This window comes from Bombina bombina, chromosome 1 (genome assembly GCF_027579735.1).
Source record: "Bombina bombina isolate aBomBom1 chromosome 1, aBomBom1.pri, whole genome shotgun sequence".
NCBI lineage: Eukaryota > Metazoa > Chordata > Amphibia > Anura > Bombinatoridae > Bombina > Bombina bombina.
The window spans coordinates 950,602,622-950,674,710 of NC_069499.1; positions in this window are offsets into that span (position 1 = coordinate 950,602,622).

A 72,089-nucleotide genomic window follows, 5' to 3' on the forward strand; every position below is an offset into this window, starting at 1 on the left:
TTACTACAAGCACCTTAGCTACGCGGGTCCTCGCTGAGAGACCCCAAACAAATAAAATAGCGACTTCCAGTAGTGTCATAAATTTGTCTTTATATGCACTAAATAAAGCTGAGCTTAAGATTTTAGAACTGGGTTTGGGCTTTTGCCCAAACAGGAAGTTTAACCTCTTCCAAACCATAATTGACTTGAATCGATTTATAAGGAAGATCACATTGAATAAACATTTTGAGATGACAGCCAAAGCTGATGATACTAGATCATGTACATCCAATACTACACACCCCACAAACTTTCCCTCCCTTACCTTTCAAGAAGCATGTAGCATCACATCATTAGAGAGCTTAGAAAGGGAATCCACAGTATCTAGTACAATAATCGATAATAAATTACCACAGAGAAAAGTTGCCTCTAATTTTTATCCTATACACAATAGAGGCAAATCTTTGGAGGTTTTTCATAAACGAGTAGTGGATGACTTAAAAAAACTTAGTTTATCCACCGCTCCTGTCACACAAAATCTTTCTAAATTAGAAAAAGAAGCGATCCTCTCTATACAAAACAATGATAACATCGTGATAAGGCAATCAGATAAGGGAGGCAGTGTGGTGGTGTTGGATCGAGTGGACTATGTAAATGAGGCACTGCGACAGCTTACTGACCATAACACATACTCTATTGTGGACCAAAATCCAACAAAACGTTTTCAATATGAGCTTGGGCAGATGTTGGATGATGGGGTTGAATTTAGGTATTTTTGATCAACAAAACAGCAGACTCTTTATATGTTAATCATCCTATCATCCCCATCTTCCACCATCTGCCTAAGGTCCACAAGAGTGTGACTGATGTAAATGGTCGTCCAATTGTATCAGGGATAGGTTCCCTTCTGGAACCTTTATGCGATTGGTTGGATGGGGTACTGCAGCCATATGTTTTGGCCTTACCCAGTCATATTCGTGATACCTCACATGTATTGGGCATGCTGGAGTGTATTGAGTGGCAGAAAGATTATAGCTGTCTGACAATTGATGTGGTCTCTCTATACTCCAGCATACCCCATGACATGGGCTTAAGGGCCATTGAATTTTTTCTACAGTCCAGTGCTGATATGTCATCAGAAAACATAAGATACATTCTACGTATATTACCCAGTATCTATTAGAGCATAACTACTTCTGCTTTGAGGGGGTTTTTTACCTCCAGAAACAGGGCACAGCCATGGGGGCCAAGTTTGCCCCCTCCTATGCGAACTTGTACATGGGCTGGCTCGAGCGTTTTTTCATCTATGGAGGTGAGAGCCCCCTCGGAGCAGAAGTGGTTTTCTATCGTCGCTTCATAGACGACCTGATTTTCAGCTGGTCGTCAAGTGAAGAACAAGCCCAAACATTTCTTGGGTTCTTAAATGAGGCAAGCCATGGTTTAAAATTTACACATGAGTGGCATCCTTCTAAGGTTAATTTCTTAGATGTCACATTAACTGGAAACCATGTGACACAAAAGATTGAGTCAAAACTCTATAGGAAGCCTATTTCAGGGAATACAATTCTTCATCATAAAAGTGGTCATCCTCCACATGTATTTAGTGGCATTGCAAAGAGCCATTTTCTAAGGGCAAAGAGAGTCTGCAGTAGTGAAAAAGATTTCAATGCAGAAACCAAGGAAATCAAACAGAGGCTAAAAAATAGGGGTTATCCCCCCAAATTATTAGACAATGTAGCCAAAAAAGTGGTCACATCGGAGAGAAACCCAAAAAATCTGAGCAAGAAAGACAGCTCACTTTTATCACCCAATATTCTTCAGATTATTCCACTGTATGTAGCATCATCAGGAAATATTTTCCTATTCTCCTGGGTGATGTACACTTAAAAACGACAGTGGAAAAATGATTTAGGTGTGTCTACTCCAAAAACCTATCCTTGGGCAATCTTTTGTCCCCCAGTCTCCTACCTTCCAACAAAAGGAAGAAAAGTTCCTGGTTACAGGTCAATGGCACCTACAAATGTGGGGACCATAGGTGTAAGGCCTGTGACACTGTTGTGGAAGGCAGAGACTTCTACTCGTGTTCAACTGGAGACAGGTTTTTGTCTAAAGGATGCATCAAATGCTCCAGTGTTTATGTCGTGTACCTAATAGAATGTCAGGAACACTCCAAGCAGTAAGTTGGAATGACAAGCAGGGAAGTCCGAACAAGGATAAGAGAACATCTTGGTTATATCAAATATGATAAACCATGTTCGGCACTATCTCGACATTTTATTAAGGTGCACGGCAAGGACACTGGATCCTTCAAATGGCGAGGCATTGAAACTGTCAATTTGCCCCCTAGAGGAGGAAATAAGGACAAACTTTTGGCAAGGCAGGAGGTGTACTGGATCATGAAGCTAAATACTCAGATACCACACGGATTTAATTCTGAGTTTGACATTATAAATCATTGGAAGTAATGATTGGCTTCATGGACAAGTGCACCCCATACCAATACATACATTTCTCAAAACAATCTTTGTAATATTCACCTTTTGTGGGGTAATCTGCTTATGACAAATCTTGAAAGATGATATGGGTTTAAAACATGATATAGGGTTTAAACATACACATCTTCTCTAACGATAGATGTTTTAACATGAACCTATGCACTATAGTCATCACTTTTTGTCTAGATCATTTAATTAATCAAAAATATATTTGACATACAAATAGGGCACATGTTTATATAACCAGTATAATAAGTGCAGCTTGAACTATATGAACGGCATAGCTAATCTGTTACTTGTAAAATTTAACTGCTTTTGAATTTTTTCAAACATATGTTTATTTCTAAAGTGACGATAAATTAATATATACCCATTGTTTATTACTAACATTATGTCCATGAATGGTTTTGCATAATTGGTGTATGTTCAATGTTGGTTCTGCTGTTCATGTCTCTGCAGTTCATGTTTATGCTTATGCTTTTGCTTTTGTCTCCATTGTTTTACATATCTTAACGTGATTTCATTATTCCATTATTTCGTTATTAGATATGTTCTTCCTACAGAAATCTTACAATACCATGTTTGTTGCCTATATCGATATAATTTGTAGTAGGCTTTTGACAACAGTATTATATATATACTGAGCTCTTTATGAACTGCCCTTGTCAAATAATTTCAGATTTGTTATATATGTATATATTATCCCCTCTTTTTTATCCACTTCCATTTCCCATTTCTTCTTAAAGTGTGAAATAAGTAATTGATTGTGTGCATTCAGTATCTTAATGGTTAATAGGGGTGTGTTGAGCACCAACCAATAACCATGTTTTGTAACCTTTTTAAGATGGCACTCACCTGTGCCTAATCAGGTTTATGAGTACGGCACTAGCCGAAACGCGTAAAACCTGATACCTTTTGTGCGTGTATCATGTTTGTTTTTTAAAATTGAAGAAATAAAGGCTGTTTTTATTTATACTATATGGATACTGGGATCGACTTCTTCTTTTTTCTATTTTCATTATTGGGATTACAAGGAATCCTTCTCCAGATACCCTCTATCCTTAAGCATCTTTGAAGTGACTGAGGGCGGACAAAGTGCTCATTTTTGGAGCCAACACAGCTACCTTGGCGATATTGTTTTCAAAAGACACCTTCTAAGCACAGGACTGGCTGACCACCCACCACGTGACCCAACTCACGGATTCCCATTGGTTGTTTGCACCTGGAGGCAAGCCGGAACTGGTTCAGCGAGGAACCGCGTAGCTAAGGTGCTTGTAGTAACAGCACCTGTTGGGCAGCGGCTGAGTTTATCGATTGTTCTTTGAGGGGAGACGAGCAGTTGGAGCGCCTGGACGGCTCTATTTCCGCATGAGTGGATGCTCGTCGGACGGAGTATATACGGTCAATGTGGGTGAGTCCATCTACTACATAAGCTAAAGAACCTGTCTGTTATTCAAGGTGGAGGAATTATTGCTTGATCAGAGCTCTTCTTATTATATCGCCTAAGGTTGTTAAATATGAGGCTGTGAACTGCCACTAATACATATCGGCTAACTAGGGGTTAAAACAAGGAACTTTCTTTTTTCTCTGTGTTTATGAAGTGTTGACATTTGGGGACTGTATTTGGACAGATGATTAACCGGGACTGTGAGTAACGACTTTTGTGACACAGTCATTTTGATGCACAACACCGGACCTCCAGACCGAGTGAGCTGCGTGTAAAACCTGCAGTCATCTTCTTCCTGAGAGAAGCTGTTCCCCAGTGCGCCAATCATACCTCATATGTTTGAGGTGTAAATTTGTGAGTGTGAATTTGTGTTATATATAATACATTTGTTTTTACATACATATTACACTTAGAGGGGTTGCGCCCTGTTTTCTCTTTCATTTTTTGTAGTTTATCCGGTCTCCAGAACCGTGTTTTAGTGGTGGCAGCAACCCAGTGATATAAGTGTGAAAATAGCCTTCTTGAAAATCGTATGTTACAAACATATATCCTTTTATTGTTGAATCATGGGGTCGATCGGATAAAAATCGTCGCCCGCAAAAGCTGGCGACGCCAATATTTGCGCTGGTTTGGTATCCTATATACAGCGTAACCAAGAAGTTACGCCTGTATATTTCTGCCGCGGCCCGTAGTTTTTTGGGCCATAGGCAGGTATACCAAACCAGCGCAGTTTGGTATCCAATATGCAGCGTAAGGACTTACGTGGCGAAAATGGAGAAATCTTACTCCATTTTCACCTCGCCACAAAAAGCAGCCGTAAGAAGCCTTACGCTGACTATTGGAGCCCCGTAACTCCCTAAACTAGCTAGAAAATAAACCTAACACCTAACGCATGCGCAATGTCTATCTATCTGTCACCCGCGATCTGCTAAATAAAACCTAACACCTAACGCATGCGCAATGTCTATCTACCTGTCAACCGCGATCCCCCGCCGCTATCCCTAATAAAGTATTTAACCCCTAAACCGCCGCTCCCGGACCCCGACTCCATCTACATAAACTAACCCCCTACTGTGAGCCCCTAAAACCGCCGCCACCTACCTGATCTAACGCCTAATGTGAACCCCTAAAACCGCCGCCATCTACCGTATCTATCCCCTAATGTGAACACCTTACACCGCTGCCATCTACCTTATCTATCCCCTAATCTAACCTCTTACACCGCCGCCACCTATATAAAAATTATTAACCCCTAATCTAATCCCCCTATACCGCCGCAATATTATTAACCCCTAATGTAAGCCCCTTACACCGCCGCCATCTCTATTAAAATTATTAACCCCTAATTTAATCGACCTACCCCGCCGCCAGCTATATTATCTATATTAACCCTAAGTATATTATAGTTAATATAGTTATTACATTATATATATTAACTATATTAACCCTAAGTATATTATAGTTAATATAGTTATTACATTATATATATTAACTATATTAACCCTAAGTATATTATAGTTAATATAGTTATTACATTATATATATTAACTATATTAACCCTAATTATATTAGGGTTAATATAGTTAATATAGTTACTATAGTATTTATATTAACTATATTAACTCTATCTAACCCTAACACCCCTAACTAAATTCTTATTAAATTAATCTAATTCCTATTATAAACTAAAATATTCCTATTTAAATCTAAATACTTACTTATAAAATAAACCCTAAGATAGCTACAATATAATTAATAATTACATTGCAGCTATGTTAGGATTTATATTTATTTTACAGGTAAATTGTTAATTATTTTAACTAGGTATAATAGCTATTAAATAGTTATTAACTATTTAATATCTACCTAGTTAAAATAATTACCCAATTACCTGTAAAATAAATCCTAACCTAAGTTACAAATACACCTACACTATCAATAAATTAAATAAACTACAAATATTTATCTAAAAATACAATTAAATAAACTAAACTAAATTACAAAAAAAAACAAACACTAAATTACAAAAAATAAAAAAAAGATTACAAAATTTTTAAGCTAATTACACCTATTCTAAGCCCCCTAATAAAATAATAAAGCCCCCCAAAATAAAAAAAATTCCCTGCCCTATTCTAAATTAAAAAAAGTTCAAAGCTCTTTACCTTACCAGCCCTTAAAAGGGCCTTTTGTGGGGGCATGCCCCAAAGAATTCAGCTCTTTTGCATTTCAATAAATATACAATACCCCTCCCCCACATTACAACCCACCACCCACATACCCCTATTCTAAACCCACCCAAACCCCCCTTAAAAAAGCCTAACACTACCCCCCTGAAGATCTCCCGACCTTGTCTTCACCACACCGGGCCGAACTCCTCATCCGATCCGGGCGATGTCTTCCTCCATACGGCAAAGAAGAATTCTTCATCCCGGCGACGTGTTCCTCCAAGCGGCAAAGAAGAATTCTTCATCCCGGCGACGTCTTCCTCCAAGCGGCAGCAAAGTCTTCTTCCTTCCGGCAGCATCTTCCATGAAGCAGCATCTTCAATCTTCTTTCTTCGCTCCGCCACTGCGGAGCATCCATCCCGGCCGACGACTGAACGACGAATGAGATACCTTTAAATGACGTCATCCAAGATGGTTCAGCCAATCAGATTGAACTTGTATCTGATTGGCTGATTCAATCAGCCAATCAGATTTTTCTACCTTAATTCCGATCCTATCAGCCAATCGGAATTCGGCGGACGCCATCTTGGATGACGTCATTTAAAGGTACCTCATTCGTTGTTCAGTCGTCGGCCGTGATGGATGCTCCGCGGTGGCGGAGCGAAGAAAGAAGATTGAAGATGCCGCTTCATGGAAGATGCTGCCGGAAGGAAGAAGACTTTGCTGCCAATTGGAGGAAGACGTCGCCGGGATGAAGAATTCTTCTTTGCCGCTTGGAGGAACACGTCGCCGGGATGAAGAATTCTTCTTTGCCGCATGGAGGAAGACATCGCCCGGATCGGATGAGGAGTTCGGCCCGGTGTGGTGAAGACAAGGTAGGGAGATCTTCAGGGGGGTAGTGTTAGGCTTTTTTAAGGGGGGTTTGGGTGGGTTTAGAATAGGGGTATGTGGGTGGTGGGTTAATATAGTTAATATATATAATGTAATAACTATATTAACTATAATATACTTAGGGTTAATATAGATAATATAGCTTGCGGCGGGGTAGGTAGATTAAATTAGGGGTTAATCATTTTAATATAGATGGCGGCGGTGTTAGGGGCTCACTTTAGGGGGTTATAGATTTAATATAGCTGGCGGGGCTCACTTTAGGGGGTTATAGATTTAATATAGCTGGCGACGGGGTACGGGAGCGGCGGTTTAGGGGTTAATAACTTTATTAGGTTGTGGTGGGCTACGGGAGCGGCGGTTTAGGGGTTAATAACTTTATTAGGTTGCGGCGGGCTACGGGAGCCGCGGTTTAGGGGTTAATAACTTTTTTTATTGTTAGGATAGTGAGGGGGGATAGCGGATAGAGGGTTAGACGTGTCGGGCTATGTTTAGGAGGCGTGTTAGACAGTGCGGGTGATTTAGACTTTAGTCAGGTTTTGTAGGCGCCGGCAGTTTCTAACGTGGCGCAAGTCACTGGCGACTCCAAAAATCTGTACTTACGCAGATTTCTGGACATCGCTACTTTGTCAGACTTGCGCCACTTTAGCAACTGACGGCACTGCATATTGGATAGCTCGAGTTGCGAGCTGAAACTGCGGGCGACGCAAGTTCCCTCGCTTGTGCCGCAAACTACGCCGTTTATCGGATCGTGCCCCTGATGTATAATAATTAACCCTGTGATATTGTGAGCAATTGTGGGGAGTGTGGGGCGCTCTTTAGTAGTGCGTTTATCTTCTATTTATTAACACCACTATAATACTGGAATGTGGCAGATTTTTAAAAATCACAGACAACACCAACAATTGTAACAACTTTAATGTGTGGTTAACATTCTACAATAATAAGGTGTTGCTAAAGAGATATTATTTTCATATATACGGAATATCTGAATTAAAGAATATACACACTTCCTATTAAACAGAGAACAGTGCCAGGAATACAGGTGTGACAACTTTACTATTGATTAGACAAAGGGCTTTCTGATTGGTTTGTACTTTGTATGGGGAGGGGCCATACACCATTGAGTTTAAGTAGCGTAGCTTTATTTAAGGGCTTATCATACACTATTGTCTATGCCTGTCATAAATTTCCTTTATACTAGTCCTTGCTCCATATTGTGCTATAGCTTTAAGGGGCGTTTACACTAACCAAGTCATTGCTATTTAAACTTAGCCATGTACCCAATTCATTGCTTGGTAATTCTTGCTGTTCCTGACCTACCTCAGGACTGTTCTAACAACTTATTAGCTTTGCATTTTCAAGCTCTCTAGTTCTATTACCTGCAATCCCGTACCTCTGTGGGTTTTCCCTGAGTTGCGTTCCTCTACCGGGTATCCAGCTCCGGAACTACAGTATCCCTCCGTTGTGACATCACACGCCGGAGAAGCCGAATCGAAGCGACTGAACCCGCTCCGACAAACAGCTGATCGCTGCAACTCTTCCCAGATACCAGACCGCTTCGAGTTTGTTCCTAAGACTGCTCTTACCTTGCAAGTGGTTTACAGTAAGACTTAAACTGCCTTATAGCCTGTAATGCCGTGCACTATACCAACACTGTCATTGTTATTTTGTATTCAGGTGTCTAATATGCTACTACTGCTGTACTAGTGGCGTTACCATTATGCCTTTATACCAACACTGTGTTGTTACTCTGTATCAGGTGCTTCATAAGTAACCTCTGCTGCACTAGTTGCGTTACCGTAGCCATAGAGGAGTTACTACAAATTGCACCTATAATACTGCAGGGTATATACTTTTGATATATGCTTCCTAGCACTTATCTGGTGTCAGTGTCAACTTTGAAGCATAGACCTTACTACACATATACATATATATCGTACAGCAGTTTAACTATTAAGTAACCACAGTTGGGTTCTTAATTTAATGTAGCATTCTCCCTCTCTTCTAGGAATTTGCTATATAAATAACATCCATCGTTAGAATGCCTGATGAAACTATGGAAATCGTGAAACGCATTGCATTGCCTTATTATGCACATTATAGCATTAATTGTTTTTAATCTTGTTTTTATATTGTTATATTAAACGATTTTATAATCAGTATCTCTGATTTCTGTGTGCATCTTTCTACACTACCTTGGGAAGGTGTGGTGCATATTCCTGACTGCTACTTTTGGTAGTAGCGAAGCAGCACCTGGGCCCAGTCTGGTCTCTGGGTCTTACCCTACTCGTGTATCCAGTGATTGCCTTGGTTCAGCTAGCTGGTCTGCTGTTGAAACCCAGCCTGTCTCTATTGGCACTATCTATTTTGTGCTTATACCCATTGGGTGATTGATTCACACATGCAGCGCCTCTCTCCTTTCCTTCCCATTGTAAACTAACCCACTATCATCTAAACCCACTAACCTAACACCCCCTAAGTTACCCCAAAACAGACTAACCTTACCTGTAAAAAAAAAAACTAACAATACTGTTAAAAAAAATGCTTGAAAACATAAAAAAAACCCTAACCTTAATTTTAAAATAAAGATACTAACCTTACTTACCTTACTTTAAAGCTAACAAACCTAATATTAGTGTAAAAATATGTATATATATTACTTAAAAAAACAGCAACCTGACATTACTAATAAAAAAACAACAACCTACCATTACAAAAAACAACAAACAACTTACACAAAATAAAGTTATTCCTATTCTACAACCCAACATAAAAAATCACCCCAATATAAAAAACACTATACTTACACTAAACTAAAGAAATAGCCTTTAAAGTGCCTTTTGTAAAGTGTCAGCTCTTTTTCTGAAAAAAAAAAGTCTACAAGCCTCTACAATTAACACACCCCAATTTTTTTTAGAAAGACTATCTCTTTTTTTTTTTGGTTGGTGGGGGGTAATTTTAAAAGTTTGTAGACTTTCTTTTTCAGAAAAGAGCTGACACCTTATTGCAATTTCCTACAAAGGTCATTTTAAGGGCTATATCTGTAGTTTAGTGTTAGTATAGGTTTTTTATTTTGGGGTGTTTTTAAGTGGATTTTTAGAATAGGCATAAATCATTTTTATTTTTAGTAATTTGTTGTTTTTTGTAATTGTAGGTTTTATTACTTTTTGTGTTAGGATTTTTTTTTTTAAAGTAATGTTAGGTTTGTTTTTTAAGTAATGTGTAGTTGGATACTTTGCGATGGGGGTTGTGGCATTTAGGGGTTAATAGTGTAGTGGGGACTTTGAGATGGGGGTTGTGGGGATTTAGAGGTTAATAGTGTAGTGGGAACTTTGTGGTGGTTTATGGCGATTCGGGTTAGTGCGCGAGTATGGGTGACTTTTTATGGGGAATACGTTAGCGAGGTCACAATATTCTATTTGCGCTAGAATTAAGCTGTTTGTGCGCATCAGGTTAGTGACCAAGCGATAGTGTTAGCGACCAAGCGTAATACATGCTCTAACTGACGTGCACAAACAGCTTACTACTAGCGCAGTTAGCGTGTGAGCGTGAGCACTAAATAGCACTCTACTTGTAATCTGGCCCTCAATAGCTTACTCCAAATTTGCAAATTCTCAGATGAACTAGACAGTAGGCGATAATAATAATAATAATAATAATATAATTTGTGATTTATATAGCGCTTTTCTCCCTGTGAGACTCAAAGCACTTTACAAATATACCAACATAAAGACATAAAATTTAGGAGTTTCTGAAGGTCAGATAAGCGGACTGAATGCCTAATGGAAGAGGTGGGTCTTTAGCTTTTTTTAAAAGTCTGTAAGGACGGTGCCTCTCTGATTGTGCACGGTAAAGAGTTCCAGAAAGTAGGGGCAGCATGGTCGAACGCTCTGGAGCCTGAGTTTGTCATTCTTAGCACTGAGAGGCGGGATGTGTTGGCTGACCTAGCTCTTTCAGGTATTGTGGGCCTTGGTTGTTTAAGGCTTTGAAGGTCAGCAGGCCAATTTTAAAATATGTTCGCCAATTAATTGGAAGCCAATGCAGAAAGTGGAGAACAGGTGTTATGTGGCAGGAGCGAGTTTGATTGGTCAGTAGTCTGGCTTCTGCATTTTGTAGCAGTTTTGAAGGCGATGGAGTTCTTTTTTTGGGAGGCCCAAGTAGAGTGCATTGCAGTAATCTAGTCTAGAGGATACAAATGCATGGATTAATGTTGGCATATCATCCGGTGGAATTAAGTGTTGTATCCTGGCTATGTTTTTCAGATGAAAGTAGGCAGATTTTATTACGGAGGAAATCTGCTGTTTAAAAGATAGTCCAGCGTCAATCGGCACTCCGAGGTTTCATACCTTTGCTGAACCAACGAGTTCAGAGCCTCCAAGCTCCAGGCCAGGTTGGGTGATCATGGGATATTTTTGATGCCCGGGGTCCCCTCACCAAGAGTAACTCTGTTTTGTCCGGGTTCACTTTGAGACAGCTAGCATTCATCCAATCTATGAGGTCTGTTAAGCAACTGTTTATGCGGCATGCTGGGTCTGTAGTATCTGTGAACAGCGAAGGACAACAAACAGTTAAATCTATAAAACAGCTCCCCAAAAAGGTTGCACTGTAACTGTCAGGATATAAATATCCTAGGGACCCCATAAAAACCAATATGCAATATAAGTCAAGCAATAATCATGCATGTATACAAGTTTGCAATGGTAAATACACTCCAAACACTTAGGTAGAGAGCTAGGAGCATTAGGGTCACCTACTATATAACAAATATTGTAGAGAAAATAAAGCTACCCTTAGCAATATACTTGTGGGTTTAGAGATACAATCTCATGGGAGAGCTGCAAAATTTACACAATATAAGTGATTAATAGCAGAGTACACTTGAAGTATCTAGAGAACCCAGGTAAATGAGTGTGTCCTATCTTAATCAATTTAAAATATGAAGGCTATAAAAAAGTTATATCCCTCTTTATCTGATTAAGGTGTTATGCAGCTTGATAATGCAAGGAAATACTCTAGTCAATTAAACAATCATAAGTCGGATCCCACAAATAAGGCAAATCAACTACCTAAATAGGAATGCAAGGGTACCCCTTCAGTGTGCGGCTGGAGACTGCATGCAGAGAAGCTCCCTGCTGATGCTCTAAAGGGGACCACCGACCTCACAAAAGACCTCACAGCCGCCAACAGAATGAAGATAGAAGATGGACCTCCGTCACCGTGATGAAGATAAAAGATGGACTGCCAATGAAGAAGATGGATCAAGATGGAGCGCCACCGAAATGAAGATGGAACGCCTCCGAGATAAAGATGGAGCGCCGCCCATCATCATTGGTGAGTACCAATTTTGGGGTTAGAGTTAGGTTTTTTTTTAATCCTTGGGGTGTTGTTTTTTTTTAAGATTAGCGATTTTTTTAAAAAAAAAATTATAGGCAGAAAAAGAGCTGAATGCCCTTTTAAGGGCAATGCCCAGCCACATGTCCTTTTCAGGACAATGGGTAGTTTTGGAGGTTTTTTTTGTTATTGTTGTAATATTAGGGGGTACATCTTTTATTTTATGCAAACAAGCTGTTAACTTTTTATTTTTTGTAATGTAGTTTTTTTTTATTTTTTGTTATGTAGGTTTTCATTTTTAAGTAATGTTGGGGTTTTTTTTGTTAGGGTAAGCTTAGGCTTTAATTAAATTTTACTGCTAAGTATTTATTTATTTATTTTTTAAATTTAGTTTTTTATTGAGGAATTACATTGAAATACACATCGTAGCACCATTTTGTACAGAGATATACAATAGGGCAAGCATTAAATAACAAATTAGGTGTACATTAACCAATGCTACAGTTGAAGAAGTACATGAGTTTGAGACTAAACATATCTCAAGAGGCCATATTTTATAACTATAAATGCTCAGATATGTCAGAACTATTTTATTTCCTTATTTTATCTAAACAAGTTTTGAAAATAAAACATGTAAACAACAAACAGTAATTTGTGTTTGTGTGAGTTTCTTTTTCTTTTTAAACTAAGAAGCACAACAAAGAACCTTCTGCAGTTTTCAATACTAGATTAAGAGTGTCCTCAGTTCACTAATGGGTAGAGGTGAAAGGTGAAGGCCTTCTAGGGTTATCAGAGAGCATTCGGAGGGAGGTCTTATAGGGGGGAAAGAAGGGGAAGACGGGTAAGAAGAAGGGGGAAGAGAGAAGAAAAGAAGAAAAAAAAGAGGGAGGAGGAGGACTGTTTTGGAGGAGCTCGGGGGGGGAATGGTCAAATGTTAGAGAAGGTGATGGGGGTGATGGGGGTCGAGCTTTAAGAAAGAGATAGCAATCTCGACTCTCCAATGGCATCTCAGGGCTCCCAGATTAGGAAGTGAAGGTCGTGCTGTAATTAATTTAGCGGAGTAGACATAGCTTTCCATCGATCTAAGATATGTGATTAGGTTAATCAGGCTCAACCAGCTCGGGGGATTAGGCTTCTTCCAATTCCTGTCTATTAGGAGTTTTGCTGCCATTAGTATAGAGATCAATAAACATCACTGGGGTAAAGACGCCGCTATCCTTTGGCGCTTACCATTCCATATGTATCTGCTAATAATTGCTTGAAATTTATTTAGGAGAATGATAGGTACTTTTTTGTAAACACCTGAATAAATAAGTGAGCCTCTGCAATTGCATAATTTTGATGGCTGTGATTCTCCCAAACCAGGAGATCTCGTTGTATCTTTTTGAATGCAGGTCCTGTTGGAACTTGGTCAGAAGCTGATTAAAGTATTTGTCAATGATGTCTCTAAAGTCATGAGAAAGGAAAACACCTAAGTGTGTGAGACCTTTATGGGACCATTTAAAAGAAGTGACACTGCTGAATAGTATTCTAGTCACCATGGATACCCCCAGTCTGTACTCTTGTATCCCACATAATCTGGGCATGGGGGGTTTCTTCTATTACATTGAGAAAGAGGGATTATATACTCCCTCTGAATGAGGATTGATCAAAGATTTGCTGGAGATCATCATATATGACAACTATTTCATGTTTGAGAACACCTTCTATGTCCAGACCCGGGGCACCATGATGGACTCTAATGTTGCCCCCCACATATGCGAATTTATTTGTGGGATGCTTTGAGGATAAGAATGTCTATATAGAGGATATGTACAGAGACTGTGTACTATGTTGGTACAGATAAATAGACAACATATTCTTCATATGGACAGGGGACTTACTTTCTTTGAACTTCTTTGTGGACAGCTTAAATCATAAAACTGACTTTTTCAAGTTTACTATGGAGCATAACACAGAGAGAGTGAGTTTTTTTGGACACATTGGTTATTAAAAAAGGTGACACACTGGAATGTGACATTTTTAGTAAAGCCACAGACAGAAACAACTTATTGTAGTTTGATAGCTTTCATGTCTATTTTTGTTTAACATTCATCTGGTGCTATCAGGGCCCTGTCTACCCAGGATAAAGCCCTCCTGGTTTGGATGTATAAGGGATGGTAGTTTATGGTTCAGTCGGGTGGCTAGGATTTTAGAATAGATTTTTATGTCCCAGTTTGTTAAGGAGATGGGCCTGCTTTCACAGAGAGAGTGGTCCTTGCCTGCTTTTGGTATGGTAAAAATTGTAGCTTCTAGGAACTCAGGTGTCATCGTTCCCTCAGAGAAAGTGGTACTGTAAAGTCTAAGTAGATTAGGGGTTAGCTGCTGGGAAAAGGTTTTGTAAAAAAGGTTAGTAAATCCATCAGGACCAGGTGCTTTATTTAGCTTGAGAGAGGATATTGCCAATTTTAGCTCTTCAGGGGACGGGGGGGGGGTTTAATTCGGCTCTGGATCTCTTCTTGGGACAGAGTTGGTAGGGCTAGTAAAGGGAGAAATTGATGAATTAGCAGAGGGAGTATCTTAGGAGCCTTTAAGGATTGTTCAATATTATATAGGGGCTCACAATAACGGGCAAATGCTTTCCCTATATCCGAAGGGGAGTACACTGGGCCTGAAGGGTTTTTGCGGTGTTGGGTCCGTTAACGACGTTTGGTGGCTAGGAGTCGGTCCATTTTATTACCTTTGTAATAGTACAGCTGATGGAGGGAGAGTAGATTGGACTGGACTCTCTTCTCTTCGATAGAATTAATCTTAGAAGTTATTAAAGCGTTCTGTTCAGAAAGCAGTCTGGATGGAGCAGTTCTGTTTCCTTTCTCTAAGGCGCTTAAATTTGCGTACATTTGTGCTAAGGATTGGCCTTGATTTTTCCTATCTTTCACTGCTTGTTTGAGGAAGTGACCTCTGAGGAACGCTTTGGCAGCTGCCCATAGCGTGGGGACGTCTGTCTCGTTGTTATCATTAATTGTAAAGAATTCTTCGATAACGCTAGAGGTTAGAAACATAGAAACATAGAATTTGAAGGTAGATAAGAACCAAAAAGGCCCATCAAGTCTACCCATATTACATGTTACTTTTTCCTTAGGATAGCCTAATGCATGTCCCAGGCATTTCTGAATTCCTTTACAGTCTTTGTATTTACCACCTCAAATGGAAGTTTGTTCCATGAATCCACCACCCTTTCTATAAAAAAATTCTTCCTCAAATTTCTCCTGAATCTGCTACCCTCTAACTTTAGATTGTGACCCCTTGTTTTGGCATTTATTTTTTGTGATAAATGCTTTCAGCTTCTATTTTATTAAGTCTCTTCATATATTTGAAGGTTTCAATCATGTCATCTCTTTCCCTTCTATCCTCTAAACTATACATATTTAGATCATAGAGTCTTTCTTTGTACGTTTTATATTTTAGACCATGCACCATTTTAGTAGCCCTCCTTTGGACAGCTTGTAGTTTATTTATATCTTTCTGAAGATATGGTCTCCAGAACTATACACAGTATTCCAGATTTGGTCTAACTAATGATCTGTAAAGTGACATAAGAACCTTGCTATTTCTGCTACTAATACCTCTTCCAATGCAACCAAGTATTCGACTGGCCTTACTGGCTGCACTGCTGCATTGTGTACCAAATTTTAAATCAACCCCTCCTGGAACATCTACCCTGTTACAATTTTTTTTTATCATTAGCAAACAAGCAAACCTTCCCCTAAGCGCTAATGAGGGGCCTGAAATTAGAACAGGAGAGAGATTCCAGGAAGGGGGGCCTGTAGATGAAGGTGTGGATAACATCTCAACCATAACCATATTGTGGTCAGAACAAGGGCAAATTGATATTTTGGGGTGTGATAACTTATCTAGTAGGGCAGAGTGGCATAGGAGGTAATGAATTTGGGAGTAGGATTGATGGGGGTTATAGAAAAAGTTTGAATCTCTTTCAGTTGGAGAAAGACATCTCCATGAATCGTAGAGGTTAAACTGGTACATGAGATTTCTAAAGGCATGGGCTTGGGAGATTACTCCTCTGTCTATGATTTTTTTTGAAGAATTTCTCCTGTCTAAGTTGGGATCCCAGGCAAGGTTGAAATCTCCCCTGATTAGGAGAACTCCCCTACAAACCTGTTCAATTAGAGGGAGAAGTTTTCTCAAGAATGGCAATTGTTTGAAATTAGGGGCATATAAGGACAATAGAGTGTATTGTATATTATCTCATTGGCAAAACATTATTTAGAATCTGCCCTCCCGGTCTCACTCAACAAATTAAATGTCACAAGAGACAGATTTATGGACCAGAATTGCAACTCCTCTTTTTTTGGTTTGGGAAGATACTACTTGACAAATCAGGAATATTTTTGAGTTTTGGTGAAAGGTGGAGCCCTGAGGCCAGTGGGTCTCTTCAATAAAAGCTAGCTTTACATTATTTTTTAGTAAATATCTAAGTAATAAACTCCATTTAGTTGGAGTGTTCAGTCCTTGGGTATTAAGGGTGGCAAATTTGAGAGACGGAATATTTGACTAATGAGGACTAGGGGAAAGAAGAGAGAACAAGAAGGGAGGGGAAGTTGAAAGTGAGGGAGGGTAAAGGGAGGGATAAAAGTTGTCCTACCTATTAAGGTGTGTAAGTAAGTAAAGAATGTTCTTAAATTTAAGTGGCTAGAAGGCCAAAGATAGGTCTGTGGTTATGGTATACACAGCCAAAAAGTGCTCTAGTCTACGCTGATAAGTAGAGCAATTCAAATATTGTGCGGGGGGAGTGTGTCTGAACAAGGAGGAGAAGGCTGTAGCTCACCAAGTCCAGGCCCGAGCAGTGAAAATAATCAATTAAGTAAAGTTATTGAAATAAGTATTAATGGAATAAAGTACATAGCATTAACACATTAGAACATAGAGTCATAACATTTTAAAGCCTAAGATGTCACGCTGCACTGCTCTAGCCATTGCTAGGGGCTCAGCGTCTCCTTCCCTGCTCATTGCCAGGGGCTGTGTCGGGTCCAGATGCTCATATCTCTTGATGGCGGTCTGTACATCTGTGGAGTGAATCCTGTGCCTATGTAAGCTTCTTTCAAACGATCTATCACAGCCCAAGTATAGGTGTTACTTCTTCTGCTCCTGGGAGTGATATATATCATTTCTTCTTCCTTAATGTGTTTGAACCCTGCCTGTCTGACTACTCTGCCTGCTATAACCCTGAATTGCTGGATTGCTACGCTGCTGCTGCTGAACTCTGCCTGTCTGACTATTCTACCTGTTTAACCCCTAAATTGCTGGACTGATATATTGCTGCTGAACTCTGCCTGTCTGACTACTCTACCCGTTTAACCCCTAAATTGCTGGACTGATATATTGCTGCTGAACCCTGCCTGTCTAACTACCCTGCTTATTAACCCCTGTTATTCTGGATTGCCTCTTTGTTGCCGAACCCTGCCTGCCTGAACATTCTAGTGGTATGCCCTTGGACTGCTTTACCGTTGCCAAACCCTGCCTGCTTGACCATTCTAGTGGTTTGTCCTAGGACTGCTTTACTTTTGCCGAATCCTGGCTGTCTGACCATTACAGTGATTTGCCTTGCACTGTTCTGCCATTGCCACTGGGGACTGTCCTGCCTGTGGTGAATGCCGCTCACCTCATCTTACTAAGTTTCTCTGCTCTGGGATATTCCCTATCATTCCGGCTCGACGCCGGGATAACAAGACTACTGGCCAAGTTCGGTCTGATAGAGGGGTATCCCATGAGCATAACATAAGAGCCATTTGACCATTTAAATTGTCTGAAGTGTTACAGCAACCTAGTCTACTGAGAAAGACTAGCACCTTATATGAAAAATGGGGGGTATGAAGGGGGAAGTAAGGGGAAGAAAGAGGAAGGGAGGGGGTTAAGGGAAAGAGGGGAAGGGTGTGGAGGGGGAGGTGTTAGGGGAGGTGTTAGAGAGAATCCACCTTGCTATTTCATGTAGGAGGGCATTTGAGAAACATTGTATGTGCAAACCTCAGCCATATAAGATGCATAACAACGCTATCAAGATTTACAATAGAGCAGAACATGACAATCATGCATCTCATATATTTCAGATGATCTATTGATAATCTAGATCCTGAGAGTAGCTCTTATCTTTCTTGGGGAGAGGGGTGCAAAGGGAGGAAGAAGAAAGAGGAGTGAGGGAGAGGGAGGTTAGGAGAGTGTAGAGATGAAGGAAGAGGAGGGATGGGAGGGAGGGGTGTGGAGGAATGAAGGGGGAGGAAATTGAGATATCCAGGTTTATTTGTGGATAGTACTAAACCCAAGTTGAGGTATAGGAGGAAACCTGAGTGTTCAATCAGAGGATGTGTGACTTAGGTAGATGAGATTGGCAATTTTCTCGAGGAACAACAATAAATCAAGAAGTCATGGCAATACAAAACATAGAAGCAACTAAGCTAACAATTTATCTGGAGTCAAACTGTCCCCCCCCCCCCCAGACCTAGGGGAAAGATATATACCTGGAAAAGGTTGAGGTGAGAAATAGAGACTGGGCGAGGAAGGGAGAAGGATGGGAGATTAATGGTACAAGAGGGGGTATGGTGGGCATGGGGAGAAAAAGATGGTAGAAAAAATTGAGCATTTTTTAGTTAAGTGTTATCCCAAAAGGTCTTCAAAATGTACAATCTAGGAGAATTTTCAAGTAAGCATTTAAGAAGTGAGGAGGAACACGACAACTCCAGACATCGTCAGGATAAGATACATTGAAACAGCATATTGATTAATAGACAATCAAGGTTAACAACAATGTAACACTCTAAATGTGGGAGGTCTAACAGGTGATCTAGATATCAGGAAATGTCATTACCTGTTTGAAACGGGGGTAGGGGTGGGAGAGAAGGAAGAGAAGGGAAGGGGGATGGGGAGGAGGGTAATGGGGAGGGAGAGAGTGAGGGTGGGGGAAGAAGTGGAAGGGAAGGGGTATTAGGAGTGTTTAATTATGTTTGTAATGAAAACAAATTTTGAATTGACTTATTAAAGCATAAACATAACATGTAAAATAAGGTACTTAAGTGATCAGGAAGAGGATGCAGGATTCATGCAGGATGTCTTTATTACACCTCAAAGGTAGATCAAGGCAGTTGTGGAGGAGTCACACATCTTCAGGCTGTTATAAAGATGGATAATTTAGCCAGAAGTGGGTCATTCCACTTCTTGTGCTGAAGATAAGGACTTGTTGTGGTATGACTGATCAGATCTTGGATTTGAGGCTTGAGAGTGTTGGAAGTGGTCTCTCACCGTTCTTTTGGGAGCTGGGCAACCCTTAAATTTTTTTCTTTAGAGCTTGCACCATGTTAGGGAGAGTGTGGTCACTTAAGTGGGTTAGGGCGAAACTCTATCAGCTAGATTACGAGTTTTGCATTATGGCTGGCTCACTAATAATTTGCAAGTTATTTCCACCGCTCACCTTTAATAGCACTACTATTACAGGTTTGCAAAAACCCGGCGTTTGCAGGCGATATGACTGCGTTGAGCTCCATACCACACACAAATACAAGTACTGCTTTGAGCTGCTTTGACGTGCTTGTGCACGATTTCCTAACACCTACAATCGCGGAGCCTAAAGCTCTGTAACACAGCCCCATTGATGTCTATGGGGAAAGAAAATGTATGTTTAAACCTAGCACCCTAACATAAACCCAGAGTCTAAACACCCCTAATCTGCTGCCCCCGACATCGTTGACACCTACATTACACTTATTAACCCCTAATCTGCCTCCCCCAATGTCGCCGACACCTACATAAATTTATGAACCCCTAATCTGCCATCCCCCAATGTCGCCGCCACCTACATAAATAACCCGTAAACCTCTGGCCTCCCACATCACTAACAATAAATAAATATATTAACCCCTATCCTAACCCTAAGTCTAACCCTAACTCTAAGTCTAACCCTAACACCCCTAACTTTAACATAATTAAAATAATTCTAAATAAAACCTACTATTAATAACTAAACTAAATAATTCCTATTTAAAATAAATACTTACCTGTAAAATAAACCCTAAGCTAGCTACAATATAACTAACAGTTACATTGTAGCTATCTTAGCTTTTATTTTTATTTCACAGGTAAGTTTGTATTTATTTTAACTAGGTAGACTAGTTAGTAAATAGTTATTAACTATTTAATAGCTACCTAGTTAAAAACATTAAAATAAAATTAAATAAATTAAATAAAAAAATACATTTATCTAAATTACAAAAAATAATAAACACTAAATTGCAAAAATAAAAAAAGAAATTATCAAAAATAAAAAATGAATTACTCCTAATCTAATAGCCCTATCAAAATAAAAAATCCCCCTAAAATAAAAAAAACCCTAGCCTACACTAAACTGCCAATAGCCCTTAAAAGGGCCTTTTGTGGGGCATTGCCCCAAATAAATCAGCTCTGTTACCTGTAAAAAAAATACAAACAACCCCCAACAGTAAAACCCACCACCCACACAACCAACCCCCCCCAAAAAAATACACCTAAACCTAAATAGACCTAAGCTCCCCATTGCCCTGAAAACGGCATTTAGCTCTTTTACATTGCCCAAAACCCTAAGATAAAAATAAAACCCACCCAATAAACCCTTAAAAAAACCTAACACTAACCCCCGAAGATCCACTTACAGTTTTTGAAGACTGGACATCCATCCTCATCCAGCCGGCGAAGTCTTCATCCAAGCGGCAAGAAGTCCTTAACAAAGCCGGGAGAAGTCTTCATCCAAGCTGCAAGAAGTCATCATCCAGGCGGGCAAAAGTCTTTATCCAGAAGGCATCTTCTATCTTCATCCTTCCGGCATTGAGCGGGTCCATCTTCAAGACATCCGGCGCGGAGCATCCTCTTCATCATCCAAGATGGCGTCCCTTAAATTCCGATTGGCTGATAGAATTCTATCAGCCAATAGGAATTAAAGGGTAAAACTTCCTATTGGCTGATGCAATCAGCCAATAGGATTGAGCTTCAATCCTATTGGCTGACCCAATCAGCCAATGGAATTGAGCTCGCATTCTATTGGCTGTTCTAATCAGCCAATAAAATGCGAGCTCAATCTTATTGGCTGATTGGATCAGCTAATAGGATTTTTTACCCTTTAATTCCTATTGGCTGATCCAAGGGGTAAATAGGTTTATTATAGCGGCGGAGTGGGCGGACGGCAGGTTAGGGGTTAATTATATTTAAATAGTGTTTTTTATGCATGAGGGCGGTGGTTTAGGGGTTAATAATTTTATTCTAGTGGCGACAATGTTGGGGAGCGGCGGAATAGGGTTTGATACATTTTGTAAGGGGCTGCGAGATCTGGAGCGGCAGATAAGGGGTTAATACATTTATTATAGTGTTTGCGATGCGGGAGGGCCTCGGTTTAGGGGTTAATAGGTAGTTTATGGGTGTTAGTGTACTTTTTAACACTTTAGTTATGAGTTTTATGGTACAGCTTTGTAGCGTAAAACTCATAACTACTGACTTTAGATGGCGGTATGAATCTTGACGGTATAGGTTGTACCGCTCACTTTTTGGTCTCCCAGGCAAAACTCATAATCTAGCTGTATGTGTTATATGGTTAGTCAAGTTTGAGTAGAAAAAAAGGTAAGTCCTTTGTAAGTTTGCTTGATACTCAGTGCAGTGCTCAGAGAAGGACTGCTGGGATGAGCCCATAATTTTATGTAGAAGAGAGAGAGAGAAAAGGCGCACAAGGCAAGACTCAAGTGAATAGGTTTTATTACAGGTCGTTACACACATAAGTAATATTGCACTTACTAGAATAAAATAATAAAATAGCAATCAGATGGAGCGTTCAGTGGTAAAAATTCCCTGTCTCTTACAGCAGGCTAGATTGAACTGCCTCTTACAGCTACATCAGAAGCACCTGGCAGATTGTTCTGGATACTCTGCCAGAATGCTCTGTGGCTTTGTGGGAACAAGGCACTTCGACACACCAACACCTCCAAATGATCACCTGGTACCTAATGCATTTTCCCCCGGATGATGAGCATGGTAGTATCTTAAGACCTAGGGGTTTTAGCGACACACTACTTCCCGGGGAGAGTGCCCTCACAGGACGATCACGGCAAAAAGGGAATATTGGGTACGACCCGCTGTCACCATGGGCAGCGGGAAAAGGAAGGGGAGAACGTGTCTCTTGTTGCTGAGGTGTTATTAGTACAGCAAGGAATTGCTTATATTGTCAGTGCTGTTGTGTACCAAGAAATTCAGTTATCTAGGAGCAACTTGAGTGCAATGAACTAGTACTAGAAGTTGTAAATTTTGCTGCATAGTATCAGACAAGATGGCGGCCGTTCGCGCCACTATTATCAAGCCTGAAGTTTGTCTCTCCCACTTCGTCTTGAATGTATTCTCCTATTTAGCCAGAAAAGTTTCCAAACTGTTGTAACGTGTGGGGATCAGGACTCAGTGTGTGCCCGGCGGTAATCTGCATTGGTGTCAGGTTTTATGTCTGCTTTATTTAGTGCCCACAGTCATGAGTGAAGCGTTGGTGTTTTACGATTTACATACCCCAGTAGTATCAGCCTCGACCTAGATGAGATCACTTCAGCCTCCGGAGTGGAGCCCCGACCCTGCAGAGTATTGTCTGGACAAGAGGTCAAAGTTTCTTTTCAGTTGCTTCTGGGCTGTAGAATCAGCGCCTCTATAACTGCCTTACGAATGCAATCTCAAAGTAAAACAGTCACCATATGCTGTCCAATCATTTCTCTTGCAATGCCCAGTTATGATAGGGTGTTTTTAAGTAAAATTAAATGTTAATTTAAAAGGGTAAAGTACACGGAGCTCTGTACCCTTGCGACTTCTCAGCTCAGTGGTTAGCTCCGCCCCAGGTACGTTTTTATTTGATTTAAGGTAGTTAGAATATTTATTTATTTATGGGTACATCAATTGGGGTTAGGTTAGGTTTTATTTATTTTAATTTCTTTGCGATGTAGGAGAATGGCTGTTTAGGGGTTATTAGTTCATTTATGTAGTTTGCAATGTGGGGGGATGGCGGTTTAGGGGTTAATAGTTTATGTAGTTTGCAATTTTGGGGGATGGCGGTTCAGTGGTTAAACGTTTGTTTATGTAGTTTGCAATGTGGGGAGATGGCGGTTTAGGGTTTAATAGTATTATTTTGTGTTTGCAATGTGAAGGGGTGGTGGATGAGGGGTTATTAGGCTAGGGACTTATGGCAGGGTTTTTTTTTAACTTTTTTTATGGTTTTGCGAGTAGGGTGTTAGTTTTTTCTCTCTTTTTTCTCTCCATTGATTTCTATGAGAGAACACATGTACGCATACGCCAAAACTCCACTAGCAATGTTTGCAATTCTCGGGCTATCGCTAGCGAAAAATCTTATTCTTTTCAACTTGTAATACCAAAAAACATATCGCTAGCAGTGTTTTCACTAACGGTAAATTTAGATTTACCGCACAACTTGTAATCTTGCCCTAAAACGTGTGTGTGATTTCTTTCTATTTATGAGCAGCTTTCTTTCGATCGGCAGATGATAATACCCAAAAAGGGACCTTTGAAATTTGATGATAACATATTCATATTGATTTAACGGGTTTATGTTATTTGATATTGTATTTGGCTTGTAGATCTTGTTATTCCAATGAATCAATGTTTATTGATGTAAATTGTAACCAAAAATAATTATTGGGCTATAGTTTTGTAAAAATAAAGATACAATTTAGCGAATAATAACTGTACTAAGCGTTTTTCATTTTCTATATCTCACTAGGATCAGGGCCGTCTTTAACACAGGGCAAAAGGGGCAGCTGCCCAGGGCCCAGTCTCTGTTGAGGGGCCCAAGTCCTAAAAAAAAAAAATATATATTTTTTTTATGGTTCATACCCGACTGCTGATGTGACATGGGGAACACACACATTCAGTCCTAATACTGTCACAGTCAAAAGTACTCTGCTTATATATTTGTTTTTAAAAAAAAACTGTGCCAGACCGTGCCGGCGTCATGTGACATGCCAAGCTATTGCCATGTGCTGTTTTAGATGAGCACTGTGCACACTGAATGCAAAGCCCTAACTCAACATCCAGCCATTCCCACTGCATCAGAAAAGGTCCTACTGGGGTTACCACTGTTACCAGGTAACTGCTCTGGTTGTGGGGATTGTTTCTGGGTAGGGCTGACTGTAGGCGCATGCAGCAGAAAGCTGGAGCGGCAGGCACGTGAGGATTTGAGCATCTGTGCAGCTGCATACACTGCTCTCTTCAGTCTTGAGGCTGTGTGACTCATCTCACAATGTATCCATGCAGCCTTGGACAGACAGCATCCAGTCTGCTGGTCCCCTTAGCCCTGCTCTTTCTGCTGTGGCCCTAAGATCAACTAACTGAAGTTTGTTAGGGGAACAGTGCTTTGTAGAAAGGTGTCAGCGGGAAGAATAAGTGAGTGCACACACGCCCCTCCCCATGCAGCATTGTCTAGTGCAAGGTGAGAGGGAACTTGTTCCTAGCAAAGAAGTGACATGTGCTGCTGTGACTGATGTATAGTGTCATGCTGATACTTCGCACATTAATGTAAGGTTTATTTTTATAGTTTTTATTTTCTCTTCAGCTTCCCATAGTAGTTCTGCTGTTCTAGTCAGTAAACTTATATGTGTCTGCACCTCCATGCTTCCTCCTCAGTCTTTACCTTGATTTGCTCCTGTTGGCTGCCCTAAATCTCTTTAACCAGCTAACCTCACACCAGAATCACATTCAAAAGAATATTAAATGAATCCACAGTGGAGGAATTTATATATTTACTTACTAGTACTGCTTAGGTCCAGTTTCACATATTGCAATTTATTTAATTTTTTTAAAATGATTAGCCCAGCAGTGGGCTAATAATTAAAAAAAAATAAAAAAAATGATTTAGTTGTTTTTTGGGATGTTGGGGTGGAGAGCGAAATTGCATGGGGTAGGGGGGGGCAAGAACATTTTTGCCCAGGGTCCAGTCAATATTAAAGACGGCCCTGACTAGGATGATTTGATTTAATTCTTGACCGGGTGATCAGAGTCTTGGTTCATATGTACATGTGCTTTTGTTTATGTATATTATGTATGTCTTCTATAAACCAATTAATTATTGTAAACCAGATCACATGGCATATGTGGTATTATAGCAGTCATCTTAGTTAATAGTAGCTTTGTATTATTGTCAGATCAACCTCATTATGTATTTGAATTTATAGTAAATAATGAGTATTCATAAAATATAAATTGAATTGACAAAGTAGTAGAATATTAGGATCTTGTAGTTATTTGAGAGTGAATGTATTGAAGTGATGCTACAATATAAATTAAATTTATTTTGGTGAAGTGTAAATGTTTCTTATATTCCAAGGTAATGTAATATTTTTAGTAATTAAATAAATTATGCTTATTTATCACCATAAGTTAATCATTTTAAACCAATGAGAGTGACCTCTTAGAGTAAAAAAGAATAAAGAAATAAAATAAATTTAGATTACCAAAATGGTAGAACAAAATATTATAAGAAAAATGATGGATGTGCAATTACGTGATGGTGCTGCAAATATGTAATAACTGCATATACAGACAAAATTACATATGACTAAGTATTAATTACATATGACTTACTATGATGTTTTGTGAATTCCTTTTTTTTTTGTTACTGCAATGTTTTTTTCAAAACTCTTCATTTGTTAGGCGTACTTATTTACCTTTCTATATTTAAGTGAGTTTAAAAGGTTCTAAATTAATATATTAGTTTGTATTTTCCCTTTTCTTTGATATCAGGGTATTTACTTTATATCTGAGATTATTTGTAAGGTCATAGTTGTGAATACAATACTATAGGTATGTGTATAAATTGTTGTTATCATTAAGTCCATTTAATTTTACACAATTCAGCAGCTAGATCCATTTGCATGCTGCCTGTAGAAGGGACTTTTCTAAGTTCTCTCTAATACCCAGGGACATTTTTTGTATTGCAGAGAATTTTAGCCTTGCTTTGATAGTATGTTTGAAAATGTCTAGCCACTGTAGTTAACTGTTTACCTTTTTCTTCATCTTTATTGGCCTTTTTAATATTATTCATGTGTTCCATGATTCTAGTACGTGTCGTCATACCTACATAGGATTTGGAACAGGGACAGTGTAAAATGTATATTACTCCTTCAGTTTTACATGATAGGTACAGTTGAATTTGATGTTTGTATCCAAATTTATCAGTAATATATGTTATATTTTGTACTTGTGAGCATATGGAACAATTTCCACACGAATACATGTCTAGATTTGTTGATATCATCCTTGGTCTGGCGCATAATGGCTTTTTACTAGTTGATCTTTTATGTTAGTTGGTCTTTTATATCCTACTGATACATTGTAAATGAGTCTCAGAGGAGAGCCTGGACGGAGGGGTAGGTGACCCCCACTCACATGCAAATGGAGCTGTCTGGGGCCGAAGCAGAGTGGAGCCCAGTATTTAGGGCTGTGACGCCTGAGGTATCCATCTTGTGTCTCTGCAATCACAAGGCGAAATTCCCTCCCTCCCTGTTTTTCCAAATTGTTGCAGCTGTTCCATGTGGGGCGGGGGTGCTTGCTTCATGGGATGAAGTTAGGTTAAGTGGTACCTCCCAAAAAGAGGCGGGAGAGTTGTGTGTGTCATTAAGATGAATCCTTACCCAGATACGCAACTCCCTTGCAGTCATTCCTACTTATTGTAATCTACATTATTGGCACTAAGTCAGGTAAATCACATATCAACTTGATTGACAGGTTGTATATTTGATCGTTCAAATACCATCTGTGTAACGTTTGATGTCATTTTTTAGTAACAACCACATGTCCACAGGCCTTGCTTGTGTAATTGTACACAAACTACTTTTGACAGTATTTGACCTGATGATGCTGGATGCCAAATAGTTTCCCAAGGTATTTTTTATCTTGGAAAAAACAGCTTTTATTAATAATCTTAATATAATCAGTATATAGAGCTGGCAAGTTATTCTTTATTAGTTGTATAATATCATTATATTATTGACTAATACATGCACTGGCTATATTTAGCCACCAATCAGCAAGCGCTACTCAGGTGCTAAACCAAAAATGGTCTGGCTCCTAAGCATACATTCCTGCTTTTCAAATAAAGATACCAAGAGAATGAAGACAAATTGATAGGAGTAAATTAGAAAGTTGCTTAAAATTGCATGCTCTATCTGAACCATGAAACAAAAAAAATGGTTTTCATATCCCTTCATCTGTGAATCCACTTCAGAGTCTTGCATCCCCTGAAAAATGTAGTTTCAGATGTAAATTACAGGAATCACCCCCCCGAAATAAACACTAAAATTAAATGTATAGCGTTGAGATTCTTTACTACACATTTTTGGGGGAATAGCATTTTGAGCTTAATTTAGTGTTTTAAAACATTTTAATATGTTATATTACTGAAGACAAATTATGATCAGCACAGAAATATTCTCGCAAGCTAACCCGATGCACACAAAAAGTTGAACTTACAACATCGCAACTACGTTAATTTATTCCCCCATAGACCTCAATGGAGTGGGAAAAATGGGAAAAAACTAACATCCTAGGCAATTGCGTTCTCTTAAGTGCACTATCCCAAAATATTAATATTTAACATTCCAATATTGTTCACATAGCAGAATATGTTCTATTTATATATCAATACATATTTCTACATATATCTGATGTTTTTTTGGTAAAATATGTATCTATACCTATATATATATCTATAGGATTATGCATAGGCATGGGTACGTATATATATATATATATATATATATATATATATATATATATATATATATATATATATATATATATATGAATATCTATTTATAAATACATAAAACATATTACCCTATGTGAAGGACATTGTAAAGTGAAATATTTATAGTAAATACATAGTTCAACACTTTATTAAATATCAATATTGAATCAAAATCATTTTACATGTTTTCAGCTACTTAACTGCAAAGGGCGCCAATGTATATATATATATATATATATATATATATACACATGTGTAATTATAGGTTTATATGTGTTTTACTGTATATTTCCTGTGAATATTTCACATTCCAATATTTTCACTTACAGGATAATGTCCTTTTTATTCTTAAATACATAATTCTATATATATATATGTGTATATACCTATACCTGCATATCTATTCCTCTAGATCTAAAGGTATAGATACGTATTTTACATGAACAGTATCAGATATATATAGTAATACATATTTAATAATAAAAAGTACATTATTTTTTTATGTGAAGAACATAGGAATGTAAAATATTTGTTTTGCGTATCACGTTTCTTAATATGGATCTTAAATCGGTCGAGTTAGCACACATGAAAACGTAATATTCTTAAGGTGCGTTATTGAAATATTACATATAAAATATTTTTTAAAAGTATTAAAAATTATTACAAATTATTAAACATACTGTAAAATATATAGATATATTATATGGATTATTTATAATATTTTACAGTATGTTTAATGATTTTGAATAATTTTGATACATTCGATATCATTCACACGCAGTAGTTAGTGCGCCACTCATAATCAAGACCATAGTTACATAACTTATTTCAGAAAACAGATGTAGAATCATTGAAAAAATGTTTTAAAATATATATTCCCAGGCAGTCTTTTTTGCAGCCTACCCCCTATTATAGAATTCTGTAGGTCTGGTGTGCAGAACTCTAGGAGTGCTCTTACCACCTGACAAATAATTCACTGAGAGGGATGAAATGGTAGGTAGGTCAGTGACAGTAAAATCTTTGAAGTGGAAGAACAGTGTTAAATTGCAGTTCCTAGATGCAAGATTAAAGCCTTTGACATCCAGTCCTGAAGACACTAAGTAATAGTTCATCTTATTGCATACTTGTTTTAAAGAAGTCTGTTTTATTCCTTCAGCTTTTTAACAGAAGTTCCCATATATTTCTTCAAATACTGAATACTAACACAAATGTAGAATTTGGTATCATGATCCTTTTTCAAAGTTATATCATAGAGCAATAATCTCTGGTAGCCCTAATTTTGAATAAGAAATTGATGTTTATCTTCAAGGGGGATGAAATAAATTAAGATTGTAATATAAAATGTTTAATAGTGCATAGTAAAAAGAAATTGCAATATTTAGAGTTAATCACAATCTATCATAGGTCTTTCTTGGCTGCCAAATGACATCTTTAGAGGTTTAACCAATCATAATCACTGCTTCTCTGATGTTTCTTGGACCTGAAAACACATTACTGGCTTGCCGAAGACAGACAATGTAGCAGCAAAAAGTAACAAGTGCTCTTTAAGACTACAGCCACTTCCAATTCTATCCCTTGGTGAAGACAGACCCTATACTTCACACGAGACACTCCATTTTATCAATACTTTTCAACAGGTTTTCTGCACCATTTTTCATTTATCGAATTTGGAACCTAAAGGTGCTTGATAAAATATAAAACTGTCCTTTTCTACATATTTAAGAATAATCAAAGAAGGTTTAGAATGAAACAGTTATTCTGTGTATGTGCAATACACACTGAAATAGCCAATGCGGTCCTTTTAAATGTGCATATGAATATATGGTCTAGATTCATTAAATCTCTCTTTATCACTATTGTATAGTTGTCTAGTCAGTTAGTAGCAGGACATTCTATAATTTTCATATATATATGTATTTAATATAGCTATATATATATATATATATATATATATACATACACGTGAAAGCTCATAGACACTTAGATAACTCTGATGAAGCGCAGGTACGCCTGCACGAAACATGTCAGGTGTTTTTTTTGTCTGACTATGTCCTTCCTGGATGAATAAACGCTATTGTTAATACCAGCACCTTGGTTGCCTGAGCAGTGTTTGCTTTTGTTCCTTATATATATATATATATATATAATATATATATATATATATATATATATATACACGGGAAAGCTCATAGACACTTAGATTACGAGTTTTGAATGCTATAGACAAAATTAACGAACGCTACAAAGGTTACGTTATTTAATTTCCTATAGTGCTGCCATTACAAGTTTTCAAACATACGCCTTTTGCGTGCAATATGGTTGCGTTGAGCTCCATACCGCACACAATCAGAGCTCTGCTGAGACGTGCTTGCGCATGATTTCCCCATAGACATCAATGGGGAGAGCTGACAAAAAAAAGCTAACACCTACGATCGCGGAAACAAAAGTTCCGTAACGCAGCCCAATTGATGTCTATGGGGAAATAAAAATACTGTTTAAACCTAACACCCTAACATAAACCCTACGTCTTAACACACCTAATCTGCTGCCCCCAACATCACTGATGCCTGCCTACAGTTATTAACCCCTAATCTGCCTCTCCCGATATAGCTGACACTATACTACATTTATTAACCCCTAAACCACCAGCCCCCCACATCGCAACAAGCTAAAATAAACTAATTTAAACCCTAAACCTAACCCTAACGTAACCCTAAACCTAACCCTAACACCCTCTAACTTTAACATAATAAAAATATAAAAGAAAAAAAGATGCAGCCGCACTACAAAAGGCACCAGATAGAAGGCTGAAAAAAGTGGAAACTTTATTGACTTTTAAAATACAGATACATATCAGGAAACTCCTGATAAAATAAATATAAAACTCCTGATAAAAATATAGCTAAATTAAATGTACAATTATTAACTAAATAAACCTATTAACCCCTAAACTGCCAGCCCCCCACTTCGCAACAAGATAAATTAAACTATATTAACCCCTAAACCTAACCCTAAACCTAACTCTAACCCCCTAACTTTAACATAATTCAATTATATCTAAATACAATTTACAATTATAAACTAAATAATTCCTATTTAAAACCAAATACATACTTACCTGTGAAATAAAACCTAAGATAGCTACAATATAACTAATAGTTATATTGTAGCTAGCTTAGGTTTTATTTTTATTTCACAGGAAAGTTTGTATTTATTTTAACTAATTAGACTAGTTAGTAAATAGTTATTAACTATTTAATAACTACCTAGTTAAAATAAATACAAACTTACCTGTGAAATAAAACCTAACCTGCCTTACACTAAAACCTACCATTACAAAAAATAAAAAAACCTACCTTTATTCGAATTAGCCTATAGAATGAGAGCTGCTTAAATCCTAAGGGCTGTTTTGAATAGCCAATAGGATTTTAGCAGCCCTAATTCCTATTGGCTCATTCAAATTTTTCAGCCAATAGGAATTCAAGGGACGCCATCTTGAATCGCGTCCCTTGCATTGAAGTTTCAGTGTACGGCGGCGACCATATGAAGAGGATGCTCAGCGCTGGATATCTTCAGGATGGACCGCTGGATGAAGATCGAAGAGGCCGCCTGGATGAAGACTTCTTGCCGCCTGGATGAGGACTTATCTGGCTGGATGAAGATAGAAGAGGCTTCAACAACTGTAAGTGGATCGTCAGGGGTTAGTGTTAGGCTTTTTTAAGGGTTTTTTGGGTGGTTTTTGTTTTAGTTTAGGGTCTGGACAGTAAAAGAGCTAAATGCCCTTTTAAGGGCAATGCCCATACAAATGCCCTTTTCAGGGCAATGGGTAGCAAAGGTTATATTACATAGTTTTTTTATTTGTGGGGGTTGGCTGGGTGGTGTGTTTTACTGTTGGGGGGGGTGTTTGTATTTTTTTTACAGGTAAAAGAGCTGATATCTTTGGGGCAATGCCCCACAAAAGGCCCTTTTAAGGGCCATGGTAGTTTAGTAGGCTAGAGTTTTTTTTATTTTGGGGGTGCTTTTTATTTTGATAGGGCTATTAGATTAGGTGTAATTCTTTTTTAATTTTGATAATTTGTTTTAATTTCTTTTTCGTGATTTACTGTTTGTTATTTTTTGTAATTAGATACTTTTTGTAATTTTTAGAGTAGTGTTAGGATTTTTTATTGGTAGTTTAGTTTTATTTAATTGGTAGTTAGTTTAATTTTAGTTTAATAATTCTAATAGTTTAATTTTTAATTTGATAGGTAAATTTAATTTAAACTAGGAAAATTGTAATTTTTTTCATAAAGTTAGGGGGTCGTTTAGGGGTTTAGGGGTTACTAGTTTAAATTAGTTTATTTCGTTGTGGGGGCTTTCGGTTTAGGAAAAAAAGAAATTATAGTGGGATAGGAAGGGGCGCTGAACCGCAATCTGGAAATTTATATAACTTAAGACCTTTGCATTAATTTATATTTAGTTGGTGTAGAGAATACCAATATTAAATCTTATATGAGGTGTGATGGTAAAATAAAATAAAATAATATAATAATCTTCTACCTTTTAGTTGGGGTAAAGAATACCAATAATAAGTTCAAGGTGTGATGATAAAATAAATTAGTATAATAATCTTCTATCTTTTCAGTGGTAATATAATGTGTGCTGCGTAGAAAGCTACTTAGTGAAAGTGTTAATGAAAGTGTTAATCTTTTAGTTAGGGTAGACAATACCAATAATATGAGGTTCAGGTATGATGATAAAATAAAATAGTATAATAATCTTATATCATTTCAGTGATAATATAATGTGTGCTGCGTGGAAAGCTGCTTAGTGAAAGTGTTAATGAAAGTTAAAACATGCTCATTTCTCCTTGTTTATGTAAGGAAAAAAAAAATTAAATTGTGAGAGTAAATAGGTGTGAAATTAGTGTTAGAGCAGTAAGTTTAAAGTGACTCTATGCCACCAGGTAGATCTTTTTTGTATATAGTATACATGCAGTATGGATGATAATTGTTGTAGTGAAAAGTAGGGGTGCAAAAAAAAATATATAGTTAAATATATTTGTGATTAAATTAGTACTGGGAACTAGGGATCCTCACAAATTTTTGATTTTAGGTAAAAAATATGGATCCTAATTAAAAATGAGAAAAACAGGGATAGTATGCAGATTAGTGTTATAATGTTAATTTATTAAGTAAGTTCATACTAAGAAATAAAAATTCCTTTCAGACATTAATAGCAATAAAATATTAAACAGTAATGTTCTAAAAAAATAGATTCTAAAAATGTAATAACACCGGTGTTATAAATGCATTAAAAACTACAATTCTAATTTAAAACTACAATTCTGATAGAAAAGACTCCAATAGCTGCTAATATGTTAGATGATGGGCATATAATAAAGTAAAAATTAGTAGAGGCATAAGTTGATACAGTAACAATAAACCACTATAAATTGATAAGAGGAGTAAGTTTTCAAACACTAGTATGAATTAATATTGAAAACAATGATAAGCCTTTTCTGTGTTGGTAGTATGTAACAGGTGTTTCAAAGTGGTGTGTGTCTTATTAGACACAGTGTTGCAAGCTTTAATTAGAGGGCTTTTCCTAGGATAGGTTGATACAGTAACAATAAACCATTGCAGATTGATAAGTATATTTAGCTTTCATACACCAGTATGAACCAATGGTAAAAAAATGATAAGCCTTTTCTGTATAGATAGTCTGTAATGAGTGTTTTCAAAATGCTGTGTGTCTTATTAAACACAGTGTTGCAAGCTTTAATTAGAGGGCTTTTCCTAGCAGGTGTTTACCCACAGTCTTTCCTTTTTTGTAGTTCCTTTAAAAGTTTCCAATTAGAGATGTCAAAAGTACATTTATGTATAAAAAACGCTCCTCTGTGTATTCTTACTTTTCCTGTCAGTGTTTGATATATCAGCTGTCCGGTTCGGCAATAGAGTCACGTGGGTTCTTTGTGATTAATCAGAGGTTCTCCTTTTTTAAATTAAGTGCGCGCACTTCATTCCTTTTAAATATTTTTCAGTATGTGGCTCCTCTCGCTGTACATTAACTAACAGGGATTTCTTATTTCAAACCTCCTGTTAGAGACAACGGTCCTGGGTGCCAAGTTTGTCTGTAGCTGTAGGGCGGATCAACGCGTTGATCCGCCCTACAGCTACAGACAAACTTGGCACCCAGGACCGTTGTCTCTAACAGGAGGTTTGAAATAAGAAATCCCTGTTAGTTAATGTACAGCGAGAGGAGCCACATACTGAAAAATATTTAAAAGGAATGAAGTGCGCGCACTTAATTTAAACAAGGAGAACCTCTGATTAATCACAAAGAACCCACGTGACTCTATTGCCGAACCGGACAGCTGATATATCAAACACTGACAGGAAAAGTAAGAATACACGGAGGAGCGTTTTTTATACATAAATGTACTTTTGACATCTCTAATTGGAAACTTTTAAAGGAACTACAAAAAAGGAAAGACTGTGGGTAAACACCTGCTAGGAAAAGCCCTCTAATTAAAGCTTGCAACACTGTGTTTAATAAGACACACAGCATTTTGAAAACACTCATTACAGACTATCTATACAGAAAAGGCTTATCATTTTTTTACCATTGGTTCATACTGGTGTATGAAAGCTAACTATACTTATCAATCTGCAATGGTTTATTGTTACTGTATCAACCTATCCTAGGAAAAGCCCTCTAATTAAAGCTTGCAACACTGTGTCTAATAAGACACACACCACTTTGAAACACCTGTTACATACTACCAACACAGAAAAGGCTTATCATTGTTTTCAATATTAATTCATACTAGTGTTTGAAAACTTACTCCTCTTATCAATTTATAGTGGTTTATTGTTACTGTATCAACTTATACCTCTACTAATTTTTACTTTATTATATGCCCATCATCTAACATATTAGCAGCTATTGGAGTCTTTTCTATCAGAATTGTAGTTTTAAATTAGAATTGTAGTTTTTAATGCATTTATAAAACCGGTGTTATTAAGTTTTTAGAATCTAATTTTTTAGAACATTACTGTTTAATATTTTATTGCTATTAATGTCTGTAAGGAATTTTTATTTCTTAGTATGAACTTACTTAATAAATGAACATTATAACACTAATCTGCATACTATCCCTGTTTTTCTCATTTTTAATTAGGATCCATATTTTTTACCTAAGATCAAAAATTTGTGAGGATCCCTAGTTCCCAGTACTAATTTAATCACAAATATATTTAACTATATTTTTTTTTTTTTTGCACCCCTACTTTTCACTACAACAATTATCATCCATACTGCACGTATACTATATACAAAAAAGATCTACCTGGTGGCATAGAGTCTCTTTAAACTTACTGCTCTAACACTAATTTCACACCTATTTACTCTCACAATTTAATTTTTTTTTCCTTACATAAACAAGGGGAAATGAGCATGTTTTAACTTTCATTAACACTTTCACTAAGCAGCTTTCCACGCAGCACACATTATATTATCACTGAAATGATAGAAGATTATTATACTATTTTATTTTATCATCATACCTGAACCTCATATTATTGGTATTGTCTACCCTAACTAAAAGATTAACACATTCATTAACACTTTCACTAAGTAGCTTTCTACGCAGCACACATTATATTACCACTGAAAAGATAGAAGATTACTAATTTATTTTATCATCACACCTTGAACTTATTATTGGTATTCTTTACCCCAACTAAAAGATAGAAGATTATTATATTATTTTATTTTATTTTACCATCACACCTCATATAAGATTTAATATTGGTATTCTCTACACCAACTAAATATAAATTAATGCAAAGGTCTTAAGTTATATAAATTTCCAGATTGCGGTTCAGCGCCCCTTCCTATCCCACTATAATTTCTTTTTTTCAAAAACTTTAGGTGTAGTCACTTGTGAGAAGACTACACTAGTGAAGGAGGCTATATCTGGAGTGAGTTAGATTGTTCAAATTATCCTATCTATGCTTTCGGTCTAGGGGTTAATAGTTTATTTTAGTATTTTCTGTTGTGGGGGGCTTGCGGTTTAGGGTTAATAGGTTTGTTATAGTGGCTGTGTGGGCGGATGGCAGATTAAGGGTTAATAATATTTAAAAAGTGTTTGCGATGCGGGAGGGCAGCGGTTTAGGGGTTAATACGTTTATTATAGTGGCAACAATGTCGGGGATCAGCGGAATAGGGGTTAATACTTTTTTTTTAGTGTTGGCGATGTCGGCAGCAGCAGATTAGGGGTTAATACATTTATGTTTAGGGGTTAATAGGTTGTTTATGGGTGTTAGTGTACTTTGTAACACTTTAGTTATTAGTTTTATGTTACAGCTTTGTAGCGTAAAACTCATAACTACTGACTTTAGATGGTGTTACGGATCTTGTCGTTTTAGGCTGTAACGCTCACTTTTTAGCAGTACCGCAAAACTCGTAATACCAGCGCTATGGGAATCCCATGGAAAAATGTAATTTTTACGTATGCGGGACTGACGTTGCGTTACAGGCTCAAAGGTGTACGGTACACCTATACCAACAACACTTGTAATAGCTGCAGTGCTGTTTTAACGCTGGAAATGCCATATTTTCAGCGTTACAAGCCGCAATGCAAAACTTGTAATCTAGGTGATAGCAAACTAAACTGACAGGAAATGGGAGCAAATAGAAACCTTAAAGGGATATGAAACACAAATGTTTTCTTTCATAAATCAGATTAAAAAATACAATTTTAAACAATTTTCCAATGCACTTCTATCTAATTTACTTCATTCTCTTTGTATCATTTGTTGAAAGAGCAGTAATGCACTACTGGGAAGTAGCTAAAAGCTAACGACGAGAGGCATTTATGTGCAGCCACCAATCAGCAGCTTCTGGTCCTACCTAGGTATTCTTTTCAACAAAGGATACAAAAGGGGATATTTATCAAAGCGTCAAGTATTTTGCATTCATGGGTGTCAATACGCTCGGCAAACATTGTGGCCACGGATCTCAATACGATCAATACAAACAATCATTGATCTTGCGTCTGTTCGGGTTTTTCCCAACTTTATTTATACCTTCATCACTGTCCACGAACAAGCACATTTCTCTAGCACATTATTGTATATTGTGGAAATGTATTTTTTTTTTTCCGAGCAGGAATTAATTGCCAATATAGCAAGTAGAGACATATTTGGTGCAAAATGGACAGTCAATTATTAGAATTTTTTGGAAGATTGTGCATACATATTTCATTATGTATGTGTGTATATATATATGTATATATATATATACAGGGAGTGCAGAATTATTAGGCAAGTTGTATTTTTGAGGATTAATTTTATTATTGAACAACAACCATGTTCTCAATGAACCCAAAAAACTAATTAATATCAAAGCTGAATAGTTTTGGAAGTAGTTTTTAGTTTGTTTTTAGTTTTAGCTATTTTAGGGGGATATCTGTGTGTGCAGGTGACTATTACTGTGCATAATTATTAGGCAACTTAACAAAAAACAAATATATACCCATTTCAATTATTTATTTTTACCAGTGAAACCAATATAACATCTCAACATTCACAAATATACATTTCTGACATTCAAAAACAAAACAAAAACAAATCAGTCACCAATATAGCCACCTTTCTTTCCAAGGACACTCAAAAGCCTGCCATCCATGGATTCTGTCAGTGTTTTGATCTGTTCACCATCAACATTGCGTGCAGCAGCAACCACAGCCTCCCAGACACTGTTCAGAGAGGTGTACTGTTTTCCCTCCTTGTAAATCTCACATTTGATGATGAACCACAGGTTCTCAATGGGGTTCAGATCAGGTGAACAAGGAGGCCATGTCATTAGATTTTCTTCTTTTATACCCTTTCTTGCCAGCCACGCTGTGGAGTACTTGGACGCGTGTGATGGAGCATTGTCCTGCATGAAAATCATGTTTTACTTGAAGGATGCAGACTTCTTCCTGTACCACTGCTTGAGGAAGGTGTCTTCCAGAAACTGGCAGTAGGACTGGGAGTTGAGCTTGACTCCATCCTCAACCCGAAAAGGCCCCACAAGCTCATCTTTGATGATACCAGCCCAAACCAGTACTCCATCTCCACCTTGCTGGCGTCTGAGTCGGATTGGAGCTCTCTGCCCTTTACCAATCCATCCACCTGGCCCATCAAGTCACTCTCATTTCATCAGTCCATAAAACCTTAGAAAAATCAGTCTTGAGATATTTCTTGGCCCAGTCTTGACGTTTCAGCTTGTGTGTCTTGTTCAGTGGTGGTCGTCTTTCAGCCTTTCTTACCTTGGCCACCTTGTGCTTTTGGGCACTCCAGTGATGTTGCAGCTCTGAAATATGGCCAAACTGGTGGCAAGTGGCATCTTGGCAGCTGCACGCTTGACTTTTCTCAGTTCATGGGCAGTTATTTTGCGCCTTGGTTTTTCCACACGCTTCTTGCGACCCTGTTGACTATTTTGAATGAAACGCTTGATTGTTCGATGATCACGCTTCAGAAGCTTTGCAATTTTAAGAGTGCTGCATCCCTCTGCAAGATATCTCCCTATTTTTGACTTTTCTGAGCCTGTCAAGTCCTTCTTTTGACCCATTTTGCCAAAGGAAAGGAAGTTGCCTAATAATTATGCACACCTGATATAGGGTGTTGATGTCATTAGACCACACCCCTTCTCATTACAGAGATGAATATCACCTAATATGCTTAATTGGTAGTAGGCTTTCGAGCCTATAGAGCTTGGAGTAAGACAACATGCATAAAAAGGATGATGTGGTCAAAATACTCATTTGCCTAATAATTCTGCACTCCCTGTATATATATATATATATATATATATATATATATATATATATATATATATATATATATTATTCCTTGATGTATTTATATGTATGTATCTATCTACATATGTATCTATTTAAATGTAAAAATAAAAGGTGTATTTATGTATATATCTATGTAAAGATATATATGAATATATAATTATTATTATTTATTTTTCTTTTTTTTTTTTGTATAAAAAATTCCTAAATTAAAGGGACACCAATATCATAGAAGAACATCTCAATCAAGATTACAACCCTTAAACTTTGATTAAAGGGACACTAAGCACAATTATTAAATTTCTGGATTCCGATAGAACATTCATTTGAAATCAACTTTCAAAATTACTGCTATTATCAATTTTTATATGTTCTAATGTTATCTTTCTTTGAAAAGGAAGGCATCTAAACTAAGGAGCCTGACAAATTCAGTTTAACCACTCTGGACAGCACTTGTTTATTGGTGCTGTTCAATCATCAAGTTCAACCCAGGTTGTTCTTCAAAAATGGCCCTGCTTCGAAACTTACATTCTCTATTTTCAAATAAAGATACCAATAGAATGAAGAAATTTGGATAATAGGATTAAATTAGAAATGTGTTTAAAATTGCACTCTCTATCTGAAGCATGAAAGATAAGATTGAGTTTCAGTTTCACTTTAATCCTCAGATATCCTTTTTAGTAAAAATAGCAATGCACATGTGCAAGCCAATCATATGAGGCATCTAGGTGCAGTCATCAATCAGCAGCAATATAGTATATCTGCATATGCTCTTAATCAAAATATTTTTAAAAGATGAAGTGAAATGAATTATATTAAAACATATATCCAAAAAATATATATAATTTAACACACTGCATGCTATTGATACATCATTCAACATATATTTTGTTTCCATGCCACTTCAAAATAATATTTAAATTAATACAGCTACACCATAATTTTGATTAAATAGATATTTATTATAAAATGTTTTGATATATATATTTTTTTAAATAAATCAATAAAAATTAATTGACATTGGTCATGGCCTCCTGCAGGGCCCACACAGCCCTAATCTGCCGCACCGGTCATCACCGCCACTATAATAAACATATTAACCCCTAAACTGCCACACTCCCACATCGCAAAGACTAGTTAAATATTATTAACCCCTAATCTGCCGCCCATAACATCTCCGCCACCTACCTACATTTATTAACCCCTAATCTGCCGCCCCCAACGTCGCCGCTACTATACTAAAGTTATTAACCCCTAACCCTAAGTCTAACCCTAACCCTAACCCCCCCTAACATAAATATATAAAATTAATCTAAATAAAACTTACTATTAATAACTAAATAATTCCTATTTAAAACTAAATACTTACCTGTAAAATAAACCCTAAGCTAGCTACAATATAACTAATAGTTACATTGTATCTAGCTTAGGTTTAATTTTTACTTTACAGGCAAGTTTGTATTTATTTTAACTAGGTAGAATAGTTACTAAATAGTTATTAACTATTTAATAACTACCTAGTTAAAATAAATACAAACTGACCTGTAAAATAAAACCTAACCTGTCTTACACTAACACCTAACCTAACCCTACAATTAAATAAATTCCCTAAATTAAAAACAATTAACTAAATTCAATACAATTAGCTAAATTACACAAAAAGCAAACACTAAATTACAGAAAATAAAAAAACAATTACAAGATCTTTAAACTAATTACATCTAATCTAATAGCCCTATCAAAATAAAAAAAGCCACCCAAAATAAAAAAACTAGCCTAAAATAAACTACCAATAGTCCTTAAATGGGCCTTTTGTAAGAAATCAGCTCTTTTACCTGTAAAAAAAAATACAAACAACCACCCCAACAGTAAAACCCACCACCCACACAACCAACCTCCCAAATAAAACCCTAACTAAAAAATCCTAAGCTCCCCATTGCCCTGAAAAGGGCATTTGGATGGGCATTGCCCTTAAAAAGGGCAGTTAGCTCTATTGCAGCCCAAACCCCTAATCTAAAAATTAAACCCACCCAATACACCTGTAAAAAATCCTAACACTAACCCCCGAAGATCCACTTACAGTTTTGAAGAGCCGACATCCATCCTCAACAAAGTCGGGAGAAGTCTTCATCCAAGAGGCAAGATGTCCTCAACGAAGCTGGCAGACGTGGTCCTCCAGACGGGCAGAAGTCTTCACCCAGACGGTATCTTCTATCTTCATCCTTCCGACACGGAAAGGCTCCATCTTCAAGACATCTGGCGCGGAGCATCCTCTTCAATCGACGGCTTCTTCTACAATGAAGGTTCCTTTAAATGACGTCATCCAAGATGGCGTCCCTTAGATTCCGATTGGCTGATAGAACACTATCAGCCAATCGTAATTAAGGTTGAAAAAATCCTATTGGCTGATGTAATCAGCCATTTGTATTGAACTTCAATCCTATTGGCTGATCCAATGAGCCAATAGGATTGAGCTTGCATTCTATTGGCTGATTGGAACAGCCAATAGAATGCAAGCTCAATCGTATTGGCTGATTGGATATTAATAGTAAGTTTTATTTAGATTTATTTTAATTATATTCAAGTTAGGGGGTGTTAGGGTTAGACTTAGGTTTAGGGGTTAATAACTTTAGTATAGTGGCGGTGACGTTGGGGGCTGCAGATTAAGGGTTAATAATAATAAACTAGTGTTTGCGATGCGGGAGTGCGGCGGTTTAGGGGTTAATTTGTTTATTATAGTGGCGGCGATGTCCGGAGCAGAAGATTAGGGGTTAATAAGTATAATGTAGGTGTTGGCGATGTCGGGGGCGGCAGATTAGGGGTTAATAAGTGTAATAGGAATCAATGCGTTACGGAGCTTTACGCTGCTTTATTGCAGGTGTTAGGCTTTTTTTCAGCCGGCTCTCCCCATTGTATTCTATAGGGAAATTGTGCACGAGCATGTACAACCAGCTGACTTAAGCAGCGCTGATATTGGAGTGCGGTATGGAGCACAATTTTGCTCTATGCTCACTTCTTGCCTTTTAACGCAGGGTTTGTAAAAACCTGTAATACCAGCGCTGTAGGAAAGTGAGGGGTGACAATAACGTGCAAGTTAGCACCGCACCCCTCATAACACAAAATTCTTAATCTAGCCGATAGTATTATACTTGAAATTTACCTTGGCTATCAGGGACGTCCACATCTGTCCCTGAATCATCCCATGACGACCCTCCAGGAGTGTCAATGGCAGCGGGGGAGAAGAGCGGTTGCTCATAGGTGTTGCCATTGAAACTGGCCTGACATACCCGGGGATACGCCTGAGATCTGTGAACAGATAAAGTTGTATGTCAACATTAGATCCATGAGATATTTTTCTTTTGTGTAATGTATCTGCAGCTGTAAAAAGGTGTGTCATTGTGTACTTAATTTGCATATCTTACCCAGAATCCTTTGCTGCATTGGAAACAATGTAATTCAGAGGTTTTCTGTGGGAAAACAAGCCTTTGGGCCTGTCTAGATTTGTTAATGAACTACACAATGAGTTATTTTTCTATATTTTGTGTGTAGTGGAGGATTTTAAACTCACCTTTTATCTCCCCCTAATTTAAAATGTTGTTGTATTCTGCCCGGAATCAACTTCACCCAGCAGTGACTCAAACCTTCTCCCAGCTGATGAGTAGCAACAACTACGAAACAGGCTGTCCTGGGATGGTTATGAATCACTGCACTAACCCTAGCTAAATTTATAAGCTGTGTGAACAGCGATACTTTGACGTAAAAGGGAATCTGCTGAAAAGCAGACTGAAGTAAAAAGGTGTGTCATTGTGTACTTAATTTGCATATCTTACCCAGAATCCTTTGCTGCATTGGAAACAATGTAATTCAGAGGTTTTCTGTGGGAAAACAAGCCTTTGGGCCTGTCTAGATTTGTTAATGAAGTACACAATGAGTTATTTTTCTATATTTTGTGCGTAGTGGAGGATTTTAAACTCACCTTTTATCTCCCCTCTAATTTAAAATGTTGTTGTATTCTGCCCGGAATCAACTTCACCCAGCAGTGATTCAAACCTTCTCCCAGCTGATGAGTAGCAACAACTACGAAACAGGCTGTCCTGGGATGGTTATGAATCACTGCACTAACCCTAGCTAAGTTTATAAGCTGTGTGAACAGCGATACTTTGGCATAAAGGGAATCTGCTGAAAAGCAGACTGAAGTAAAAAGATGTGTCATTGTGTACTTAATTTGCATATCTTACCAAGAATCCTTTGCCTCATTGGAAACAATGTATTTCAGAGGTTTTCTGTGGGAAAACAAGCCATTGGGCTTGTCTAGATTTGTTAATGAACTACACAATGAGTTATTTTTCTATATTTTGTGTGTAGTGGAGGATTTTAAACTCACCTTTTATCTCCCCCTAATTTAAAATATTGTTGTATTCTGCCCGGAATCAACTTCACCCAGCAGTGATTCAAACCTTCTCCCAGCTGATGAGTAGCAACAACTACGAAACAGGCTGTCCTGGGATGGTTATGAATCACTGCACTAACCCTAGCTAAGTTTATAAGCTGTGTGAACAGCAATACTTTGGCATAAAGGGAATCTGCTGAAAAGCAGACTGAAGTAAAAAGGTGTGTCATTGTGTACTTAATTTGCATATCTTACCAAGAATCCGTTGCCTCATTGGAAACAATGTATTTCAGAGGTTTTCTGTGGGAAAACAAGCCGTTGGGCCTGTCTAGATTTGTTAATGAACTACACAATTAGTTATTTTTCTATATTTTGTGCGTAGTGGAGGATTTTAAACTCACCTTTTATCTCCCTCTAATTTAAAATGTTGTTGTATAAAAACATATATATATATATATATATATATATATATTTATATTTAAAATATATTGGAAATTATATTTGTAATCAACCATATTCACTCATATTATCCATTTTTCTTCTTTCTATTGCTGACATAAAATTAGTTACTGCCATAAAGACAACAATCATTAAAAACAACCCATATTTTGAAATTTAAAATGGGCCTGCAACAAAACTTATATTCTTGGATTTTCAAATAAATATATTCACAGAATGAAATAAAATTAATAGGATTTACATTACATTACAAGTCGATTAAAATTCAATACTCTATCATGAAAGTAAATTTTTATTTTCTACTTCATTAAAATATATACATTATTTATAATTACAATAACAAATATAAGTGATACTTACAGGCTCTAATAAGCGATCAGAAGTCCCAGTATTGATCATTTTCGCTTCTCTGAAGGTCCGAAAACCTCCGGAGACAACTCCGATACGACCTCTGAATGCCCGACACCCTTCTCATGCGCCACATCATCTCATAGATGATAAAGTCCCTATCCTCATGAGCGATCCCTCAGACACCTCCTATTCTCCTTGGTAAATATCTGTACATCCCATATACTAGGATCAACAATTCCCCATCACTAAAAACTGGAGGTCACGCCATCTTGAACTCCAAACAATTATACAAAATAATTTTTAAGTGTGACACAACTATACCAATTAGAGAGCAATCTGATTGGTTATTGACAGTGGGAAAAAATATTAATATCTCATTGGCGGATAGTATTCATCATGTGTTTATGATAATTGCTGTGTAATCCACATTGAAAATGTAAACATATTATACAATATGCGTCACCAATGACTGAGTTATGAAAACTAATCCTATAACATCTTTTTTTTCGCACTTGCTAATAAATCCTCAGTAAAACAAATATGAATGTATATTTACTTACATAAGTGTATTGAATCAATGTTAACGAATTTCATCAAAGTTACTGATTATATAACAATATTGATTAAATTTAACCAAAAATTTAATTTTAGAACTCACTTACCTGAACATTTAATATTATATATAATAATGATGGAATAATTAATAACATGTACTAATACTGTAAAAATTTTTAATTGATTATTGTATAATTGTTAACGGCTGATTATCTACGTATTGACTAACTATAAAAGGGGGATGAAAATGGAGTCTATTAAGTCCTACAAAGCTTTGATAAGAGCTTTAGTTCTTATTGTGATTGTTTATTCTTAGTTTTTTTGTGACTTTGGTGTGTGGAAAGTCCGGGCAAAATATTACATTTTCTTTTGAGCAAAATAGAGTTTTAGTTACCCTGGTTTTAGAAAACTATGATTTTATATATTGTTCCAAAGCCCAACAGACCTCTCTCTCCAGAAAATAACAGATCTGGAGAGATATAGCTGATAGTGTCTCCGCTGAAGGCGATCATGTGAAATCGGTGGAGCACTGTAAGAAGAGATTCTCTGACAACAAGAAAATCTTGAAGGCCAAGCTGGCCAGGGAGAAGCAGACTGCACGTTCTACAGGTGGTGGTGGCCCATATACAGCTGAGTTGTCTACATACTAGACTCAGCTGATGGAGAAGCTGGGGTCAAATATGACGCTCGGTCTGGATTTGGTTGGGCATGATACTGATGAGTTGGCAGGTAATTAAAGTTTTATTACTTGCGTTTTTCATGTTGCAAATTTTTTTCTATTTTAGTTGACATAAAGGTGTAACATTATATTTGTACTCATGTTTGTTTGTTTTTTTTCTTTCTAAATGTCAGGGTATCTGCGAGGATTATTAAATAATATATATATATATATATATATATATATATATATATTAATATATATATGGTTGTTAAGACCACAGGATTCATTATACATGAAACTGGTAACAGCAGTTGTATTTACTCTGCCAAATTATTCTTGGCTGTGTAAACCAGACCCCCTATCTCATTCATCAATTAAATTGTTTGCATAGTTAACTTATAAAGAACAATGGCTTAGACTGTTGTATAAATAAAGCCAGTGGGCTACTTCAAAGTGAATATTAACATGATGGAGCCTCAGAGGTGTATGCCCATATATTGGCTTCCTGACCAAGATGGGTATTGAACTCACAACAGGCCCCCTGTGAGGAATAGACGGTCCATCTGTGGGAATGGTTGAATCTACAAACATTTCAAGGAACTGTAGCTTTTATCATCTACATGTTAAATGATCCACTGTTGAGCTACATATGCATCCTGCCCAGCCATGTGTTCCTTGAAAGCATAGAAGCCAAGAATTAAGATTTCAAAATATCTTAACCTATGTACTTTTGATAACAAATTATCTATGTAGTTTTCAAATATTTAATATGTGCCTCAGACTATCAAATAATAGGTACAAAATAATGGATATAAGATTGTCTATTTGTATAACATTAAATATGAATATATGCTGAATTTAATAGTAGCTATACCGTAAATTTAAAATATGCTCCAAAGATTTCAGAATACAAACATTTGTTTCTTTATTTTACAGACAGCAAGATGTCCTATGAATATAAGCCATAAACATGGGTATATGTGGATATTTTCCATTTTAACATAAAAATTGATAAAATACTGGTGTTTGGTATCAAAGTGTACATTTTCTGTTATGTTAAATGAAATATAGATGCTGACAAGAGAGATTTATTAATACAAGAGATTATAGTATGTTAAATAATCACTTTATACGGATGCTTTAAATTGTTAGCAATATTGATGATGAGATCTGCATTTGCAGTTGTCTACTGCCCCCTAGGGGATTAAAACTGGTATGACAGCCAAATAAATTAACTATTGGAATAAATGCAGAGCCAGATGAGCCAATCAGGGAGGCGTCTCCCAAATAACCAATCGATGCTCAAATCCGTTAAGGGCGGACCAGGGACAAGCTCTGAAGGGCCAGTCCAAATTCTGGGGAGTGATTAAAGAAACAGGGGAGGAATTCTTTATTCTTGGAATAAAGGTCCAGACAGCTCACTGCAAAAGGGCAGAGTCAAAGAAGCATTAACTTTTGGAGAGAAAATACATAGGCTTTGGTGCCAAGTATATTCTCTGCCATTTTTGGGAACACTTTCTTGAACAAAGAAAGATTAACAATTCTTGAAGTCTATACCTGTGCACATTGTGAGTAAATCCTCCATAGATGACCCACAAGAAACTCTGGAATATGAAACATTGATTTGCTTATTTGGGTAAAGTATAAAGAAATACATTCATTATTGCTACAGTCTAATTGCAGTTAGTAAATTTAAAAGGGCCCAATTTGTATTTTTAACTTTCATAGCCCTGTGTAGTTTAAAACTAGTCACTATTGCTAAATAATTTATTTGCTAAACAAAGGTCCTTTGTATTTCATATTTCTAAGTCAGGCCTATTATTGTAAGTAAATCTCTATGGTGTGCATTAAGTTATTGGCAACTATTTATATTTTAGAACTTGCCTTAATTGTAGCTAATAAGAATTTATTTCATCTCAGATAACTTGGCATAGGAATTGGCTGTTAAAGTATATTGTTCTATTGTTTAACTAAGCACTGTGAAAGTTAGTGGCCCATACTTTGGTATTTCATTGTGGTGAGGTAATTCAATTCAATTGTGAATAAGTTTAATTATAAAGGTACATTTGGTTTGCTTTGCAAAGTATATTGTATCAATTTAAACCTGTATAGTTCGATTCATATCTGCTTTTCTATAAATATAATGTGTTTATAAATTTAACATATATAAAAAATTTAGGAATTTATATTAATCTTAATTGTTTCATATATGCATTTTATTGGGGGTTTATTTTAAAGAATAATTATTAAATATATTGTATTATAACCCGGCCTTATACTGACATAAAGCATCTATCAGTGCTGCTGATGCAGTTACAGCTGCTGCTGATGCTGCCACTTCTGGAGATGAGACACTACTATTGCCCGTCAGTATCCATACTGAATCCAGCCACAGCTTCTCCTCGGCCGCAACACATCCTGACATAATATGCAGTACCCCTGATGGAGCAAGCATTGGCCGTTCTACAGGTATGTTTTTGAATGTTATATTTTGTTTGATTAAAATGCTCTTACTCAGATGATTGTAATTTGATTTTAACTCTGTATGTACACATTTCTTTTTTTACAGCGGAGGTCACAAGGGCTTTGGGACACCATCAAACATCTTCGATCTCCTCCTCAGGTAACAAAAACAAGATCAAACATTAATGTTATGTGTGCTCAGATTAGCGGGACTGTCAATAACATTATTTTAAAGTTAACTTTGTATTAATGAAGAATATCACATTAAACATGAATGTTAAATTCCATTGATGGTTGATAAAAACTGTCATTTTAGAGTACTTATAATAATAGTATAGTCAAACGATGATATTCCTCATTTACATAGACCATGTATTTAATATATACATACAAAAATGGTCAAATATTTAAATATTATTCTTAATATTATTATTTTTTTTGTTAAAAAATTTAAAGGGACAAGATACAAAACCCTTTACTTTGTGGATTCAGATAGAGAATACTATCGGCTAGATTGCAAGTTTTGCTGTAAGAGCTGCTCAGTACTATTGTACCGATTGTCACTGCTCACCTCCCTATAGCGCTGCTATTACAGGTTTACAAAAACCCGGCGTTAGCAGGCAATAAGTGAGCGTAGAGCAAAATTGAGCTCCCTACTGCACTCCAATTTCAGTGCTGCTTTGAGCTGGTTTTACGTGCTCGTGCACGATTTCCCCATAGACATCACTGGGGAGAGCTGACTGAAAAAAAGCCTAACACCTACAATAAAGGAACGTAAAGCTCCGTAACGCAGCCCCATTGATTCCTATAGGTAAACAAAAGTTATGTTTACACCTAACACCCTAACATAAACTCCGAGTCTAAACACCCCTAATCTGCTGCCCCTAACATCACCGACACCTACATTACACTTATTAACCCCTAATCTGCCACCCCCAACGTCGGCGCCACTATACTAAAGTTATTAACCCCTAACCCTAAATCTAAGTCTAACCCTAACCCTAAGTCTAAGTCTAACCCTAACACTCCTAACTTAAATATAATTAAAATAAATCAAAATAAAAATTTCTATTATTACCAAAATAATTCCTATTTAAAACTAAATACTTACCTATAAAATAAACCCTAAGCTAGCTACAATAGTTACATTGTAGCTATCTTAGGTTTTATTTTTATTTCACAGGCAAATTTGTATTTATTTTAACTAGGTAGAATAGTTACTAAATAGTTATTAACTATCTACTAATTACCTAGCTAAAATAAATACAAATTGACCTGTAAAATAAAACCTAACCTGTCTTACACCAACACCTAACATTACACTGCAATTAAATCAATTACATTAATTAAATACAATTAACTAAATTACAAAAAAACAAACATTAAATTACACAAAATAAAAAAGAAATTATCAAATATTTAAACTAATTACACCTAATCTAATAGCCCTATGAAAATAAAAAGCCCACCCCCCCAAAAAAAAAAAACCCTAGCCTACAATAAATTACCTATAGCCCTTAAAAGGGCCTTTTGCGGGGCATTGCCCCAAAGAAATCAGCTCTTTTAGTGTCAAACAGGTTAGGTTTTATTTTACAGGTAAATTTGTATTTATTTTAGCTAGGTAGTTAGTAAATAGTTAATAACTATTTACTTACTAGTCTACCTAGTTAAAATAAATACAAACTTGCCTGTGGAATAAAAATTAAACCTAAGCTAGCTACAATGTAACTATTAGTTATATTGTAGCTAGCTTATGTTTTATTTTACAGGTAAGTATTTAGTTTTAAATAGGAAATATTTAGGTATTAATTGTAATATTTATTTGGTCTTATTTTAATTATATTAAAGTTAGGGGTGTTAGGGTTAGGGTTAGACTTAGGGTTAGGTTTAAGGGTTAATAACTTTAGTATAGTGGCGGCGATTTTGGGGCCAGCAGATTAGGGGTTAATAATATTTAACTAGTGTTTACGATGCGGGAGAGCGGCGGTTTAGGGTTAATATGTTTATTATAGTGGCGGCGATGTCGAGAGCGGCAGATTAGGGGTTAATAATTTAATTTTAGTGTGTGTGATGCAGGAGGGCCTCGGTTTAGGGGTTAATAGGTAATTTATGGGTGTTAGTGTACTTTTTAGCACTTTAGTTTCATGTTACGGCGTTGTAGCATAAAACCCATAACTACTGACTTTCAGTTTACGATATGGATCTTGACGGTATAGGCTGTACCGCTCACTTTTTGGCCTCCCAGGCAGACTCGTAATACCGGCGATATGGATGTCCCATTGAAATAGGACTTTTTGAAAGCTGCGGTAGTTACGTTGCGCTAGAGCCAAAAAAGTGTGCGGTGCAGCTAAACCTGCAAGACTTGTAATACTAGCGGTACTGAAAAAGATCCATAATGCTCATACCGCAAAACTCGTAATCTAGCCGTTAATTAATCAATTTTTAAGTTTACTTTGATTATTTAATGTGCTTCCTTCTCTTGTCATTCTTTGCTGAAATGTTGATCTTGGCAAGCTCAGGAGTAGCAAAGAACCTAGGTTATAGCTGATGATTGGTTGCTGAATATATATACTGATTGTCATTGGTTCACCAATGTGTTCAGTCAGCAACCAGTAGTGCATTGCTGCTCATTCAACAAAGCATACCAAGAGAATGAAACAAATTAGATAATAGAAGTCAATTTTTAATAAAAAAAATTATTATCTAGCTTAAAGGGACACTAAACCCATTTTTTTTTCCTTTAATAATTCAGATAGAACATGCAGTTTTAAGCAACTTTATAATTTACTCCTATTATCACATTTTCTTTGTTCTCTTGCTATATTTATTTAAAAAGCAGGAATGTAAAGCTTAAGAGCCGGCCCATTTTTGGTTGAGAACCTGGGTTATGCTTGCTTATTGGTTTGCTAATTCTATCCACCAATAAGCAAGTGCTATCCAGGGTTCTGAACCTAAAATGGGCTGGCTCATAAGCTTTAAAGTCCTGCTTTTAAAATAAAGATATCAAGAGAACAAAGCAAATTTATGAATAGGAGTCAACTAGAAAGTTACTTACAATTGCATGCACTATCTGAATCATTACATTAAAGTGACACTGAACCCAATTTTTTTATTTCCTGATTCACATAGAGCATGTAATTTTAAGCAACTTTGTAATTTACAACTATTATAAAGTTTTCCTTGTTCTCTTTCTATCTTTATTTGAAAAAGAAGGCATCTAAGCTAAGGAGCCAGCAATTTTTGGGTTTAGAACCATAGACAGCACTTGTTTATAGGTGCTGTCCAATCAGCAAGGACAACCCAGGTTGTTCACCAAAAATGGGCTAGCATATAAACTGATAAAGATACCAAGAGAATGATGAAAATTTGATAAACGGAGTAAAGTAGAAAGTTGATTAAAATTGCATGCTCTATCTGAATCACAAAAAAAAAAAAAAAAGAGTTGGGTTCAGTGTCTCGTTAATCATGAAAGAACATTTTTGGGTTTCATGTCCCTTTAAAATTAGAAGGAATCATAGGTTTGGATCATCCACTGTGTTTTGCCTGATGATTGTTTGCCTACATTCCAACAACAATCATTAAGTACTACCTATGTGCTTAACAAAACAAAGAACATCTAAGCCTACATTTCAAACAATATTAACAGAGAACAGCGAAAAATGTTAATTTATTTATTTATAAAGTTCATTCAAATTTCATGCTCTATCACAATCATTACCCTTCTATTTTGAATATAATATTGCTTTAACCTATACAAACATCAGCATTATCACATAGATAGATCGATAGATCTATCTTTCTCAGCTAAATCTAAATATTAATTTTAATAATTTATGTTTTTTACATGCACATCCATGTGGCTCAGAATACGATATTCTCTGCGCAACAGCATTGTCAATACTCAAGCTTCACACAGCACCTGTGCAGCTTGTATCATGTCAGTAATTAAGAAACAGTCTAAAAACAGTTTCAAAATAGAAATAAATAAAAAAGTGCTGTGTGGAAAATGATGGTGCACGGTGAATACTTAAATACACTTTTGAAAATGATATAGCTTTTATAATAAGCACGTTTGTTCAAACATTTATATAGCAACAATTAAATATCTTTTTGAAAAAGGTGAGACACATTCATTTGTATTACAAACTTTGATGGAGTATCGCTTTAAGATAACATTAACTAGCAGAATTCTTCCTGTCAAAATACAGTGTCTGAAATTGATCATCATGATAGGAATCATGGAAGCTGTTTACTTTTATATACCTTTAATCTTTCACTTTACATTACATGGGAATCTAATTTTCCCTCCCAATTTCTTTAGATATGGAACATAACCATAATGTTTCGGAGGAGATCGCCGGTTGTGTTCGTCAGATGAGAGCTATTGTGGAGGAGTCCCTGGGAGAGACCCAATTAACAGAATCCCAGGAGCAGGGAATCTTCCAGGGGACATCAGATATGGAGGCTCTCATCTGTGCTTCCACTCCTGCCCCAGAAGACCCAGCTGCTCTGGACCCTGGTGCCCCTCCTGCACCTGTTGCTCATGCCCCAGCAGCTCATGGCCATGCTGATCCTGGCCACAAACTACCTCCCATCAATGATCATGAGGCAGTTCATCAAATGTTACATCTGGCCAGGCATTACTGGGAGGATCACCATGAGTTGCATGGGGCCTTAAGATTATCTGTTGAGCAACAGGGGCAGTTATTAGAGAGGGGCATCATAGTAGATAAGGAAAGATTAGATTTAGAGAGGGAAAGGTTGAGAACAGGATTAGGTAGAATAGATTTAGGGAGGGAAAGATTTGAATATGAATATGAATGGATGAGGGATAGTGCAAGATTAGAATTAGAGAGGGATAGATTTTTTTTTAACCCCTTAGTGACCGAGGACGTGCAGGGTACGTCTGAAAAAAAAAAGGCAGTTAACGCCTGACGATGTACCCTGCATGTCCTCGGCTAAAGTGAGTGCTGGAAGCGATCAAGATCGCTTCCAGGCACTATTACAGTACTGCAGGGATGCCTCGATGTCTGGGCATCCCTGCAGTGCTGTTACGGAGTGCCGGGACCGGAGCGATCACTCCCCCTTGAGTGATCACTTCCGGTTTTGCTCCACGTGGAGCCCGGCAGTGCAGCAGAGCATCGGAAGCGATCGGACACGCTTCCGATGCTCTGCTAGTGTGCTAAGTGCCTCGGTGGGTCGAGGCACTTAGTTAGTATATAAATAAAATAAAAAATGGGAAAAAATAAATAAAATATAAAATAAAAAAGCCCCACATATAGCGCCCCCCCCCCTCCCCCATGAGGCTTCCAAAATGGCGATGCCCGGTGCATCATGGGGCATCTGGGGGTGTCCCTAGCCTGTCTCACCATAGGGGCAAGCTAGGGTCACCCAATCTGAGCCTTCTTAGAAAAAAAAAAATAATAATAAAATACCCCATTTGTCTGATCATGTCAATATTTGTAAATATTGACTCTGATCAGTGTGGATCTCCCTCCCTCTCCTCACTTGCCATTTTGTTGGAGAAAGAGAGAGACCTGTATTTTAGCAGAGAGAGATTTATTTCTTTTATTTGTTAAAAAATTTAAAATCCAAAGGCTCTTTTCAGAGCCATTAACCCCTAGCTTGCCAGTGATCACTATAAATCACTGGCAGTAGCACAGCTGCACTTTTTTTTGCTGTCTGTGCATTTTTTTAGGGGTTAATTTTTGTTGTTGTATTTTTTTTTAAAAACTCAAAGGCTCCTTTCAGAGCCATTTAGCTAATTTAATTTAATTTAAAGACTATTTAACCCCTAGCTTGCCAGTGATCGCTATACATCACTGGCATTAGCATAGCTGTACTTTTTTGCGGTCTGTGCATTTTTTAGGGGTTAATTTTTGTTGTTGTAATTTTTTAAAAACCTAAACACTCCTTTCAGAGCCATTTAGCTAATTTAATTTAATTTAAATAGTATTTAACCCCTAGCTTGCCAGTGATCGCTATACATCACTGGCATTAGCATAGCTGTACTTTTTTGCTGTCTGTGCATTTTTTTAGGGGTTAATTTTTGTTGTTGTAATTTTTTAAAAACCCAAAGGCTCCTTTCAGAGCCATTTAGCTAATTTAATTTAATTTAAAGAGTATTTAACCCCTAGCTTGCCAGTGATCGCTATAAATCACTGGCATTAGCATAGCTGTACATTTTTGCTGTCTGTGCATTTTTTTAGGGGTTAATTTTTGTTGTTGTCATTTTTTAAAAACCCAAAGGCTCCTTTCAGAGCCATTTAGCTAATTTAATTTAATTTAAAGAGTATTTAACCCCTAGCTTGCCAGTGATCGCTATAAATCACTGGCATTAGCATAGCTGTACTTTTTTTTAAAAAAACCCAAAGGCCATTTAGTTAATTTAATTTAAAGAGTATTTAACCCCTAGCTTGCCAGTGATCGCTATAAATCACTGGCATTAGCATAGCTGTACTTTTTTTTAAAAAAACCCAAAGGCCATTTAGTTAATTTAATTTAAAGAGTATTTAACCCCTAGCTTGCCAGTGATCGCTATAAATCACTGGCATTAGCATAGCTGTATTTTTTTAAAAAAAAACCCAAAGGCCATTTAGTTAATTTAATTTAAAGAGTATTTAACCCCTAGCTTGCCAGTGATCGCTATAAATCACTGGCATTAGCATAGCTGTACTTTTTTTAAAAAAAACCCAAAGGCCATTTAGTTAATTAATTAATTTTGGTTTTCTGTGACAGATACAAAAATGTCACAGAAAAGATATAGTGTTGAGGAGGCGTATGCCATCCTTGCGTCAGAGTCAGATGCCTCTATGTCTGACTCAGACCCCAATTTTGACCCTGCCATATGCTCAGATACATCATTAGATGCAGTCTCAACTGATAGTGATGTATCTGTGGCTGCTAGCCCCCCTGCCAGCCCCCCTGCTAGCCCCCCTGCCAGCCCCCCTGCTAGAAGGAGGCGTGTTGCTGCCATTGCCGCTGAAGAGTGGGTAACGCCTCATCTCCAGAGGCCAGATATCCCACCCTTCACAGCAAATGCTGGCATAAATATAGATGTGGCAGGTTTTAGCCCCCAACAGTTTCTGGAGGTGTTTCTGGGTGATGATGTATTGGGGAACATTGTCGCCCAAACTAATTTATATGCCCATCAGTACCGTGCTGCAAAGCCTGAAACATATTTGGCAAAGCAGCAATGGGCCCCCATCAATGTGCCAGAATTTAAAAAATTCTGGGCATTGACTATGCTGATGGGCATCATAAAGAAACCCTCCGTTCGCTCCTACTGGAGCAGTAGCCCCATCTGCTCTACCCCCATTTTCTCCCAGAGTATGTCGAGGCAGAGATATGAAATGATTCTTCATTTCATGCACTTCAGCGACAACAGCCTGTGCCCCCCTAGGGAGCATCCCCAATTTGACAGGCTGTATAAAATCCACCCCCTGATTACCCACTTTTCTGCCAGGTTTGCAGAGGCTTATACACCTGGAAGGAATATATGCGTTGATGAATCCCTGATGAAGTATAAGGGAAGGCTGGGATTCAAGCAGTATATTCCTTCCAAGCGCTCCAGGTATGGGGTAAAGGTGTATAAGCTCTGTGAGAGCGAGACTGGGTATACTCAGGCCTTCCGGGTGTATGAGGGAAAGGATAGCCACCTTGACCCTCCAGGTTGCCCAGAACATATGGGAACCACTGGCAAGATTGTCTGGGACCTGATATTACCCCTAATGAACAAAGGGTATCACTTGTACTTAGACAATTTTTATACAAGTGTCCTTTTGTTCAAGCTACTGTATTGCTTTGATACAGTAGCTTGCGGTACTATTAAAAAGAACCGCAAAGGTTTCCCAGGACAACTTGTACGCACCCGGCTACGAAGGGGGGAGACCTCTGCTCTGCGCCAAGAGGAGCTGTTGGCACTGAAGTACAGAGACAAGAAGGATGTATACCTTCTTACCACCATCCACACAGAGAGGACGGTGGCGGTCTCTGTACGTGGCAGAGCTGAGATCATAAGGAAGCCAGTGTGCATCAAGTCTTATAACAGACATATGGGTGGGGTTGATCTGGCAGATCAGCTGCTGCAGCCCTACCTAATTATGCGGAAGACAAGGGCCTGGTACAAAAAGGTTGCAATTTACCTAATGCAGATTGCAACCCACAACGCTTTTTTGTTGTTCAAAAAAGCAAACCCCGGAATGAAACTGACTTTTTTACAATTTCAGCTCCAGATCATTTCGGGGATTTTGTACCATGATGCACCTGCTCCCCGGGCGGTGATGGGAGAGAGCAGAGTTGGGGCTACTCATTTTATTTTTAAAATCCCCCCTACTGCCGCAAAGCAGAGACCACAAAAAAAATGCAGAGTCTGTACCAAGAGGGGGCAGAGAAGGGACACTGTATATCACTGTCCTGATTGCCCTGGACAGCCTGGACTCTGCATTGGGGACTGCTTCAAGCGGTACCATACAATGGTCAATTTTTAAAAAATAAATAAATTTGCTGTTATTTTTTTTTTGTTATGTTTACTGTTAAATTTTTTGTTATTTTTTTACTTTTAATGTGCCAGATTTTTACATTTCACTAATATATTTTTTTTTCTAAAATGGGGCTGTTCTTTTTTTTTTTTTTACAAAAACCCCTGTCAAACCTATGCATGGGGACATAGGTGTACTCAGCGTGCCTAGCAGAAAACAACCTGTAGTATTTTTTTTGCACTAACTTACAACAGTCTCTCCTAAATCATAGTCAAAAAGCAATGTGTGTGTAAAAATGAAAATTGAAAAAATGCCACCATACACTTTCTCCAATTTTTTTAGCTAAAACAGTTACTTCAAATGCATCAAAGCACACCATATACAATACCTTGGGGTGTCAACATTTCAAAAATATGCACATTCATGGCAATAAATAAAAGTGGGGTTTACAATAGGCCCCAAACTAAAGAAAGGCCTATCAGAAGAAATACTCTCACTTAATAACTAAAATCACAAGTCATAAAATTGTAACATAACCTTCCCAAAATCCTGGCAAACCTATGCATGGGGGGCATAGGTGTACTCAGGGTGCCTAGCAGAAAACAACCTGAAGTATTTTTTTGCACTAACTTACAACAGTCTCTCCTAAATCATAGTCAAAAAGCAATGTGTGTGTAAAAATGAAAATTGAAAAAATGCCACCATACACTTTCTCCAATTTTTTTAGCTAAAACAGTTACTTCAAATGCATCAAAGCACACCATATACAATACCTTGGGGTGTCAACATTTCAAAAATATGCACATTCATGGCAATAAATAAAAGTGGGGTTTACAATAGGCCCCAAACTAAAGATAGGCCTATCAGAAGAAATACTCTCACTTAATAACTAAAATCACAAGTCATAAAATTGTAACATAACCTTCCCAAAATCCTGGCAAACCTATGCATGGGGGGCATAGGTGTACTCAGGGTGCCTAGCAGAAAACAACCTGAAGTATTTTTTTGCACTAACTTACAACAGTCTCTCCTAAATCATAGTCAAAAAGCAATGTGTGTGTAAAAATGAAAATTGAAAAAATGCCACCATACACTTTCTCCAATTTTTTTAGCTAAAACAGTTACTTCAAATGCATCAAAGCACACCATATACAATACCTTGGGGTGTCAACATTTCAAAAATATGCACATTCATGGAAACAAATAAATTGGGGTATGTTAAAATACCCCCAAAAAGACAATAGGCAAAGAAAATATGTTAAATGTGAAAAAAAAATCACAAACGCATGTTGGACATTTGGCATTACATCCCCCGAACAAGCCAAGAAACTTATGTATAGGTGGTATCACTGTACTCAGGAGATGTTGGTGAACACATATTGGGGTCTTCTTTGGCAGTAACACATAACAGGAGCTGAGAATTCATGTCTAAAGTACAATGTGTGTGAAAAATAACACACAAAAAATGACTGCCTAATAGTTTGACAAAGAATTAGTGCATGGAAAGTGTTAAAATACCAGCATTTGAAATACCCTAGGGTGTCTACTTTTCAAAAATATATGGTTTGATAGGGGTAAATTACATTGGCCGGCTTCAGAAATGTCCTACATAGGACATCGGTGCATGGGATGTGAAAATTCCAAGTTGAAAAACTGGAATGCGCCCCCTAAAAATAAGGCCTTTTAGCCCCCAGAGAACCCAACACACCTATACATGGGTGGTATCACTGTACTCAGGAGATGTTGTTGAATACATATTGAGGTTTTTTTTGGCAGTAACACATAACAGGGACTGAGAATATATGCCTAAAGTACAATGTGTGTGAAAAATAGTGCAAAAAAAATGACTACCTAAAAGTTTGACAAAGACTAGTGGTTGAATTAGTGCATGGAAAGTGTTAAAATACCAGCATTTGAAATACCCTAGGGTGTCTAATTTTCAAAAATATATGGTTTGATGGGGGTAATTTACATTGGCCGGCTTCAGAAATGTCCCAAATAGGACATGGGTGCATGATGACAGATGTGAAAATTCCAAGTTGAAAAACTGGAATGCGCCCCCTAAAATTAAGGCCTTTTAGCCCCCAGAGAACCCGACACACCTATACATGGGGGGTATCACTGTACTCAGGAGATGTTGTTGAATACATATTGAGTTTTTTTTTGGCAGTAACACATAACAGGGACTGAGAATATATGCCTAAAGTACAATGTGTGTGAAAAATAATGCAAAAAAATGACTACCTAAAAGTTTGACAAAGACTAGTGGTTGAATTAGTGCATGGAAAGTGTTAAAATACCAGCATTTGAAATACCCTAGGGTGTCTACTTTTCAAAAATATATGGTTTGATGGGGGTAATTTACATTGGCCGGCTTCAGAAATGTCCCAAATAGGACATGGGTGCATGATGACAGATGTGAAAATTCCAAGTTGAAAAACTGGAATGCGCCCCCTAAAATTAAGGCCTTTTAGCCCCCAGAGAACCCGACACACCTATACATGGGGGGTATCACTGTACTCAGGAGATGTTGTTGAATACATATTGAGGTTTTTTTTGGCAGTAACACATAACAGGGACTGAGAATATATGCCTAAAGTACAATGTGTGTGAAAAATAATGCAAAAAAATGACTACCTAAAAGTTTGACAAAGACTAGTGGTTGAATTAGTGCATGGAAAGTGTTAAAATACCAGCATTTGAAATACCCTAGGGTGTCTACTTTTCAAAAATATATGGTTTGATGGGGGTAATTTACATTGGCCGGCTTCAGAAATGTCCCAAATAGGACATGGGTGCATGATGACAGATGTGAAAATTCCAAGTTGAAAAACTGGAATGCGCCCCCTAAAATTAAGGCCTTTTAGCCCCCAGAGAACCCGACACACCTATACATGGGGGGTATCACTGTACTCAGGAGATGTTGTTGAATACATATTGAGGTTTTTTTTGGCAGTAACACATAACAGGGACTGAGAATATATGCCTAAAGTACAATGTGTGTGAAAAATAATGCAAAAAAATGACTACCTAAAAGTTTGACAAAGACTAGTGGTTGAATTAGTGCATGGAAAGTGTTAAAATACCAGCATTTGAAATACCCTAGGGTGTCTACTTTTCAAAAATATATGGTTTGATGGGGGTAATTTACATTGGCCGGCTTCAGAAATGTCCCAAATAGGACATGGGTGCATGATGACAGATATGAAAATTCCAAGTTGAAAAACTGGAATGCGCCCCCTAAAATTAAGGCCTTTTAGCCCCCAGAGAACCCGACACACCTATACATGGGGGGTATCACTGTACTCAGAAGTTGTTGTTGAACACATATTGAGGTGTTTTTGGTCAGTAACATATAACAGGAACTGAGAATCCATGCCTAAAGTACAATGCGTGTGAAAAATAACACACCAAAATGACTACCCAAAAGTTTGACAAAGACTGGTGGTTGAATTAGTGCATGCAAAGTGTTAAAATACCAGCATTTGAAATACCCTAGGGTGTCTACTTTTTAAAAATATATGGTTTGATGGGGGTAATTTGCATTGTCCGGCTTCAGAAATGTCCCAAATAGGACATGGGTGCATGACGACAGATGTGAAAATTCCAAATTAAAAAACTGGAATGCGCCCCCTAAAAATAAGGCCTTTTAGCCCCCAGAGAACCCAACAGACCTATACATGGGTGGTATCACTGTACTCAGGAGATGCTGCTGAAGACATATTGGGGTGTTATTTGGCAGTAACCCTTAACGTTCTCAGTAAATGTATTCTTGAATTGCTATTTTGTCAAAAAATCACCACTTTTTTTTTTTTTTTTTCAAACTTTGGCATAGATTGGTGGTAAAATAGTTGCATGGAAAGAGTCAAAATACCCCATGTTTAATACCTTAGGTTGTGTTCTTTTAAAAAATATATATATGTGAAGGGTTAATCAGGGATTCCTGACAGATATCAGTGTTCCAATGTAACTATCGCTAATTTTTTTTAACATTTTTTGGAAATAGCAAAGTGCTACTTGTACTTATTGCCCTATAACTTGCAAAAAAAGCAAAGAACATGTAAACATTGAGTATTTCTAAACTCAGGACAAAATTTAGAAACTATTTAGCATGGGAGTTTTTTGGTAGTTGTTGAAGTGTAGGAGATTTTGAGGGTCAAAGTTAAAAAAGTGTGTTTTTTTCAATTTTTTCCTCATATTTTATAAAAATTTTTATAGTAAATTATAAGATATGATGAAAATAATGGTATATTTAGAAAGTCCATTTAATGGCGAGAAAAACGGTATATAATATGTGTGGGTACAGTAAATGAGTAAGAGGAAAATTACAGCTAAACACAAACACCGCAGAAATGTAAAAATAGCCTTGGTCCCAAACGGACAGAAAATGGAAAAGTGCTGCGGTAATTAAGGGGTTAAAGAGACACTGAACCCAAATTTTTTCTTTTGTGATTCAGATAGAGCATGACATTTTAAGCAACTTTCTAATTTACTCCTATTAATAATTTTTCTTCATTCTCTTGGTATCTTTATTTGAAATGCAAGAATGTAAGTTTAGATGCCCATTTTTGGTGAACAACCTGGGTTGTCCTTGCAGATTGGTGGATACATTTATCCACCAATAAAAAAGTGCTGTCCAGAGTTCTGAAACTAAAAAAAAGCTTAGATGCCTTCTTTTTCAAATAAAGATAACACGAGAATGAAGAAAAATTGATAATAGGAGTAAATTAGAAAGTTGCTTAAAATTGCATACTCTATCTGAATCACAAAAGAAAAAAATTGGGTTTAGTGTCCCTTTAATGAAAAACAGAGGGATAGTGATAGAATAAATTTTGATAGGGAGAGATTAGAGGTAGATAGGGCCAGGGCAGCTGAAGAGCAGGGAGAACTCCAGCATTGGGAGAGGGCAGACTAAGACAACTAGATTTTTAATAGATAATTGTTTTTAATGTTTGGGAGAAAGAGAAAAAGGGAGAGATCTACCACATGTCTCCATCCTCAAAAATAGCAAAGAAATAGGGTTTTCATTGTGCTCTTTTATTTTTTTATTTTATTTATTTTGTTTTTTGGTGATTATGTATGTATTTTTCTTTTTTTTAATTTGGAAATTGCATTTAATCCAAATTATGATTTAAAATAATTTGAAGATGAATAAATGTGTTTGTTTGTTATTACTTTATTCACATAATACAAATGTTACAAATGATTGATGATCAAATTCAATGCATGTGTAAAATATACTGTTATCCGCTTCCTGAAGGTTGAATCTACAACATATACTGTATGTTTTGAATAAAAAAAAACATTATATTGTCTTGAATGTGGCCTAAACAATTCACTTCTATTAAAGGTTCAATGCATCCATAATTTTAATTTAATGAGTCATAATTACCATGTGATAGTCAAGGAATTTAAAATTTATTAAAATTGTGTAAATGTATTTGTTATCATATTTTGTTTATATTTGACCATTTTAAATAAAAGGACACTGAACACCAACAAAGAAATATAAAACTCAGATCCAATAATAATGGTAATAATATCAAATATTTACAAATAATTTATATTTATAAAAAATATTATAAAAGGTTTATTTTCAATTTTAATTTGCTAAAATGAAAGTTATTAGTTAATTAATTAAATGTCAATTTATCAGGGGTTTGTCAGATTATGCTTATATAAAAGTTAATCACAGAGGTAAAAGGTATATCTATATAAAATTGTTGGTAATGCTAAACTGGGGAATGTGTAATAAAAAAGAATTACAGATCTTTTATTGAAATTAAATTGGGTGTTGAATGTCCCTTTAAGCACAGACAGCAGTGTGTGCAAGTACAATATTAAACATTCATCAAGACATTTTTAAAGTAATACACAGAGCAAGTACATAACTCAATCACAATTTATCAACTAAGATGAAAATTAATAATTAAAGGGCTAGTTAACACATTTTGAAAAATGGTACAAGCACGGGTACCTCGTCAAGGTTGCTTCAAAAACCTGTGTCCCCCTGAAACTGCCAAAAAAATGTAAGCTCTCAATCCAACAAACTCTGAAGAATTGAAGGCTGGACAGCTAAATAAACCTTCTATTTTTTAAATTTATATTTCAAATGAGAGAGAGAGTGCAAAAAAAGAGAGTGATTGTGAGAGAGAGACAGAGAGTGAGAGTGATTGTGAGAGAGAGAGAGTGAGAGTGATTGTGAGAGAGAAAGAGTGAGAGTGATTGTGAGAGAGAGAGAGTGAGAGTGATTGTGAGAGAGAGAGTGATTGTGAGAGAGTGAGAGAGAGTGAGAGAGAGAGAAAGAGAGAGAAGAGAGAGAGAGAGAGAAGAGAAGAGAGAGAGAGAGAGAGAGAGAGAGAGAAGAGAGAGAGAGAGAAGAGAGAGAGAGAGAGAGAGAGAGAGAGACATGTATTCATTTCTAAACCTGTAGTGCCTTGCTGCTACTTCAACAAATTATAGCAATCTAATGAATTGCATTTTTTGAAATGGATGAAAAGTTAATTTTTTTTAAATGAAAATGTATTACAGAAATTGTATTTTATTTTTAAAATTTGATTTGTTCTTTTTGTATTCTTAGTTGAAAGCTAAGCCTAGGAATTTCATATGCAAAATATTCAGAAATAATTTAGACCACTAGAGGTCATTAGTTAAAGGGATACTAAACCAAAATTTTGTCTTTCATGATTCAAGTACAGCATGCAATTTTAAAGAAACACTGAACCCAATTTTTTTCTTTCATGATTCAGATAGAGCATGCAATTTTAAGCAACTTTCTAATTTACTCCTATTATCAATTTTTCTTCGTTCTCTTGCTATCTTTATTTGAAAAATAAGTAATCTAAGCTTTTTTGGGGTTCAGAACTATGGACAGCCGGCATCTAAACTTAGATTCTTGCATTTCAAATAAAGATACCAAGAGAATGAAGAAAATTTGATAATAGGAGTAAATTAGAAAGTTGCTTAAAATGTTATGCTATATTGGAATCAAAAAAGAAAAAAATTGGGTTCAGTGTCCCTTTAAGCAACTTTCTAATTCACTCCTATTATCAATTTTTCCTCGTTTACATGCTATCTTGATTTTAAAAAGCTAGACTGTATCTTAAGAGCCATCCTAGTTTTGGTTCAGCACCTGGGTAGCGCTTGCTGATTGGTGGCTAAATGTAGCAAACCAATCAGCAAGCGCTAACCAGGTGCTGAAGCAAAAAAGGGCTGGCTCCTAACCTTACATTACTGCTATTTCAAATAAAGACAACAAGAGAACAAATAAACAGCCAGATTACGAGTTTTGCGTTATGAGTGGCTCGCTAATAACTTGCAAGTTATTTCCACCGCTCACCTTTAATAGCACTGCTATTACAGGTTTGTAAAAACCCTGCATTTGTGGGCGATATGGCTGCGTTGAGCTCCATACCACACACAAATACCAGCGCTGATTTGATGTGCTCGTGCACGATTTCCCCATAGACATCAATGGGGATAGATGACTAAAAAAAAGCCTAACACCTGCAATGACGGAGCTTAAAGCTCCGTAACGCAGCCCCATCTAACACCCCAACATAAACCCTGAGTCTAAACACCCCTAATCTGTTGCCCCTGATATCACCAACACCTACATTACACTTATTAAACCCTAATCTGCCACCCCCAATGTTGCCGCCACCTACATAAATTTATTAACCCCTAATCGTGCGCCCCCAATGTCGCCGCCACCTACATAAATGTATTAACCCCTAATCTGCCACCCCCAACGTCGCCGCCGACACTATACTAAAGTCATTAACCCCTAAACCTTTGGCCTCCCACATCACTAACACTAAATAAATATATAAACCCCTAAATCTAACCCTATCCCCAAGGTAACCCTAACCCTAACACCCCTAACTTTAATATAATTAAAATAAATCTAAATAAAACCTACTATTAATAACTAAATAATTCCTATTTCAAACTAAATACTTACCTGTAAAATAAACCCTAAACTAGCTACAATATAAGTAATAGTTACATTGTAGCTATCTTAGGTTTTATTGTATTTCACAGCTAAGTTTGTATTTATTTTAACTAGTTAGATTAGTTAGTAAATAGTTATAAACTATTTACTAGCTACCTAGTTAAAATAAATACAAATTTACCTGTAAAATAAAACCTAACCTGAGTTACACTAACACCTAACATTACAATAAAATTAAATAAATTAAATAAAAAAAAATACATTTATCTATATTGCAAAAATAATAAACAGTAAATTACACAAAATAAAAAAAGAAAATATCAAAAATAAAAACGAATTACTCCTAATCTAATAGCCCTATCAAAATAAAAAAGCTCCCCCAAAATAAAAAAAACCCTAGCCTACACTAAACTGTCAATGGCCCTTAAAAGGGTCTTTTGCGAGGCATTGCCCCAAAGAAATCAACTCTTTTATCTGTAAAAAAATTACAAACAGCCCCCCAACAGTAAAACCCACCACACACACAACCAACTCCCCAAATAAAAGCCTATCTAAATAAACCTAAGCTCCCCATTGCCCTGAAAGGGCATTTGGATGGGCATTGCCCTTAAAAGGGCATTTAGCTCTTTTACATTGTCCAAACCCTAAGCTAAAAATAAAACCCACCCAATAAACCCTTAATAAAACCTTACACTAACCCCCGAAGATCCACCTACAGTTTTAGAAGACCGGACATTCATCCTCATCCAGCCGGCAAAGTCTTCATCCAAGCGGCAAGAAGTCCTCAACGAAGCCGGGATAAGTCTTTATCTAAGCGGCAAGAAGTCGTCCTCCAGGAGGGCAGAAGTCTTCATCCAGACGGCATCTTCTATCTTCATCCTTCCGACGCGGAGTGGCTCCATCTTCAAGACATCTGGCGCGTAGCATCCTCTTCATACGGTCCCAGCCGTACACTGAAGGTTCCCTTTAAGGGACGTCATCCAAGATGGCGTCCCTTGAATTCCGATTGGCTGATAGAATTCTATCAGCCAATTGGAATTAAAGGGTAAAAAATCCTATTGGCTGATGCAATCAGACAATAGAATTGAGCTTCAATCCTATTGGCTGACCCAATCAGCCAATGGGATTGAGCTCGCATTCTAATAACAAAAAAGAGCAAACTCGCCCAGAATACCCATCATGCCCATAATAAAATGGCATTATTTTTGTTAAACAAATATGGTGATGGTTATGGAACATAAGAGACTAATTTTAAATATTTATTTGAACTTTGTATTTGCTATTTTTGTTTGGATTATGAAACTCTTTCCCAATACCATGGCCTTAACAAGTAAAAACAAAAGTATCTCTTTTTCCTGTTTTTTCCTTTCCATGAGATAATGGTAGACTGAAGAGCATACAACCACTATATGGGAGCGATGTTTGTAACATTGTTTGTATATCATACATATAGCACTCATGCATACTCTTGAGCCTATGCAGGTATGCTCTAATGAAAAAGAGCTAAGTTTCAAGAAGATATGAAGAAGACATTTGATAATAGAATAGTGCAATAGAAAGATGTTTGTTGTTTCTCAACAGGATAAATTCAATTTGAGTATACATCATAGTGCAGAAGAAAACACATATTAGACACAATCAAAGCTAATAAATTGTGAGTATATTGAGGGAGATAAAAATCTCCGTCCAAGTTCATTTTTACCATTACATTTTAACCGCATATTTTATTATGTCAAAATAATCATGTTTATATGTTTAGTTTAATTTTACTTTTGTGACTTGAACCATTAATGGCCGTTCCTTCTCCAACCCCTCAAAGTCATATCTTATATGGGCGGTATAGAGAAATTTTGTTCTTCCCACGCCTACATTTCCTCCCACTGAAGCTTGCTCAGGTTTATGTCTCTTCAGAGCGGCATCGATCGCTTCACTGGAAAATCGGAAGTTGAGCATGTGCAAAACTGTTAAAAGACTGAGCCATAAATTTCTGATGTCTTCGGGCGCGCGTTCACAAATGTTGTCCATAGTGCGACAGATATTTTTACGATAGGTGGATGGACATTACTTTAAAATAGAAAAAAAAAGCAGCAGAGTAGTAGTTTTTTTTTTTTATTTGAGATCAAATTAGTAGCAAAAAAAAATTAAATAAATTAAAATTAATAAATGAAACTTATATTGAATACATCCTGCAAATGTAAAATTGAAGCGTACATTCCTGAGTTTATTGTCCCTTTAAAGTATTGAATATCAACTGGAAAAATAAAATGCTGTTTGAGATTTTTGGAAAATAAATAAATATTAAGAGGCGCCTTCATGTACCCTTTTCTATTCAGAAGCTTTTGTCTGGAAAAAAATAAAATGGAAGGCTGCATTAACCATGATGCACAGAGCTATGTTTTTTTTTACATTTAAGTTAAATTCACTATAAATAGAATTTCGCACCCATAAATGAATTGTACTCATGAGATGGCTGAGTCCTATTTTGAAAATTACTGTAATTATTATAATGCAGAAATCTTTGAAACTACCATACCCTAAATTTAAAAATATAATTTAGATGATGTGAAAATATTATTTAGAGCAAAAATCCAGTCTGTTTCAGTACATACTAAATTATTTTACTTCTGAACAATCACTATTCCATGAATATTTAATCAACATTTTCTTCTTGTTCCATTTACAAAGCATTTTCTGAATCCTAATATATTTTTCTCTTAACACTTTTTTTTTTACTAATTTTATATTTTAATTTAATTTAATCTTTACAATTTATCTTAATCTACACAACATTTTTGAACTTTCATCAATTACAATTAAGAAAAAAAACAAACCCTATGTTTGCTTTTGGGTTTTTACTCTTCCTAAATTTGTAAATGTGTTTTCCAAAGCAATTTATTATATCCACTTTTTTCATAATGTCGGCTTATCTGAGTGTCTCACAGCGAAGTCATTTTAGCAGCCAGAGGAGTAACCTTCAAATCACAATTTGACAAACAATATCAAAAAGTATCAGGGAAATGATAGCAAAACACTGCAGTGTTTTTATTTATCTCCCAGCAGTGTGACCTCATTTTGCTCCTCACAGAATCCTATTACTGCAGTCTCAGCTGCAGGATGTCAGCAGAAAGAGATCGCAGACAGAACTCTAGCTCTTGTACCCAGATGATCAATACTTTATATTTTATTTTAATCATGTCCTTTGGCTGAGGATAATAGTTTTGAACTTTTCCACAATTTTTGCCCCCACCAAAAATATAAATAAACATAAAAAGTTGGTTGCATTATGCTTGGTAATTTATCAACAATTATGGTTGCATTATGCATGGAAATGTTTGTGTAATTATTATAAAATATGATGTATATTTGAGATAATGATAGTATATAGTAAGGTATTATATTTATTTAAAGGGACAGTAAAGTCAAAATTGCATATCCTGGTATAGACAGAACATGCGGTTTTAAACAAATTTACTTCTATTAACACATTTGCTTTGTTCCCTTGGCATCCTTTGTTAAATAGTGAATCTACGTAGGCTCATAGGAGCTCAGGAGCATGCACGTGTCTTTAGAACTCTATGACAGTAGTGACTGCAACACTGCAACTTTGCTAGAAAGAATATTGCAAAATACGGTTGCACCCTTCTGAGCTTTGACGAGCCTAACTAGATTTACTCTTAAGAGAATTATGTATTTAACTACCACAAAGAGGTTTAAAACAATGGGTGGAAGCTCATTTGGTATCTATTATACAGAACATGGCCAGTGAGACAATCAGGAGCTGCAGTACTAAGATTTATCTATAACCAACTGTAATCTGCTTAGGATCTGTAATGCTTGCAGCTCCCAAGCATGACTTTACCTATGTTTTAAACCTTCTTTGTGTGGAAAAACAAAGAGTTATCTAGGATGAAATGCAAAAATTATGTCTAACAAATGAGAAAATGTAATTTTTGCATTAGTATCCCCCTTCAAAGCAAAGAGTAAGCTCTAAATAGGTTATTTAAAATATTGGTTCTCATAGCATTGCTAGGGGAGAACTACTGCCTGTATGGTAGCTGTGCTTGGATATTTAAAAGTGTTGCTATAAGTGTTGCTGTTTATATGCACTTATTGTCAAAAAAATGTGTAACTTGGATTTTGTCTGCATTGACATTACATCCCACCACTGTAGCCTGCGTGGACATACCACCCTATCCAGTAAAGTGCTGTTAGATTTTTACAAGGTAAGATATGTGAATAAAAAAATGAATGGTTCTGGCACTCACTCAACAACTATCCTTGAAGGATTTTGCCTACATCAAACCTGTCAAAAAGGTAAGAGTGACAACAAAGTATACATGAATTATATGCCCTTCTTGGAAATTTTGCATACTGTCATTAATACCTCATGATTAAGATGATGTGGGATTCATTTTCTTTAAGCCTGTGTGCTAGAAAACATTTGTTTTTTTCAAGAGGAACTGTGTTGCTGTGTTTGTGTTAATGAGTTTTTCCTTTGATCAGCCAGAAGTCCTAATAATTAAGCTTGAATAGGCACAATAGAACTTTATTGCCCCAACCTGTCAGCTCAAGAGACACAAAGCAGTGCCTCTCCCCAGAAATAGATAAGGTGTTCTTTAATTTCAGGCAAGGTCTCAAAACGTTATTCCCAAACTTTCAGCAAAGGAATTGATTATAAAATAAATTATAAAATAATTTAGTATGTACTGAAACAGACTGGATTTTTGCTCTAAATAATATTTTCACATCATCTAAATTATATTTTCAAGAGGAACTGTGTTGCTGTGTTTGTGTTAATGAGTTTTTCCTTTGATCAGCCAGAAGTCCTAATAATTAAGCTTGAATAGGCACAATATAACTTTATTGCCCAAACCTGTCAGCTCAAGAGACACAAAGCAGAAATAGATAAGGTGTTCTTTCATTTCAGGCAAGGTCTCAAAACTTTATTGCCCAAACTTTCAGCAAAGGAATTGATGAAACCCAGGGTCTTTTTCAAAGAACTAACATGGGGTCATAAAAGAGAGGGGTGGGTATTTCCCTAGCTCCTCTACCAAGAATGTTGAGTCAATCAACTTGATCTCTTGGAACCATGTATAAGAATTTTGTGTTTAACAATTCAAGTGTTCATTCTTCATGGGAGACTGTATACTACAGAGTGAGTGACCAGTGTCCTGCGATCTCCCTAGCGCAGATGCCTAAGCTAGGAAAGCCTAAGGTTTTCTGTTATTTCTCCTTTTTTTTGTCAAAAAGGTAAGAGTGACAAAGTATACAGGAATTATATGCCCTTCTTGGGAATGTTGCATAGTGACATTAATACCTCATGATTAAGATGATAATGAATTCATTTTCTTTAAGCCTGTGTGATAGAAAACATTTGTTTTTTCAAGAGGAACTGTGTTGCTGTGTTTGTGTTAATGAGTTTTTCCTTTGATGAGCCAGAAGTCCTAATAATTAAGCTTGAATTATTATTATTATCATTTATTTGTATAGCGCCGCCAAATTCCGTAGTGCTGGGTACAATGATAGGGGTATACAATGACAAAGATTTGTGATACAATACAAAACATAACAAGACTAAACAAATCTAGCACAGGAGGAAAAGGGCCCTGCTCCGGAGAGCTCACAGTCTATAGGTTTAGGGTGCAGAGACATAAGGTTGGGGTAGCTTGTTACATCGGTTGTATTTGCAGCAGTGAGTCAGGCAGTTCATGTACATGTATTAGCTTGGTTTGGATGCGGGATGGAGGAGAGATGGTAAGCCTCTCTGAATAGGTGGGTTTTCAAGGATCGTCTGAAGCTATACAAGGTTGGAGACAGTCTGATGGAGCGGGGTAGAGAGTTCCAGAGGACAGGAGCAGCACGTGCGAAGTCTTAGAGGTGGGAGTGGGATGTAGAGATAACAGGAGTGTAAAGACGTAGGTCAGAGGTTGATCAAAGAGAACGGGATGGGGAGTATTTCACGATGAGAGAGGAAATGTAGTTGGGAGTAAGACTGTTGAGTGCTTTGTAGGTTAGGGCTAATATTTTAAATTGTATTCTGGAGTTTATGGGGAGCCAGTGTAGAGACTGGCAGAGCGGAGCAGCTGATGTGGATCGTCAACTTAGGTGGATGAGTCTAGCAGAAGCATTCATAATAGATTGGAGGGAGGAGAGGCGGTGTTTTGGAAGGCCATTTAAGAGTAGATTGCAATAATCAATGCGTGACAGGATGAGGGAATGAATAAGTATTTTTGTCGTTTTTTGAGTAAGGAAGGGACGAATTCTGGAAATGTTGCGTAGGTGTGAACGCAGGATTTGGTAAGCGTTTGTACATGTGGGTTGAATTTGAGTTCTGAGTCTAGTGTGACCCCAATGCAGCGGACCTGGGGTGAGGTGTTGAGAATAGAGTCTCCAACCATCAGAGAAATGTCAGGTGTCGGATGTCTTGAAGGTGGGGGGGATAAGAAGCAGCTCAGTTTTCGACAGATTGAGTTGGAGGTAGTGTGAAGACATCCAAGAGAAAATTGCAGAGAGGCAGTCAGAAATCTGGTTGAGTAAAGAGGGAGAGATATCAGGAGAGGAAAGATAGATTTGGGTATCATCAGCATATAGGTGGTACTGGAATCCAAAGGAGGCTATAAGTTTTCCAAGGCAGGATGTATAAAGAGAGAAAAGCAAGGGACCCAAGACAGAGCCTTGCGGTACTCCAACTGAGAGAGGCATAGGATCACAAGATATGTTGTTAAAGGAAACTGAAAACGAGCGGTTTGAAAGATATGATGCAAACCATGAGAGGGCTGTGTCTAGGATGCCAAATGAATGTAGTATTTTTAGGAGGAGAGGATGGTCAACTGTGTCAAAAGCTGCGGATAGGTCAAGAAGAATTAGTAAGGAGTAATGGCCTTTTGCTTTAGCTGATAACAGGTCAATTGTTACTTTAGCAAGAGCGGTTTCTGTTGAGTGTTTAGGGCGGAAACCAGATTGTAGTGGATCAAGTAAGGAGTTAGTTGTGAGAAATTGAGTTAGCCGATTATAGACTAGTCGTTCCAATAATTTTGAAGCAAAGGGAAGTAAGGAGACCGGTCGATATTTAGAAGGTATGGAGGGATCAAGCGAGGGCTTTTTAGGATTGGTATGATTGACGCATGCTTGAATGTGTCAGGAAATGTGCCAGCAGTGAGAGATTGGTTAAAGAGATGAGTTAGGGTAGGGGTTAGTGAAGCAGAGAGAGAGGGAATGAGTCATGAAGGAATAGGGTCAAGTGGGCAGGTTGTGAGATGAGCCGAGGATAGGAGTGCAGAGACTTCTTTCTCTGTTACAGGAGGGAAATAGCATAGATTTTTGTTAATAGAAGGGGTGGGTAGGATCGCTGGGTTTGCGGGGTGCGAAGTGCAGATCTCTTTTCTAATGGTGTCAATTTTATTTTTGAAGTGATCAGCAATAATTTGAGCAGTGAGGTTGGTAGTGGGCGGGGGGGCAGGTGGACGTAGAAGGGAGTTAAAGGTTGAGAACAGTTTTCTGGGGTTGGATGCGTGAGATGACACAAGGGAGGAGAAATAGACTTGTTTTGCCAGGCTGAGCGCAGAGTTGTAGGACTTAAGGGTGAATTTATAATGTTGGAAATCAGCAAAGGTGTATGATTTCCTCCACTGCTGTTCAGCGGCCCGTGAGCATCACTGAAGATATCTGGTCTGTTTAGTGTGCCACGGTTGCCGTCGAGTGATTGATGTACGTCGAAGAGTGGAGGTTGCAGTTTTGTCAAGTGTTGATTTTAGTGCCGAATTATACTGTAGAGTCACGAGGTTTGGACAAGAGAGGGATGAAATGTCAGAGAGCAGAGGACTCAGTTGAGTGGAAAAGTCTGT